The sequence below is a fragment of the Talpa europaea genome (assembly GCF_964194135.1).
Source record: "Talpa europaea genome assembly, chromosome: 11".
NCBI lineage: Eukaryota > Metazoa > Chordata > Mammalia > Eulipotyphla > Talpidae > Talpa > Talpa europaea.
In genome coordinates this window covers 18983494-19054840 of record NC_140078.1, presented here as the reverse complement: position 1 = coordinate 19054840, position 71347 = coordinate 18983494, and the positions used below count along the sequence as shown (strand labels likewise).

The window sequence follows — 71347 nt, the reverse complement described above, 5'->3', positions numbered from 1 at the left end:
GGCACAGACATTCTGGTATATAGAGGTGATCGACCTTAACACAGCACCAAACAAATCTACGAAGAGGGCAGCCTGATGGAGCAAAGGCAAATGTGATTCACACTAGAGTGAGCTCACAGCCACAGCTTGGTTCCCCATCTGGAAAGTAAGATGCCTCCTAACCCAAATCTTCCAAGGCTCCTTGGGTTGGGAAGAGATGGTGACAGAGGCTGCTTTTACCCACCAGTTGCTTCAAAACCCTTATCTCTTTTCAACTTCTAGAAGGTGTTTAGAAGGACTAGGAGAGAAAAGCAGCACACTTCCCAGGATTGACGAACTTCATTCAGCAGTAAGAGCCAAAATCAGAAATGTTCAGAGCAGGAATGTTCAGAGCAGCATTATTTACAATGTTCAAAAAGCAGCAACAACCAAAATGATCAGTACTGATGAATAAATAAAATGTGGGAGAGTCACACAATGCAATATTATTTAGCCATAAAATGGAATGAAGTGTAGGGCATCCCTGGTGGCGCAAGCACCGCACTATGAAGCAATCCACAGCCTCTACAGCACAAGTTCGATCCCCAGCTGGCCAAAGAGAAACCCACATGGCAAAGTAGACCTCTCCTGTCTCACCCGCTGCTCCCCTCAGCAGTGTATTTCAGTCAGTCTGCCTATTCTGTTCCCCACTCTGTCTCTGGTGAATCCTCTCACCCCCTGCATCTCTGGCCTGTACCCCAGCTCTTGTATGCATAAATAAATCTTTTAAAAACAAAAAAAAAAAAGTATGAAGTATAGTCATGTGCCTCAAACATTCAATCAACAAGGGACTGTATACACCATGAGTTCTTAGATACATGTATGTGCATATGTATGGCCTAGGATATACCATCAAGGTTTGTGTGATTCTACTCCATGATGTCCACACAACAGTGAAATCATCTAAAGACACAGTTCTCAGAATGTATTCCTGTCATTAAGTGATGCATGACTGTACTGACACATGCTATCAATGGATATATCTTGAAAGCATCATGCTAAATGAAAACCAGACACAAAGGACTACATATCCTATGATCCTATTTATTTGAAACCTCCAGAATAGACAAATCCATAGACACAAGTGGATTAGAGGTTGTCCAGGACTGGAGGGCAGGGAGGAGATGTAGGGAGAAGATGTAGGGCAAGATGAGAAGTGAATGCTACTGGGCACACACAAGGCTTCATCTGGGGAGTAATGAAAATATGCTAAATTGACCATGACGGTTGATAGCTCAACACATCTATGAACATACTAAAAACCAGTCAACTGTAAACATTAAAAGGATGAATTGTGTAAGTGGGTCATTTATCTCAATAAAGCTACAAAAATTTGGAAGTGCTAAATGTTCCCCTCTACCTACCAGGTGGACTAAATCTCTCTTAAAGCACTGATAGGACCTTAGCTAATATTCTTGCCAACTTCTCGTAAAGGAATTAGCATTTGTAAAACATTCACTCTGTCCCAAAGTTTACATATGTCCTATGAATACAGTACTACAAACATATGTTGGGAAACCTACTAGGTCAAGACCCTTTAGAGAAAGCTCTCTTAGGGCCTCCCTGGTGGCGCAGCGGGTTGAGCACAGCGCTGTGAAGCTGTCCACAGCCTCCACGGTGCCGGTTTGATTCCTGCCCACCAGGGAGATTCCCACATGGCATGACAGACCTCTCCTGTCTTGCCCGCTGCTCCCCTCAGCAGTGTACTTTGGTTCTTCTGCCTGTTCTACTCCCTGCTCTGTCTCTGGTGGATTCTCTCACCCTCCCGCCTCTGGCCTGTACCCTAGTGCTTGTATAAATAAATAAGTCTTCAAAAAAAAAAAAAGGTCTTAAAAACAGCCTCCCCCACATGCTGCTGGCATCATGGCAAGTCAAAGTCACTTAGCTGAAGTTCAAGGAAGATCAGGGAAGCTAGTCTATAGACAAATGACAGCATAGAAAACCGAGAATAGTCCCTAAGAGATCTGGAAAGCTCCTTTAACTCCTGGGAGTTCAGATCTGGTTGTAACTTTCTATCCTAGGCTTCTGTGAAATGTCCTTTTGTTCGCATTAAAGCCTTCTTTTAAATGGACCAGCCTGAAGAATTTCTATTCCATACAACTAAAGGGAACAGGGAAAACGACATACAGTTAACTCATTCAGGCTTCAGAAACCACCTTCTGGTACAAGTGCTAAAATTCTCACTTAAAAGAAAAGAAACTGGGGCAAAGGTGAAGTATGGAGCTACAGGGGCCTAAGAACAAGCACAGGTGAGTCTCACGTCACAGTCCATGCTCCCACCACATGAATGGGATTACACTCCTTAAACTCACTCCGTGAGCCTATGGCTATTCAAAAATCTCTGACTAAATGTTGAATGAATGAATAACCAGAATACTAGTATTTGGAAACGGTGTTTTTGGTTTTTACCTGCACTGCTAGTGCTGAGAGGTTTCTTCGGTTTGTTCAGAGCTGGAGCAACAAGGGAGGGAGCCACTGCAGTTTCTTGACCTTGTCTGGCAGCTACAGGATCATAGTCTTTTCCATCATAGTTTGCATCAAAAAACTTCTTGAACCACTGAACGAATTCAAAATTGTCCTGAAACTTTCCTTTCACTAATTTGTCCACAGGAATTATCTGCAGAGAAACATCAAGACTGTTTAGGCCTGAGCAACAGGATTTTGGCAAGTATCAAACTTGTCCCTGCACCAAGTCAGTATAAAGTTCAGCCAAAAAAAAAAGCAAAAAAACACAAAGAAAAAACAAAAAAGAAAGAAAGCTTGGCCAAAAAGGGGTGGGGTGGGGGAGGAATTAGAGGCAATAACTTAGTGCTAAACCTCTGGAAGTTTATAGAGCAGGTTTCATCCAGTTTACACCTCCAACACCCCTCCACACCCATCAAATTTATAAAAAGGAATCAGAAAAACAAAAAGGAACAAGTCACATGGACACATCCAAATACATCCGCAGGTATAACAAAGGTGCCGATGTAAAAAGTAAACCTCCATACAACTTGCATGGTGACAATACCTGTCACAAAGCACGAAATCTAGAGCACAAATTAACCACCACATCCACAGGACTTTGTTAAAGAAAATTCTGTCTTTCACAGTCATATAACTGCCTATCTTAGGCATCTGAAAGAACAAGTAAATCTACATGTGTTAGCATAAAAAAAAAAGTCTTAAAAATAGGTCAAGCTGCAGGATACCTTTCTATAAGATGGTAAAACTTAATGCCAATCTTATTAAAACATACTATAAGAACCATATAAGTTGTTCTTTGTTTTTGGTACAAAAATACTTCAAATCAATGGACTGCTCACCAGAGATTAACTGTTTTTTAACCCTTCCACGATTTCAGCTACAGGATTTCTACAAAAATGAATGTGTAACAAGCCAAACGCCCAAAAATAGATGACTGGATCATTAAGTTGTGGTATATATACACAATGGAATGTTGCAATCAAAAAAGATAAACTCATGTCATTCACAGCAACATGGATGGAACTGCAAAGGATTATGCTCAGTGAAATAAGCCAGAAAGAAAAATATTGGATGGTTTCACTTATAGCAGGAATATAGAGGAACCAAGTAAGAGATGGGGGGGGGAGAGTAATTATAACAAACTAAAATTCAAAATCAACAGGCAACTATAAATCAAGAGACATTCTGTAGGGGGAGGGAGAAGAATCAAAACAAGGGAGGGAAGAGCACAAGGGACTGTTGATGGTGCACGGGTGAGTTGGTGGTGGGAATTCCACGGGGATTACACCTGAGAGAAGAAAGCAAGTGTTGTACAAAAATGAACAATGCTGTAAAATTCAAAAAATAAATACATTTTTAAAAAATGAATGTGTGTGGGCCTCCCCGGTGGCGCAGCGGTTGAGTGCTGGGTTGCGAAGCTGCCCGCGCGGCCTCTGCAGCACCGGTTCGATCCCCGGCTGCTCCCTGCCACCGGAGGAGGGTCCCACAAGGCGCGCAGACCTCTCCTGCCGCCCGCTGGTCCCCTCAGCAGTGTACTTCGGTCCTTCTGCCTGCTCTGCTCCCCGCTCTGGCTCTGGTGAATTCTCTCACCCTCCCGCGCTCCTGACTGTACCCAGTGCATGTATAAACAAACAAACAAACAAATAAATAAAACATGCCTCTATAAAAAAATTAAAAGAAAAAAAAAAAAAAGAAACAACCGAAATGAAAAAATAAAACTTACTTTGTCAACACCCATCCTCTTAAAACCTGCTTGTAGTATTTTGAAGTTCTGGATATATTCGTGTTCTAGTTTTGCTTGGAATTTCACTTTCTTCAAAGCAATAGAGCCAGGGAACAGCATGTCCATAAACTGACAATAGGCAGCCCCTGAATGAACAACAGAATAAAAAAACACACTAGGTTATTAAATGCTTTTTATTTTTCAAGTTTGAAAATTCTCCTTATTCACAAGGCATGTCTTTTGCTCGCTCCTTAGTATTTTCAATGTTGATTTCCAAAGAGTGATTCCACATATTTTGGCTTATATTAAAAAGTTCTCTCATACAGGGGCCTCCCTGGTGGCATAGGGATTAAAGACAGTACTATCAAGCTATCACCAGTCACTGCAGCACAAGTTTGAGTCCCCAGCCAGCCAGGGAGGTGACCCACATGGCACAGCAGACCTCTCGTCTCGCCCGCTGTTCCCCTCAGCAGTGTATTTTAGTCAGTCTGTCTGTTCTGCTCCCCACTCTGTCTCTGGTGAATCCTCTCACCCTCCCGCACCTCTGGCCTACGCCCCAGCTCTTGTATGCATAATAAATCTTTTTAAAAAATGTGGGGTGAGGGAGCCTAGAGGGACTTTAGCACCCAGTTATGAGGCCACAGTGAAGGCAGTGAGCAAACTTAAAAGGAGCTAGATACACAAACCCCTCAGAAGATGTACCGAAACTTGTGCATGAGCCTCGAGAGATGAAAGAGTGGTAGAATCACGGCCAAAAATGAAGTGTCTGCAAAAGGGAGACAACTTGAGAAAACAAAGTGAGGGAGGATGGGTTAGATCACAATCTCAGAACAGCACAAGCAAGACTGACAAGCTATTTTATAAACTTTAGAGCTGGCAGGGCCCTACAATAAGCTGAGGAAAAATCAAACCTAGCATTTGCCTGGGTGCATCTGAACACCTCTTATTCTGTGCAGCATAAAGACTAGGAAGAGGCAGACTGGAGGGGAGAATGCGAGAACATTCAGTGAGGGACACACTACATGTTCAAAGCCCTTGGAAAAGTGCAGGAGGCCTGAATGTGGAATGGAACAAAAGGAATTGGCATCCCTTTTTTGCCACAAGCAATTCCTCACCAAAGTCATTCTCCGTGATCAGAGCCTTTTTTCTTGAAGACTAGCTTTTTTTAATATATAAAAATACATCTTTTTTTTTAGATTTATTTATTTATTTATACAAGCACTGGGTACACTCAGAAGCGCGGGAGGGTGAGAGAATTCACCAGAGCCAGAGCGGGAAGCAGAACAGGCAGACTGACAAGACACTGCTGAGGGGAGCAGCGGGCAGCAGGAGAGGTCGGTGCCATGTGGGACCCTCACCTGGGGTCGGGGATGGAACCGGCGCTGAAGATGCTGCGGGCAGCTTCGCAGCCCAGCGCTCAACCGCCTGCGCCACCGAGGAGGCCTTCTTAAAGACTATCTTTTCAAAATATTTGATGACAAGCTCTCCAAAACTGGGAGACTACAGGAAGTAATGAATCTTGAAACAAGCTACCAGCTGTCACTGCAAGTGATCGTCACCTTATCTCACTAGAAGAGCCAAGCAAAGGCTCCTTTCAGGGCTGGGGATGGGGAACTCACAAAGCCAACAAAACAGCCATTTCACAGGAGCCAGTACACTAACAGCATGGGAACTCAAAGCTTTGCCATCTCGAGGGAAACACCGATTCAGATCTGTTTAAGCTAGTGTTTGGTAGAGAATTCTGTGCGTGATCCTCTGCTTATCAGAGGTGAGCTCAGGAGACACAGGGCACTAGTGTTCAAAGTCACTGGGGTTCTCCTTGAGCCTCCATGAACAAAGGATCTGAAGGAGCCTCACTTTATCACTCCAAACCCCTACTGCAGGCCTTCTTCAGAGACAGTGTCTGAGGCTCATCCTGCTGGGTCTTTGCAGGAAGCTGAGACCTGGTTTTCTAAACATCACGTACAGCACAATGCAACCGTCTACATACTCTCACATCGTGCTCAGTAAGAAAATTAGTTATGAACGAATAAAGGTTTGTCTACAAATCACAGTTGAATGTCCTGTACTGTTCACTTTCTCCTAGGGAAAGCATTTTATCTAGGCTAAGGAAAGAAGCAGCGAGCATAGCTGAAATTCCTAAACTATAATATCAGTGTAATTAATTATCTGTAACTTACATTTAACACTCTCCCAAATGCTTCTTTATAAAAGATATAGGGCCTCTCTGGAGGCCTAGGGGTTAAGTCTCAGTGCTGTCACTGCTATGGCCTGAGTTCGATCCCTGGCCAGGGAGCTAATGCACATATGGGGCAGCAGCCCTCTCCTGTCTCACCTGCTGCTCCCCTCAGCAGTGTATTTCAGTAGATCCGCCTGTTCCACTCCCCACTCTGTCTCTGGTGAATCCTCTCACCCCCCACCCTGGCACGTCTGGCCTATACCCCAGCTCTTCTACACACACACACAAAGATATATAACATGTATATAGCAGAAAGACTATGGGCTGTGTGGTCAGAAAGACCTGGGTTCTAAAGTAGATACTGTAATGCATAAGCTATGTCCCAAAGGCAAGCTCCTCATCTGTAAGTCCAGGACACACCCTCCATCGAGATCTAGACTCATCTCCAGAGTCGGGTACAGAAATCCTATCTGAAAGCTCTTTTCACAAGTGATCCTCACTGCAATCCAACAGATGTCAGGTTTACTCCCCAGTTTACGGTAAGGAACCAGAACATCCAAAGTCACATGGCTCAGAGCAGGCTGAAGTCCCTTCATGCACAGTCCCGACTCACCACAACAATTTCCTCTCTGAAGATCAATCCATAGCCAGATCAGTACATAAACCACCTATCTACACACAAAAAGAGATTTCATTTTCCAATGAACTACATAAAATATACTTTGGAGTACATTTATAGGAAAAGGTAAGTTTTAGGAAGAAACTAACTGGTAAAAAAGCTAGCTCAAAGAAAACCAGGATGACCTCATCCCACATTAGTCATAAATCACAGGGCAAATACGTGCTTGAAAAGCCCCAAACAAATGAGGATGTGGTGATGAAACTGAAGAAATAGAAAATGGGGAAAAAGCAGCACAGAACTAAAGCTAACAAGCTGTGCCTGCAACTACGTAGTATTTCGTAAGTGTGACACTTAAGCACCACCCATTTCACTGTACAACTTCACATGGAGCGTATCTCTGGCCATCTGTAAAACTAAAATAAAGGGCCTCCCTGGTGGCACAAGGGGTTGGAACTCAGCACTATGAAGCTATCAGCAGCCACTGTAGCGTGAGTTCGATCGCTGGCCAGGGAGCTAACCCACATGGCACAGCAGACCTCTCCTGTCTCGCCTGCTGCTCCCCTCAGCAGTGTATTTCGGTCAATCCACCTTGCTCTGCTCCCCATTGTCTCTGGTGGATCCTCTCACCGCACCCCGCACCTCTGGCTTGTATCCCAGTTCTTGTATGCATCAATAAAATAAATCTTAAGGGCCTCCCCGGTGGCGCAGCGGTTGAGCGCTGGGTTGCGAAGCTGCCCGCGGCCTCTGCGGCGCCGGTTCGATCCCCGGCTGCTCCCCGGCCACTGGAGGAGGGTCCCACATGGCGCACAGACCTCTCCTGCCGCCCGCTGCTCCCCTCAGCAGTGTACTTCGGTCCTTCTGCCTGCTCTGCTCCCCGCTCTGGCTCTGGTGAATTCTCTCACCCTCCCGCACTTCTGACTGTACCCAGTGCATGTATAAACAAAAAAAAAAAAAAAAAAAAAACAAACAAATAAATAAATAAATAAAACATGCCTCTATTAAAAAAAAAAAAATGCTGGAAATCGAATGTGGATTTCCCAGCTGGGAAACAAAAAAAAATAATAATAATAATAAAATAAATCTTAAAAAAAAAACAAACTGAGGGCCTCCCCGGTTGCACAGCGGTTGAGCGCTGGGTTGTGAAGCTGCCCACAGCCTCTGCAGCACCGGTTCAATCCCAAGCCACCGGGTGAGGGTCCCACATGGCGCGCAGACCTCTCCTGCCCCCCGCTGCTCCCCTCAGCAGTGTACTTCATCAGTCTGCCTGCTCTGCTCTCCTCTCTGGCTCTGGTGAATTCTCTCACCCTCCCACACTTCTGACTGTACCCAGGGCTTGTATAGATAAATAAATAAATCTTGAAAAAAAACAAACAAAAAAAAGGAGATTAAACCTCAAAGGGGAAATAAAAAGATGAGAATAAATAAAACTAAGACCAAGTCTATAACCCAGCTACGAAATAAGGAAGCACAGAAGCTAAATTCCTTTAAACAAACAAACATACAAACAAAATGATAGCAGTAATTTTAAACAATCCAAATGACACCCAGTTGGTAAAGGGCAAAGTCTGAAGAGCAAGTAGGTTATGAGAGTTAAAGAGCATGGGGTCTTGCTCTGTTTCTGGCTGTACATGCATCCTGGATTTCTTAATTTCTCTAAGTCCATTTGCTCATCTATAAAATGGGGTTAACCATTTCAAACATCCCCATCTCATGAAGGTATGTTGAAAATTAACTAAGAGATATTTTTAAAGTAGTTACATGACCCCAGCACATGTGTCCAATTACATGACTGCTGATTTAACTAGGAAAGGTAAAGAATTCAGAATCTCTACACCATAAACAAGAATTTTTTTATAATTTTGGAGTTACATTTTTATTTCTCCATATGAGCACATGTTCCACTCACCCTTACCAAACCACCCCTGTCAATGTCCTCCACCATCCAATACTCCTCTGCAGTGTTCTCTCAGTAAATTTTTTCACTAAGTCCAAGGTTGTTTTTGTTTTTTGCTGTATTTCGCCTGTATAGGCTTCCTGGTTATTTATATTCCACAGATTAGTGAATTTAAGTAGTAGCAGGATACACAGCCAACCCTTCTTTTGGCATATTCCTGCCCTCATCCTTTCTATGGTAAATCCAGTTTTGATAACCCTGACACATTCCTTCTGGTTTCAGGAGAGTCCAGGGCAGTAAACAGAGTGCTCACAAGGTAAGACAGGAAGTCTTCAGAAAAAGTAAAAATTAGTAACATCTCTATGACAAATAATTACCAAAAATCTAAAGGTCAGACCCTTTGATCTATTGGACTTCTAGGAATCACTGAGCAAATAAACAGATAAAATTTATGTTAAAGTATACCCAGGGCTTCCCTGGTGGCCTAGGAGTTCAGTCTCAGCACTACCACCACAAAGGCTTACCACAACCACCTGAGTTCGATCCCGAGCCAGAGGGCTGATTCACATGACACAGCAGACCCCTCCTGTTTCGCCCACTGCTCTCCTTAAGCAGTGTATTTCACTAGCTCTGCCTTTTCTGCTATCCAGTCTGTCCTTGGTGAATACTCTCACCTCAGGCACCTCTGGCCTACACCTCAGTTCTATGCAAAAATAAATAAAATCTTGGGCCTCCCTGGTGGCGCAGCGGTTGAGCGCTGAGTTGCAAAGCTGCCCGCAGCCTCTGCAGCACCCTACCCCAGGTGAGGGTCCCACATGTCGCGCAGACCTCTCCTGCTGCCCGCTGCTCCCCTCAGCAGTGTACTTCGGTCCTTCTGCCTGTTCTGCTCCCCGCTCTGGTGAATTCTCTCACTCTCCCGCGTTTCTGACTATACCCAGTGCTTGTATAAATAAATAAATCTTGGGCCTCCCCCTCATGGCACAGCGGTTGAGCGTTGGGCTGCGGGCCTGCCCGCAGCCTCAGCAGCGCCGGTTCGTTCTCTGGCTGCCAGCGAGGGTCCCACAATAAATAAATAAATAAATGAATAAATGAATAAATGAATAAATAAATATCTTTAAAAAATAAAGTAGGGGGGCCTCCCCGGTGGCGCAGCGGTTGAGCGCTGGGTTGCGAGGCTGCCCGCAGCCTCTGCAGCGCCAGTTCTATCCCCGGCTGCTCCCCGGCCACGAAAGGAGGGTCCCACATGGCGCGCAGACCTCTCCTGCCGCCCGCTGCTCCCCTCAGCAGTGTACTTCGGTCCTTCTGCCTGCTCTGCTCCCCGCTCTGGCTCTGGTGAATTCTCTCGCCCTCCCACGCTTCTGACTGTACCCAGTGCTTGTATAAATAAAATAAAAAATAAAAATAAATCTTAAAAAAAAAAAAAAAGACTTTATTTAAAAAAAAAAAAAATAAAGTAGGGGCCTCACTGGTGACACAAGGGGTTAAGAAACAACCAATGAGGCTATCCGCAGCCATTGCAGCACGAGTTCGATCCCCGGCCCCAGAGCAGCCCACATGGCACAGTAGACCTCGCCTGACTCGCCCGCTGCTCCCCTCAGCAGTGTATTTCAGTCAATCTGCCTGTTCTGTTCCCCACTCTTTCTCTGGTGAATCCGCTCACCCCCCACACGTCTGGTCTGTACCCCAGTTCTCGTATGCATAAATAAATAAATCTTTTAAAAAAACTTACCAAAAAAATAAATAAAAAATAACATATACTCAACCTAGTCATTATTCATAATGGGAAAGTCAGAAACAACCTAAATGCTGTTTCTAATTGGGAAGAATCTGAACAACCCCAGCATATAACCATTAAAATAAATATTTCCAAGATACCAAATGACACCAGAGTTTAGCCACAAAATAATGCTAAGTGAAAAAACTAGAATATATACAAATATATATGCACAGGAACAGTAACAGAAAACATCCAAACAGTGGCACTCTCTGAATAGCACTTTATTTTTTTCTTTCCCATTTGCTGAATGTTATATGATCAATATATAGAGAAACAGAACACGTTTTTGTTCATTTTAAATCAACACTTCTCTACCACATTCTTTTATTTTTTAAAGATTTATTTATTTATTTATTTATTTAATTTATGCAGGCACTGGGTACAGTCAGAAGTGCGAGAGGGTGAGAGAATTCACCAGAGCCAGAGCGGGGAGCAGAGCAGGCAGAAGGACCGAAGTACACTGCTGAGGGGAGCAGCGGGCTGCAGGAGAGGTCTGCGCACCATGTGGGACCCTCCTCTGGTGGCCGGGGAGCAGCCCGGGATCGAACCGGCACTGCAGAGGCTGCAGGCAGCTTCGCAACCCAGCGCTCAACCGCTGCGCCACTGGGGAGGACCTACCACATTCTTATTAAGGAGTAGTTCAGGGCCTCCCTGGTGGCGTAGTGGTTAAAGTCTCAGTGCTATCAAGCTATCAGCAGCCACTGCAACATGAGTTTGATCTCAGCCAGAGAGCTAACCCACGTGGCACATCAGACCTCTCCTATCTCACCCACTGCTCCCCTCAGCAGTGGATTTCAGTAGATCCTCCTGTTCTGCTTCCCATTCTGTCTCTGGTAGATCCTCTCAATCCCCCCCACCTCCTGGCCTACACCCCAGTTCTTGTATGCATAAATAAATTAAATAAATCTTAAAAAAAAAAAACACAAGCAAACAAACCCTTCAGACTCTGACAACAGATTGGAGATAATCAGAATGGACAGAGGGATGGGACAAGTAAAGGGGACAGACTGACTGGTGGTGGATGGTGACAAGATAATGGTGGTGGGTGTGGTGTGACATATATAGCTGCCGCAGTGAGAAAGCCCACTGTTGTAAGCTAAAGTTACCACAATTAAAATAAATTATCAAATAAAAAAATAAATGAAAATGACAAACTAATACAGAATCAGAACAATTACTTAAATAAGTACTTCTGAATGTAAAAGAGTAAGGACAGAAGTTAGAGCTAAACTGCAGGCCTCACGATGCAGTCTTTCTAGGACATGGTGGACATGCTGGCCAAAGGCATGGCCTCTGAGCACATCCCCTTTTAGAAGTAGAAGCAGGGCAGGGTTGAACGGAAGAACTGGAGCAGGTGACACAAACATGAACTTTACAGCCTTACAGTTAGATAAGGGCCTTCCTGAAGGGCCTGCAGGCTTTCTTGAAAATGCAGGCCAGTGGGTTTCTCTTACCTGAGCACAACTGTTCAATCTTCGTCAGATTCAACTGAAGAGACTCATTGATCCAGGCCAGCATGTCATGCCGACTTAGGTTATCACTGGTGACTGACGTTGAGTACACGTTCACTGCCATCTTCTATAGCAAGTGAAGGAAAGAAAGGGGCGCATGTTATATTAGGCATGTCAGGGAGGACAAGTACTTCCTTGGAGGATCACCCAGCGCAGTACTGTGGTGTGTAACACTCAATTCTTAAGCCTTATTTTTGCTCCCCAAGCAGTCAAAGTAGAGACCTCAGTCATAAGCCCCAATTTCCAAGTATAAGCATGGCCTGAAATGAACTACTGAACACCAACCAGCCTAAAATGTAGGCCCCAACTTAACGTGATGGGTATAAAATCTGAAGCTACAAGAGACAAGTAAAGGGTTAACTAAATGCTTTATGATTTGATATACAAATAAGAAAATTCCCCATTGAGAAAAGATGAGTCCAAGCTTATTCATTAAGATATCAAAATGCAGGCCATCCCTACTGGCCTAGTGGTTCAGTCTCAGTGCTACCATCGCAAAGGCCCACCATGACAGCCTAGCCAAGGAGCTAAGCCACATGGCGCAGCAGACCTCTCCTGTCTCACCCACTGCTCCCCTCAGCAGTGCTTCAGTCAGTCTGCCTATTCTGCTCCCCGCTCTGTCTCTGGTGAATCCTCTCACCCCCTGCACCTCTGGCCTGCACCCAGTTCTTCGCAAAATAAATGAAATCTCTTTTAAAAAGATACCAAATACTTATAGTAGTTTTCTTCAGATGAGGGGCTTTTTATTAATTCCTCTGTAGTTTTCACCGTTTTCCAAATTTTCTGAAAGACTATTCACTTTTGGGCCTCCCTGGGGGCGCAAGGGTTTAAGATGCAACCTATGAGGCTATCTGCAGCCACTGCTGCACGAGTTCAATCCCCAGCCAGGGAGCAACCCACATGGCACAGCAGACCTCTCCTGACTCGCCCGCTGCTCCCCTCAGCAGTGTATTTCAGTCAATCTGCCTGTTCTGCTCCCCACTCTGTCTCTGGTGAATCCTCTTACCCCCACACCTCTGGCCTTTACCCCAGTTCTTGTATGTATAAATAAATAAATCTTTAAAAAAGACTATATTTACTTTTATAGTTGAAAATCTAATTAAGCTGTTAAGTACTACGAAGGCAGTAGAGAATCACCTTACTGTGAAGGGTGCTTGTTACTAATTCCACCAGGGGACAGGAGGACTTCCGAAGGCATACGCAGCACCAGGAGCTTTTGAGACACTTGCATCTAAAACCTGACAACTACAAGGTTCACTTCACTCTCATTTTACAGGTGAAGAAAGAGGCTCAACAAAGAAGCCCTAGGAACTGGCAGCCTAGTCTGCCCAGTTCTATCATCCACATTCTTGCTCCTCATCTTTATGCCAACCTTTCAAATTCAACAAATACAGTGAAACACTTTAAGTTAAAATGCTATTAGTGTGGATGCCATGATCACCCTCAGTCATTCAACAAATGTTTAGCGAGCACCTGTCTAGGGTGTGGGCAATAGATAAGCAGGAGAGACAAGCTGCCTGTCCACAGGAGTCCACATTCTAGTAGTGGGGTCCTGACAATGACCCAACACACAAACAAATGCCACTCCATACCAACCATTTAGGCCATGGTGAAGCAGGAATAAGGGCGAGAAAAGACTCTGAAGTTATACCTGCATTAAATAATCAGAGGAAGGCAGTCACATGGCGATCTGAAGACAGGTGGTGATAGCCCAGTGAGCAAAAAGGAGAGCAGGAACAGAAGTGGCAGAAGAAGTCAGAAAATGTTAGGACTCTGCAGGCTCTGGTAAGGAGTTTGGGTTTATTCCCTGTTAAGGAATCCAGGGTCTCCCTGGTGGCGCAAGGGTTTAAGTCTCAGCACAATCAAGCTGTCAGGAGCCATTGCAGCATGAGTTCGATCCCCAGCCAGGCTGCTGACCTACATAGCACAGCAGACCTCTCCTGTCTGCCTGTGTATTTCAGTAGATCTGCCTGTTCTGCTCCCCACTCTGTCTCTGGTAAATCCTCTCACCCTTTCATACCTCTGGCCTACACCCCAGTCTTGTATGCATAAATAAAAATAAATCTTTAAAAAAAAAAAAGGAATCCAACCTGGGATTTTCAGTGGGATAGAATCACACCCTCATTTAAGTTTGAAAAAGCACTCCCATACTGCTAGTAAAGAAAAGACAGTAAGGAGGGAATACTCAAGCAATATAAAATTAGGGCAGGCAAATCCAGAATTCATCTAAATGAAATCCCTGGGCAGTCACCAAGAGGACACACCACTATAAAAATAACACAATATTTCTCATTCCATGAAACATTAGTATTACCAATGGTAAGAGGGAGGGGTTTTGAGACAGAGCAACTTTGGGGCCACCATGGGACTCCATGCTCGCTTATTGTACTTCATACCTTCCTTCTAGTGACTAGTGCTCAAGGTGGTCTTCCCACTTTCACACTTGTCTCAAAATGAGGACTGGAAGAGACAGAGATTTACCCTCCCATGCCCTTTTCATAAGCATAGGTGACTGAGTTTCAGAGAGCAGAATGTATCAGGTCTGTCCCCTCACATTCCCAGACCCCAAAGCACTTGGCACAATGCTTTAAGCACAGTGAATGCTAAGTCCAAGTTACTTGTTTTCCAGTTGGCAGGACAGGTCAAAGACAAAAATGTATCTATATAAGTTTTTTTTTTTTCCCAAAAGCAAAGCAACATTCTTCAGAAACTCAGATGATAAGAAGCCAACACAATTTACTTCCTGACACCACTGAAAAATTAATCAGTTTCCAGAATACTTCATTCAAACCTCTACATAGGCAGTTTCATATTGGATTCTTTATCTGTTAGTTTCTGAATCATTCCAGGTCCTGATTTGGGCTAGGAAACAATTTGTTCTATGCAAAGAGCTGAGGATTTCAAACCAAGAGAACCAGAAACTGAAGGTGAAGCCGTCAATCGTTAGTTATATGACCTTGGGCAAGTTAGTTAACTTCAATACACCTCAGTTATTTTACTGAGTTAATGCCACCTATCTGAAAAGGAACATGGTGAGGTTTAAATTCGATAAGGTACACAGAATACTTGGCATGGCAGCTGACACATAAGAGGTATCAAACAAGATCCAGGGGAAAACAGGAGCTTTGTCTCACTCATCCGCCTATCTCTAGAGGTAAAACAGCACCTGAGACCTGCCACCATCATCTCTCATCCAGATCCACTACAACAGTCTTTAATTAGTCTCAGTGTCTCAATCTGTTACTACATAGAACCAGGAAAGAGTTTTCTGAATCAAAAGTCATATCAAGCGTCTCCTGTTTAAAAATCTCTGAATAAACAAATAAATGAAATGCTTACTGTGTATAAAATGCTATAATCAAGTACCAAGGAGTGTCACATCCAGACAACTTGACCCAAGGCTGAGCACTTGTAATCTATTTTGGCAACAGTCACACATACATCGGGTATTGTGTGTGTCATGCTACCATAAAATGAAAGCAGCTGGTAAGCCACGTGTGTCTCCTGACCACACCCCAGCTCAGAAAACGTTAATGGCCTTTCATCATCATATAATTTAAAACTCTTTCATTAACAGTACAAGAAACCTGGTCCCATATGCTCTGCAAACTCTGCAGTCACTAAATACATGGGGTTAGGCACCCTGTGGATGTGCAATAAACATGCACTGACTCAACCAATTAATTGTCTCTTCCAAGCAATCAAAACAGAACCTAGTTCTCAGAGCTACAGCAACAGCGAGCTCCAGCTTGCTCGTCCTCAACATGAATTCCATGGCTTGCTTTCAGTGGAAGACCCCCTGACCACAACGCAAACCTCCCCTTTAAAAGGCTCCTTGATCCAGGTTTTGATTGCTTTGAAAAAGGTCCTCTTACCTACCTATGTATCTCTCTTCCTTTAGGGCTTTCCTAAGAGGCTCCCAAAGCTGGCTTATAAGCACTCTTTATACCAAGGCACCCATACTGAGCCCTATGAACAGGGAGGGAAAGGGACCACTAGAAAAGTGTTATGATCCTGGATAAACACTTCTCCTTTCTAGACCACAAATGGCTCACCTACAAAGGGTGAACAACAGTTATCTTCTGCACGAGGTAGTGGTGAGGATTAAGTAAGAACTAAGCCCAAAAAAACCATGACAAGCACATGATGGCCTTAAGCTTCCCTATGCACCAATTTTACTGGGCACTTTGACACAGTATGAAAAAGAGTACATGTGTGTGAAACATGCTCTCTAGCTCTGGACCTCACAGATGTGGGTTCAGCCACTGCTGGGAAGCATAAAGTAATCATTTCACCTCTAGAGACTGAATCTCATAATTCATAAAATGAAAGTAATATCTCTTAGTGACTGTGATATGAGTGACAATGCCAGTACACAATTAGTAAATAGTTGCTATTATTGTTACTACTCTTAGAGGCACCCCATCAGAAAGATGTGTTCTGCCTGGTGTATCTTCCCTCAGCCTCAATATCCTCATCCCCTAGAATGGGACAGAAGCCAAGCTCTAGCCTGCAACAACTGCGGGACAAGCTGTGACTCAAGGGCTGGAATAGCCCTGCTTCATAGCACGCTGTTAGAGTGTCTTCCCAGTAATTACGTGAATTATCTAGTCCATGTATTCATTTCCTTATTTCGTATCTTTCTGCCCACCCCAATGTAGGCTCCTGGAGAGCAGGCCTTTCCCTCCTACTCCCAGATGTAGTCAGCATTTAAGCACAGTGCCTATCACCTAGCAGGCGTTCAACAAAGACCTGTTGAAGAAAAGGAATCCATTGAGCTGATTTACTTTTTTGCCACGCACAGCGCTGAAGATGTGCGACAGAATTACAGCTTCCGTTTTAGAGATGCGGAAACTGAAGCCCAAAGAGATTAAAGCACCTGCCCCAGGTCGCACAGCAGGGATAAACAGATCTGAAGCCCAGGTCTAAATTCTTAAAGAGGCGACACGGCCTCCAGGAGTAGGGGCCAGCGGAGCTCCCCGGAGGGCCCATTTCAACCCCACACACCCCGAGCCCGGGCACTCCCGAACCTTCCACACCCGTGGTCGGGGGCCCACACTGGGCCTCGGCCCAGAAGACCCCACACCACAGAGGAACAGCCCCCGCTTCCGGCCCGAGCCCCGCCCCAGCCCGCAGAGCGGAGCGCGCGCCCCCCGCCCCAGCCCGCGCGCGCTGGGTCGTGGCCCCGCCCTTCCCCCACCCGGCCCGGCCCGCACGGCCGTGGGGAGCAGCCCAGGCACCGCCCGCAGGGCCCCCAGGAGCATGCCGGGACCGAGCTCCACCCGGCCGACCCCCTCCGCCGCCGCCCGGTACCCGCTAACGGGCTCACCGGCTCTCGGCGGGACCGCGTCCACTGCCCGTGCCCGGCTCCGGTTCCGTCTTCGTCTCGTTCAAACCGCCAGACCCCGCCCGCCCGGCCGCGCGATGACCTCACACGCACCCCGTTACGCGCCGACGTAACGACTCGTCATCGCCCGCCGGCTCCTTTTATAGACGGACTCGGCGGCGCACCGGGGCGGAGCCTGGTCCTTGATTGACGGCTGTGAAGCCTAAGGGGTGGGAGCCGATTTAGGCCACGTGGTTGCCGCAGCCAATGAAATCCAACCTCGGGTTGTGCCTCCCGCTGGAAGGCGGGATCCAGTTACAAATTCTCTACCAAGTCAAGACAAAAATTGGTTTACAATGAATTTCTACAAAAAAGTTATCGGTAATAAGGATGTTTGATAACGTTTTGAGAAGTCTTAAAAGTCGCCTCGGCGACATCATCTGCCACCCTTTCATGACCTTGTAATGTCATCCTGTTTATTTTCTTCTCGGTACCTGCAGGCATTGTGTTTATTTGTTTACATCCACCTCTGCCTCTTCAGAACTGCCACGGAAGCAAAGACCTCATTCCTGTTCCTAGCCTGACGGAGGTTTCCAGTAGACACTTGCAGAAAGAATTAATTACACCATTTACAGAAGAGGAAACTAAGGCTCAGAGGTCAAATTGACTTGTCCCTCATAAGAGGTAGATCCAGGTTTCTAGCTGGTTCCCATACCCACATATTGTATATTCGTGTATTGAACAAATATTTTCTCTCATCAATCAAGCCCTAGAGATTTGATGGGAATCAAAAAATAAACCTAGCCTCTGAACTCTTGTTTTCACCTGGGGCCTCCCTAGTGGCACAGGGGTTAAAGTCTCAGCGCTATCAAGCCATCTCTAGCCACTGCCCATGAGCTCACATGGGCTCCATTCCCGATCCCCCGGCAGGGAGCTAATCCACATGGCACAGCGGACCTCCCCTGTCTCTCTAGCTGCTCCCCTCAGCAGTGTATCTCAGTGGATCTTCCTGTTCTGCTTCCCGTTATATCTCTGGTGAATCCTCTAATCCTCCCATTCCCCCCACCCCAGCCCCCCACACACACCTCTGATCTATACCCCAGTTCTTGTATGCATAAATAAATAAAAATAAATCTTTAAAAAAAACCCTCCATCTTGGCGAAGCAAGCAAGCAGAGGGCATAAGTAATGACACGAGTCACTGCTTAATTACAAACCACTTAATGCTAGGTGAGAGCAGTAGGTGGATGGGGGGATGGCATCTGTGTTGTGTTGAACAGGGTGCTGGAAGTCCCTTCTGGGCCAGGTCTCACCCAATTAGTTGTGGGAGTGCGGGGAGATGTCCAGAGAAAAATGGAGTTGACTTGCTTATTCAGCTGGTCTGGAAGCATTTCAAAATTTTTACCACCAGCACTGCTGGTTGTCTCTTTGGTGTGACCAACGGCTATCACAAGGAAACCTGATCTGGCCTGAGCAATGTGGGAAGGCTTCCCAGAGATGATACTTGTCCTAAAAGATGAAATGTTAGAGGAGAAAAAGTGTTAAGAAAGGAGAAGAGGGGCCCTCCCTGGTGGTGCAGGGGTTGGGACACAACCTGTGAAGCAATCCGCAGCCACTGCAGGGAGCAACCCACATGGTGCAGCAGACCTCTCCTGACTCGCCGGCTACTCCCCTCAGCAGTGTATTTCAGTTGATCTGCCTGTTCTGTTCCCCACTCTCTCTCTGGTCAATCCTCTCACACCCCCACACCTCTGGCCTGCTCTTGTATGCATAAATAAAAGCATAAATAAATAAATCTTTTTTTAAAGATTTATTTATTTATACAAGCACTGGGGTACAGTCCAGAGGCACAGGAGAGTGAGAGAATTCACCAGAGACAGAGCAGGGAACAGAACAGGCAGAAGGACTGAAACACACTGCTGAGGGGTCTGCCCCACGTGGGAATTGAACCTGTGCTGCAGAGACTGCGGACAGCTTCACAGCACTGCGCTCAACCCCTTGTGCTGCCGGGGAGGCCCAATAAATCTATTTTTTTTAAAGATTTATTTATGCAAGCACTGGGTACAGTCAGAAGCGCGGGAGGGTGAGAGAATTCACCAGAGCCAGAGCGGGGAGCAGAGCAGGCAGAAGGACCGAAGCACACTGCTGAGGGGAGCAGCGGGCGGCAGGAGAGGTCTGCGTGCCATGTGGAACCCTCCTCCGGTGGCCGGGGAGCAGCTGGGGATCGAACCAGCGCCGCAGAGACTGCGGGCTGCTTTGCAACCCAGCGCTCAACCGCTGTGCCACCAGGGAGGCCCTCCAATAAAAAAAAAAAGAAAAGAAAGGTTTCTACCACAATATAGAAAAAAAAAAAAAAAAAGAAAGGACAAGCAAGAGGAAAGAGCAAAGAGCCCTGGAACCAAATGAGTGTAGCAGTAGTAATAACTATTTGCATCATGAACTGATATGAAGCATGGATAATGAAGTAAAGATATTCCTAAGTGGTTTGGGGCAACATGTTACCTTTATTTTACACAGGAGGACATTAAGTTTCCAACGGCTAAGTAAACTTCATAACTAGCAAAAACAAGTAGGTCTGGTTCAAATGCTCACTCTGTAGTATTATAATTAAATGAGGTTTGTAAAGTGCTTAGACCACTCCTAGCACACAGTAGATGCTCAGTAAATGTGAGATTTCTGATTCCTTTTTTGATGAATGCCAATATTCAATTAAAGTAAATTAACTGTGGGGCCTCCCCGGTGGCACACAGGTCGAGCGTTGGGTTGTGAAGCTGCTTGCAGCTTCTGCAGCGCCAGTTCGATCCCCGGCTGCCAGCGAGGGTCCCACATAGGCGCACAGACCTCTCCTGTCACCCACTGCTCCCCTCAGCAGTATACTTCATCACTCTGCCTGTTCTACTCTCCGCTCTGGCTTGGTGAATTCTCTCACCCTCTTGCGCCTCTGACTGTACCCAGTGCTTATTAAATATAAATAAATAAATCTAAAAAAATAAAGTAAAAATAAAGTAAATTAACTGTTTTAAGTATTACATAAAAGGCCATTTTGGTTGGTGGGAGAGTATTAGTGCAGAGGATGAAATCAGTGGAGAAAGACAGGTCAAGAGTCTCAAGTAAAGAACTGTAGTTTGGACCTGGTTTTGGATACACAAGGGTTTTTGACCAAGAGAATCCTAAATAAAATTCACCGACCCCCTGCAGGAGACCACTCCCAAAGAGATAAGAGAGGATCAAGTGGTTAGCTCAGGGTCGATTCTCCCTGGAGAGAGACTAGCCAAGGTTATCTGGATCAGATTAAGCCTAGACTACAAAAGGTCAGAGGGTAAAAAAAGAATTTCCACCCAGAAGGAGAAATAACTTTGGAGATTGAAATCTGTCTTTAAACAACTGTTTTAATAATTGAAGTAATCTCATTATCAAATGGAAATTGAGTCTAAAAAAAAAAAGAAAAGAAAAGAAATGGTCTCCTCTTATAAGCAAAACGCTGATTTGAATGCCAGGGTGTGGCAAATGTATTCAGCTAGAAAATGGTGCTGGAAGGTCTCAGCTGCCTTGAGGATCTCAAAAATCCCTGGAGAAGACTGAAAAAATATGAAATTATAATACAGAGAGCATTGTGCTAAGATATACTTCTATCTATCCACAGGGAAGGATGACTCATATCAGGGAATGGCTCCTAAGCCTGCCTAGAGTGGGGCAAAGTCTTCCTGGAAGACTTAACCAAGTGCTGGGCCTCCCTGGTGGCACAGGAGTTAAGGTCTTGGTGCTATGAAGCTATTGGCACAGTTTGATCCCCAGACAGGTTGCTGACCCACATGGCACAGCAGACCTCTCCTGTATCGCCCGCTGCAACTCTCAGCAGTATATTTCAGTGGATCTGCCCATTCTTCCCTGGCCACAGGGCCAAGGGAAAAACTGTTCCATGCAGAGAACAACATAAACAAGTAGTCACCAACTCCAGTAATGCCAACCTGTTTTCCCTTACCCTGAAACCTTCAGGTGAACCAAAGCTCATTGAGGACAGGAAGATTATAAACGCCAGGCTTTAGGTGTTGCTCTGTATGTTTCACAATTAAGTATTTTTAAAATAAAAAATTAACCAAGTGCTGGGCCTCCCTGGTGGCACAGGAGTTAAGGTCTTGGTGCTATGAAGCTATTGGCACAGTTTGATCCCCAGACAGGTTGCTGACCCACATGGCACAGCAGACCTCTCCTGTCTCGTCCGCTGCAACTCTCAGCAGTATATTTCAGTGGATCTGCCCATTCTGCTCCCCACTCTGTCTCTGGTGTATCCTTTCACACATACTCCTGCCCCGGCACCTCTGGCCTGCACCCCAGCTCTTGTTTGCATAAATAAATCCTTTTTAAAAATTAAGAAAACACAAAGAAGAAAAAAGGCAGAGAGAGAGAGTGGGTATACCAGAAGAAAGAAAGAAGGGAAAGGAGAGAAGGTAGGCAAATTGTACCCCAGCTGAAAGTGCAGCAGGTAGTTTCAAGCTACACACACACACATACACACACAATATCAAACCAATGCAAGTGAGATCAAAGAGAAATGGTAGCAGACTTGTTTCATAGAATAGATTCCAACTCACAACTCCTTGCATAGCTTTGGGTGTGTTATACAACTTCTTGGTTCTCTTACCAATAATTGTAGTCAGGGCCTCACCTCAGCACCAGTAACAGAGCAGCTACCCTCCACTCAGCCCTCACTATCAGCAAGCACTCTTCTATGCACTTCACACTGAAACATTTGAGCCACACATCAGCCTTATGAAGCTGGTATTAAAAACCCTGATTTGCTGGTGTGTAAATTAAGGCACAGAGCAGCTATGAAGCACACCCCGGAACACAAGTTTGGAGAAGATGGAAACTGGATGGGTACCCAGTCTGGATCTAGAGAAAAATCAAGGACCAAGCACAGACCCCTGGATCTGTGGTTGATTCTGGGTTACAGTGTATTGATAAAGTTTTAAAAAACACAAAGTAATATTTCCCCAAGTGTTGCACAGCAGTTGGAGTGATTGGTACCGCCTTGAAGTGCTGTCCTCACACTCAGCCACATCACATTGGTCTTTACAGAGGGGTTGGGGTGGATTTGGCATCTAACTTTCAGAGCCCCTGTGGGAGCCCCTACATGCAAACCCCAACCTTTACCCCACATCAGCATGTTCATCCTTTTTCCCTTTTGCCTGAGTCTGAGAATACTCAGATAAGAACTGCCCTTTCCCCAGCCTGAGCCACAAACTAGCCAGGTACCCAAAGGCCACTCACCTTGAGGGCTTGTCCATCTCCTCTCTTGAGGTTTCGAGGCCGGGACTGCTTGTTTTGCTTCATTCTGTCCTGGCATCTGGTCTAGCACCGTACACAAGACTGCTTAATAGGGCAGCAGAATCCCCTGGCGTCTCAACACATCAGAGAAGCACCAACCCAGCCAGCTAATTGCCAAGTGTCTCACCATGGTGACTTGTACCCATTCTAGCCCAATGGCATCTAAAAACAGTTTCTCCTCCTTCATTCCAAGTCTAGGCTCTCCTCTTTTGGAACCTGATCTTAAGGCACACAACTAGTCACCGTGATAACATTACATGTGAAGAAACTGAGGCTCAACTGACACCAGATGAATCCCATTGGTACATCTTTCTTCCTCTGCATGCACTGAAGTTTTAACCCTCTAGTGAGTTAGAGAGGGTCATTGGCTCCTTTGTCCTGACCAAAGACTGGAAAGGTAGTGAAATGAAGATCATGGTGTGAGCTCTGAACTCCGGCCAAATGGCCTGGCAAACCAAGAAATGGAACTATTGGAGGGAGTTGGCATTGTTAGGCTTAGATTAAGTAAGGGCACAAGCCCCACAAAGTGCCATTACCTTAGGCAGCCCTGTTAGAATCCTGGAGGCACTCCCTGCACCCTCATTGGGCCCTAAATGCCCTTGAGAAATGTGACAACTTGGGAGCCCTAGAACCAGGTGTGGGTGAATCCCAGAGGCACAGGAACTGGGAGCAACAGCCCTGGGATTCTTGAGTGGTTAATGATCTTGATAGCTACCCAAGAGCTTTAGGAAAGTCTGAACGTGACTGTTCCAGACATCAGCCTTTAAATGAAAATAAACACGCAGGTCAAGGTTTGGGAAGCAAGGTTTGGTGCAAATTCTGGATGGAGGGCCCAGCAGATTCCTTAAAAAAAAACCTGGCAGGGGGCCTCCCTGGTGGCCCAGGCAGGTGAGCTCAAGGCACTTTGAAGCTGTTGAAGCTGTCCACAGCCTCTGCAGTGCCGGTTAGATCCCTGGCGGCCTCCAAGCAACCTGCATGGTGAGCAGACCTCTCCTGTCTCGCCTGCAGCTCCCCTCAGCAGTGCTTCTGGTCTGTCTGCCTGTTCTGCTCCCCCCTCTATCTCTGGTGAATCCTCTCACCCTCCCGAGCATCTGAACTATACCCTGGCTCTTGTATGTTTCTTTTTTTTTTTTTTAAAAAAAAAAAAAGCCTCCCAGGGTTGAGGCCTCCCTGGTGGCACAGGGGTTAAAATCTCAGCACTATCAAGCATGAGTTCTATCCCAGATCCCCAGCCAGGGAGCTAACCCATATGGTGCAGCAAACCTCTCCTGTCTTGGCCACTACTCCCCTCCTCAGCAGTGGATTTCAGTGGATTTGCCTGTTCTGCCCACTGTCTCTGATGACCACTCTCACCATCTTCACCTCTGGCCTACACCCCAGTTCTTGAATGCATAAATAAGTAAAACGAAATTTCTAAAGGGGCCTCCCTGGTGGGGCAAACAGCACTATGAACCTATTCACAGATCCCCAGCAGGTGAGGGAGGTACCCACATGGCACAGCAGACCTCTCCAGTCTCACCTGCTACTCCCTTTTTTCATCAGTAGATCTGCCTGTTCTGCTCCCCGCTGTCTCTGGTGAATCTTCTCAAACCCACCCCACCCCCCCCCCTGCACAGCTGGCCTGTACCCCAGCTCTTGTATGCATAAATAAAACTTTTTTAAAAAAAATAGCCTCCCAGGGGAAAGTCATCTACAGTTCAGGTGGCCTGGGGACAGACACATAAATAGTACACTTCCACCACCCACCTTCCCACCTTAGCCTGGTCCTCCCACACACCACCCATCTGACCTGCAAAAGAACAAAAGGGACAACAGACTGTTAGAGAAATACTGATTTTAATTCAACATAAGGTAAACTTTAGGCATCCGTCATCTCTCAGCCTAAAAATTAGCAAAACTGTTGAGACAAGGCACAATTTTTTCCCCATACTTGTTACGTGGCTCCAGTTACAAAAAACTTTTTATGAAAATGTTTAAACATAAAAATAGAAGTCTGAGTTAAAAAAAAATATGTAAAAAAAACTCCACGAAACTTGACTTTGTTCCTTATTGTACAAAATAGCACCAGTAAGAGTAAAAGGTGTTAAAACCATTACAGCAGCATTTCTGAAATGCAGCTTGCCCGACCTCCCATGCCCCTTAAAAAACGACATCGTGGAATATAAAAGGATTTTAAAATCTCTGGAGGGATGGTCGGCTTTTATTGCAGTTTTCCCCCTACAATCTCTTAGATGAGGGGAAAGTGCGAGGAATGTGCTTCTGGCCCTGGCTGTCACTGCTTCTCAGTTTAGAAAAAGGCTGAGGAATTAGGATGTCATAATTTGGGGACCTGTGCCTGGAGGTCTGGAGGGTGCCTTGTAGGGGGGTAGGGGGTGGGGAGGGGTCCTTATCTAAGCCTCCTTCACTCCAAGTCACTTGGGGAAGGAAGACAATGAGAAGCCACACCCATCTATTGTATAACACCTGGCATCTCCTACCACCCCACCCCACCCCTTCCTGAGCTCCCCAGAGGGGTCTATTGCAGTCACTGGGAGGGTTTCAGCTAAGAGTGGCCCTGACCTTCTATCTGGGGGAAGAAATAGCCCTGAATGTGATGATGACATCATCCCTGCTGAAATCATCATCACTGTGGAAATGCCTCTCAATGGGGCTGGACATTGCATCGCAGCCCTTTATACTGAGGCAAGGGGAACTACTTGAGGGAAATTCAAGGCAGACATAGACATCATTTCCTCTTCTGCTCGCCCCAGGAAAAAAAGCATCCTGGGTCTGAAGTTGTTCCTTTACCGGTTACTACTGCCTGCTCCAGGAAACAAGGGGTCGCAGACATTTAAAAAATGCAGACATTTTAAAAAACTTAAAGTCTTGCAATAACTGTCTTGGTTGACTTTTTCAGCGTGAACCTGAGTGCTGGAGAGCTGTCGGCACTGTGGTTTTGGTATCTTAGCCATCGTGACTGAGCAGTAAAACCCGGGAGGGAAAAAAAAGCCATCTTACTACCTACTTCAAGTTTTAAAGTTTTAGAAGACAAAATGAGCACCGTGTCTGGCTGCTCCGAGCAGCCAGGTCTGAGTTGTGCACAAGGAGGTGGCACCTTGGCCGCCCCGGCCAGGATGGACTCAGGGCGCTTGCTCCCATGTGACACCACACAGCTGAGCTGACGAAAGGCGTGGCCCAGGCGGCACCTCCTGGGTACTGGCTTGCCCTGGCACACCCAGGGCCCCAGGCACCCCTGCCTGCCTGGGCAACTATTCACAGGCAAAGTAGTCCTTCAGGGGGGCGAAGAGGTGTCGGATGACTGGCACACTCCAGGACCTCCCGAGCAGCTTCTGGCGGGCACCGCGACCCATGTTGGACACATCAGTGTAGTGTACGGGAAAGCCGAAGATCCTGGGGGGAGGGGCACCAGAGTAAAAAGATAGAAAGTCAGAAGTGCCCCCTCCAACAGGCTGAGGGCTCTCTGGGAGATGTTCACCACAGCCAGCAGAGTGCTGCTCGCTACCCAGCATTCTGTCCCGCCAAGCCTTTTGCATGAGCCCTCTCTGCAAGCCCAGCCAGGTCAAGTCCTCCGGTTCTTCAGAACACAGGTGACTGTCCCGAGGGCACCTGTTCTGGGCATCCCCGGGCACTAGCACCACATACCCTATTCAGTGGATATCTCTCCAATGAAAAAATGATAAGACACAGATAGCCAGTCACAGGACAGACATGTATCTGTCTTCAAACCGCAAGATGGAGAAGTTAGGGAATTTCCTTAATTAAAAATAAGGACTCTTTGCAAAAAGAGACCTTTTTAATCATCAAATGCTCAGGTAACTTACTGGGAGTACACTGAAGCAGCCCGCATTTTCTTTTCCTTTTCAAACCCAGTTGGGTGGCTTAAGAGGCACACTGGACTTCCTGGCAGATGGCAAGCAAATATGCCAAGAGCCTGCTCTGTGAGCTTCTCCCAGGCCTGGTGAAGAGGCTTTGGAGGTACTGGGCCTGCTACTTTTCCATGCTCACAGTTAATATTAAAAGTCACACCAATGGGCCAACAGCTGAGTGGGTGTTAAGAGACACACCAAAGATGCAAAGCCTGGGGCTGGTGTCCGACTTTGTCTACGTGACAGGCACCAGCCAAGCCTAGAATCCCAGGTCCAACCCTAAATTAGGCTTGGGCCTTCAAATACAGAATAAGCCACAGCATGAGTGGGGGCAAGGTTACACACCAGTTTCTTCCTACTAAACAGACCTTATTTTGATACCTAAAACTGTTTAAGGCTAAGAAATAAAATTGGTTACAGAACTGAAACATCTGGAATGAAAATACTCTGTCAAATCCTTCGAGGCATATCCATAAATGTGAATATTCATAGCCCTCAATAACATTTCTGGCAAGAAAAATAAGAACAAAATAAGAAAAACAAAAAGTGAGGGAAAAAATAGAAACCAGAGTAGGCGAACTGAATCTACGAGCTGGTTCTTTGAATCAAATATCTACAACGTACTTAGCCCAATAAATTGAGGTGGGGAAAGACAGATAGACTATGGCTAAGCAGGTATCTTTGGTAGAATGAGCAACTTGGCAAAAGGAATCTTCTGAGAAAGAGCAATGGCATGTCAGTGGGGTTTTCTTTAGCTGCTTCCTCTTAACATCCCAGGGTCCCCAGCACGTCAGGGCAGGCACGGGCCAGGACAGCGCAGCCAACAGTGTTGTAGGATGACTTCATGTGCCAGACTCCTCATCACCACCACCAACACCACCACCCTTCTACCATTTCTACCAGGAAATAAGACCAACTTTGAAAGGGTAGAACTCCCAGTTCTGCAAGCAGGCAAGGGAGACCGTGTATTAGGCAGGCAAGCACCTGCCCGGTCAAGCGGCTGTGTCTTCTCCACATGTTCTTCCCCTTTCTCTCTATCTGCATGGTTTCCCTCTCCATGGGCAGCCTTGCTCACCTTTCTAGCTCAGTGCACCACAAAACATCTTCTTTGCCATTCATGACAACAGGGAAAAGTTGGTTTTTCCCCTGTTTGATCGAGTTCGACTTGGTGGTTATTGTCTGTACTTTCTTTAACTGGAGAACAAAACGACATCATGGAGTGAGCACAGAATGAAGGGCAGAGTGGCGGGGCTCAGGAGTGCTGTGGGGAGACGGAGGCAGGCAGGGCGGTGGGGGAGAAGCAGTCGCAGACTGGACTGACAGAGGGATTGTGAGCAGACATGGAAGGAAAAGAACATTCTGCGCTTCCCATAAAAACCATGAAATTAAAGGACAGGAAGGATTAGCCTCAGTGAGAGCAAAAGATACAGTGGTGAGATCACAAGGGGCCAAGAAAACAGTTACTGATCAAGCAGGATCAAGCAAAAAAGTAAAAATCCACCCATATTCTAGCTGGTGAACTGGGGTTTGGATGAATGGAGCCTCACTTGTATAAACACAGAATTTTATGAAGGTCATTATTGTTACTTTGTGGGGGGCATAGGTATTAACTACTCATTCATTACTCATGTCTTACTGAGAGGACTGGCTGAAATGACTCTGGAGTGTGCTTTCACAACTGGAAAGTCCGGTTGCCTTTTCGTAGGGATTATTTGTTCTTCGAGACCCTCTCCTCCTCTATGCACTTAAAGATGGGGCAGAATGTTTATGTAGGGAAAGACCCAGCACCCGGGAGTTATGTGGGGAAAGGGGCAGAACAACTGGACACCAAGATCAAGTCCCAGCTTGGAAGTCACCAAGTGCATTTCCCAGAAGGTTGCAGTACAGACCGTTGGTGAGCACATCTTACCTTTGCTGTCCTATTGAACTCCAAGCAGTCCTGCAGCTCGAGTTTATCATTCTTTGATGCTATCACGGGCCTGGGAACAGCCAAAACCCATTACTTTCTACCATCTGTAAAGGGGCCTCAGCTAGGGCCTTGCAAAGTGGGAATAAGGACATAAAGCTGCAAAATGCACTCTGGCAGTGAACTTGTTACAAATACATGATGAAAATGACTCTGGCATAGCCTGTTATGTGGTGGCCAGGGATTGACCAGCCCCTTGAAGAGGGCAAGCCCAATATCCAGGAGGAGCAAATGCTCCCCCATCCCAAATTTAATATTAGCCTAGCACTACCATGGAGGAGAGTGGGGAAGACATGGGGGCAGAAGAGGGCTATGTATACACTGAAAGGGGTCAGGACAACCCTCAATCCCAGCCACACTGTGTCTCCTGGCTGTGCAATGACCTTCAACAAGGTATGGAGCTCCTGTCTCAGCTTTATGTCTCTCTACCTGATACAATGTGAGTATCCAGTTCATCACTTGGTGGCTCACTTCTGAGGGTATAGCCTCAGGTTTGAAGGACCAAGTGGGTCAACACGTAGGTAGGACAGGAGGTAGTGCACAAAAGGATTAACTGCCCTGTAACTTTCACCACTGAAATCTGCAAATGCAAAGAAGCAAACAGATGCCAGAAGAGGTGAAGGAATAGAACATTTGGGGACTAAGCAATTCCAAAACTAAGAGCAGAAAAGCAGCAAGAGGTCTGAATGCAGAGTAGATGAAACCCACAGCCATCCCTGACAATAAGAAATTTCCAGGCCAAAAACAAATGAGATGAAACCCTGACCCCAAAGTGGGCAGTGAAAGTCACACAAAATGTTTCCCTAGATTCTGTCCTTGACTTTCCCCTTTCAGGATTCAAATGTGTTACCCTGTGCCCATCAGCACCTCCTTCCATAAACCCCAGGGAGCTAAGGGACCCAGGGGACACAGAATAGGCCTACTGTGTGTTGACAAGGATTGACCTTTAAACACACCAAGGTTTTCAAATAAAGGCTGGATATGGGTCTACAGCCTGATGGATGCAGCAGCCACCCTCTGAGAGCCTCTCAGAACCCAGCTGTGGAGACTCATTTCTTAAATCAGACAGAAAAGCTGTCTTCCCTGATCCTTTTCATGTCGTACTCTGCCCACATCCAGTGCATCAGCAAATCCTTTTAAGTCCTAGAATCAGATTCCTTCTTTGCTAAATGCACAGAAATCTCCAAATCCAGGAGGCACCGCCTGCCCTGTTTTACAAGTGTGTGTCATGCTCCCTCCCAGGGCACAGTCAGCCAGCCTCCTTCCCTCAACAAATGCCTCACTGGTCTCCCTGTTTCTGGCCTCATCCTATCCAATCTTTCGCCTACCAGAAACTACGATGAACTGAAGACACAACTCGTCTGCTTAAACCTCCTGTGAATTCCCAGACACTGGCCCCATCACGTGGCGCACGCTTTCCAAGTTCTGTCTTCTTCCCCCATTGTTCCCACCCAGAACACTGTTTTCTGACTTGGTGTGCAAGTGCCAGGTCACCTGTCACCCTTCTCCCTTCAACCTAGGATGCTCTCCTTTTCTAAGAATGCAGGCCCTGTCTTTGGGGGCCTGCTGGAATAAAAACTCCCCAATCCCAAGTCATGACCTAGAGATCATTCACTGTATTTTTCTGAGCTCCTCCCCCATTACGTGTCAACCCCCTAAGCAGGCCTAGCACTGATGTGCTCATCACTGAACTGGCAACTGTGACAACAATTCCTGTCACAGGGAGGACTTAAGTGCTCAGTGAATGAATGCACCAGTTTCACCCCAGACATGGCTATAGAACTCTCCAACTCGCTGATGAACCAAGCAAAAATGCAAGCTACCCAAAGATACCATCCACGCTATTCTAGTATGTTCTCACCTCTGTCCTCACTTTGCTAAATGCCAGAAAATTATGTTTCCAACACGTCCTTCTGAAGGCTAATTTTTCTAAGATTAACTCATTTAGAAGTCTGGGATGTCACATCACCCCCACATTTTGTATCTTAATGAGGTTGCTCTCACCAAAACCATATAGGAAATAATTCTCAGCAAAGCCACTTCGTGGTGTTCACCATGAAAGGCTGACAAAAACCTGGGGAAGCTCTTGACTAAGAAAATGAGGACGAGAGCTTTTTGGCTATAAATCGTCTCCCCAACTCTTTCATGGTTTGGTCACCACAGGTGTGCCCCAGGGACAGAGAACAAAGGCACCTCAGACAATCCCACTACATAGGACAACTGACAAAGGGGGGTTGTGGAAGCATGAGCACCCCTGGCTTTAAAAGATCATCTGCTCCAGACATGGTACTTTAAGAAACAGGCCAGAAGCGAGTGGAAACAATTGAGTCCACCGAGGAATCCTGGCCTGAGGGTCCCACGCAGTTCCAGCACATCCTAAAAGACATCAACCCACAACACCAGGGGGTGCTCTGAAGCCCAGAAGGAGGCCATTTTTCAGCAGAGCCATTTCCTTCTAAAAAGCTTGAAAAAGACTGTCCATGATCAGGTCGACATTGGCTGTGTTTAACTTAGCTATTATTACCTGTCCCACTCTGAGCCCGTGTTACCTGTTCATCCCAGGTAGGTTGCCCCAGAAGTATCGGGCCCTGTGAGCAGCAGATACTTTGATGGCATCGATCATGACTGGATTGCACTGCCAAGAGAGAAGAGGCCCACTCAGAATTCAGGGCAGTAGACAGAATGGACTTCACCTGGGTCAGGACAGGACCACCCGCTGGCTGTGGAGGCGACATGGCTCCTGACAGAGGAGAACGACTGGCCCCAACAAGGATCTAGCTGAGGAAAAGCTCGAGCAGGGCAAGATGAGATCAGACATGCAGGTTCTGAGACACGACATCCCCTGGGGCAAGCCAGATGATGACAGAACGTGCAACGTGAAGGTGGCAAAAGAATCTCCTCTTTCAAATCTGGAAAGTCTGCTATGGAAATGCAATGCTGGCAAAATGTGGCTTGTGCCACCCATTTGGTAGCAAGAAGGAACTAAGATCTATAATCTGTTAGAGCAGAACTTGAGCTATAAAACTTAGGGGAAAATTAAGTGAGTGAAGGGCATTAAAACCATTTATGACAGTGCTTGAAGTGTAAAATTAAGCAGTGCCAGTGACTATAAGTATGCAGCTCTCAGAACAAAAATGAGAGGAAACTGTTAAGAAAGAGCCAGGGGGCCTCACTGGTGGGGCACAAGTTCAAGTCTCAGTGCTACAAAGCTATTGCCAGCCACTATGGCATGAGTTCAATCCCCGGCCAGGAAGCTGACCCACATGGCGCAGCAGATCTCGCCTATCTTATCCACACTGCTCCCCTCAGCAGTGTATTTCAGTGGATCTGCCTATTCTGCTCCCCGCTCTGTCTCTGGTGAATTCTCTCACCGTCCTGCACCTATGGCCTGCACCCCAGTTCTTGTATGCTTAAGTAAATAAAAATAAATCTTTAAAAAAGTATAAGAGCTAAATTTTATGCTACCTCCAAAAGTAGTTATGGTTTCATCATCTTGACTTCAACGTTGAGGGTGAAGTTAGAGATCAAATATTTTTCATTTACTAACCACCCACTAATTCCGCTGCACTTGGAATAAGTCATACTTTTGTCAAGAATTGGAAATTCCCAACATTGGCAACACCCACCTCTCCAACCCTCATACCCAGCAGGGCCTTTCCCCACCCAGGCTGTCTTGACAAGCAGGACCCCCAGGTCCCCTCACCTCCAGGAATCGTGAGATGTCCCTCTTGTCACCGACCTTCATGGCTACCACATTCTCAAACATCCAAAAGAAGGGTCGGTCATCACCCTCCTTGGGGCGTGTGTAATTCAGCAGGTGGTAAAATTCAAAGAAGAGCCGGCCAGTGCCCTCTGAGGTCACAAAAAGAAGATCCCAGAACATGTTCAAACCCTTCAGCCCACCCTCCCCTTCACATTGAGAACTGATGGTCCAGTTTACTCAGGGATAACTTAAGGATGTCAGCACCAGCGGTGTGACATTTACCAGGAGGATCTCATTGACAGAGGAATCGCAATGGGGCATGCACAGCGCTGACAGGGTAAGACTGGCCAGAGGCAAAGCAGCACCTTCTCAGGCTGCTGCACTTGGAACATGTCAGCTGACTTGGGGTCTTCTTGGGACCATCAGAAAGAAGGTATGCTCACCATACAGGCCCTTCCTGGCAGGATTCACATTTGAGAGATCATTGCATGGGCTCCCACCAATCACCAAGTCGAAGGGGCCCCATTCTTCAATCTGTAAGAAAAGAGCAGTCACACTTCAAGGAGGGCAGGGGGTGAGGATGGACATGCTGAGCTTATCACTTCTAGAATTCTGCTTGGCCACGCAAGTCCTCCATCTGTTTCTGATGCAAGACAGTACAGTGCTCAGGGTTCTAAGATGTAATCAAGCTGAATGGTTTGCACACGTGCGGGTCTTGGTACAAGAGCTTGATGTGACCACAGGTTCTCCCTCCAAGCCCCCGGGCATGAGAGGACGACATAGGCCTGAGGATATGGGGGAATTCTGGAGGCAGAAGAGGGAGGGGGGGTTCTGGAGAGCCCCAAATGCACACAGGCTGCCCTCACATTTTTCTTTGTGATGTTCCTGACATCATTCACGTATTTGATGTTGCCTTCATGTTTAACGGTTCCAACAGCAATGGACTCTTCACAGACTTCGGAGGCGATGTACTTCTCCACTTTAATGCCCAATTCTCTAAGGACCAAGTATCCTATGGGGAGTCAGGGAGACAGAATATGAATCTAGGGTCCTTCTATATAGGCCCCTCCCTCTAGTGATCTAAACCATCTTGAGGACTCAGACCCAGCAAAGACATGAGGATGTGAATCCCAGCAGAGGGCACAGAAATTGTCATCGTGGACACACTGAGCTCTCCAGTGTGCAGTTTTATAATGAAAATCATTCAACTGGTATAGACCCCACTGGGGAAATCCGTCGAAAGTGAAAGGTGCACAGCCAATGTCCAGCCTCCATCAGGACAGACATGGATCTTTAATGATTAGGCAAGAACCCTAAGGTCTGGAGGGAATGAGGACTCGGTTTTACTATTTATTACCTGATGACACAGAGGCCAGAGTGGGGAGAATAAGCAGTGGCCATGACAGTAATTAAAGTGGCAAATGCTTCAGGTAGGTGGACACTGGTGCACACACACAAACACAAATGATAAGTGTTTAGCAGTTCATTCCCACACTTCCTGCTCTGGTGAAACGGCTTCTCTAACGATCTGTCACAGTCCCCAGGACCAAACAAGGTAAACTCCACAAAGTCCCAAGGGGCAGAGACATGCATGGCTTCTGTGCTGCCTCTCTCCATGGAGAACCCTCAGGGAATGGGCACAAAGACTGGAGATGCTAGCGGAGTTGCTTCACTAACCTCCACTATCTCTATGCTTAAGGAATGAAGAATAATTTTCCTAGAAACCGACACAAATGAAATCAAACGGCTAAGACAAACATGCCTTTAAAGGGATCCAGAGGGTCAGGTGGGTGAAATGGGAGTTTTGAGAGATACAAGGAGTGTAAGGTTTTCTGAGAACAGGTGACAAACAGATAATCTCAGGGGTCTTTCTGATCATTGAGGATAAACACCTGGAGCAGGTGAGCATCCTAAGTGAACTCCAGACTCACCTGTCGCAATTCCATCAAACAGGGACAAGACTCGAATAGGTCGCCTTCGGGCTGCAGGAATCGCGGGGTATAACTTGGGGGCCTCCTGCCAGGTTAAAGAAGGAGGTCATGGAGATCCAGGTGCAGAGGGAAGACTCGGCCTCTGCAGGAGGAGAGGGCTAACCTTCCTGAGTGAGCCTAGCCCTGCACTCGGCCATTTCGGGACGGTCACCTTCATAGGAGCTCTGGAGAGTGAGCAGTCTGCCCTTTTTGACACGGAGCACAGGTGACACTGACACAGACGTGCACATGCACAGAGACATGTCCCCTTCCACAGCCGGGCTGCGGGCTCCCTCCAGGACTAGCAGGAATGGAGTCCGGGAAGTCACTCCATGAAGAAGTGAAGTGAGTTACTAACTTCCCTTTCTCCTTCTGTGTTAGTAACTCAGAAGAGACTTGATTTTAGAACTACTTTTTCACTAGGCCCTTAACAATCCCTGAGGCCAAGAGGAAGGGCTGAAAGACACTGGAAGAGTGGCGAACTGCATGGGAGGTTTCTAGTCTGAGTCTCTCAGATGCTAATTTGTGTAACAGCTCTTTATTCCTAACTCTTGCCAACACACTTGGTTGCACTCCAGATCCCTGAAGACCAGGAAGAGGAAGGTGCTGGGCCGAGGAGCCCACGGCTTACGTATTCGAGCCCCGGGTCACTGGTGAAGAAGGACTGCAGGCGCACGCTCCAGTCCTTGCGGCGACGCAGCACACCATGGCAGCGCTGCGGGAGGCACATGTAGCAGCTCCAGGGCTCCTGCTGCTTCGCGTCCTCTGCCGTACCGGTGCCCACCAGCACCTCCAGGCACTCCACGCAGAAGCACCTACAAGGACACAGGGAGAGGGAGGCTCCGTCACTGGTGCCTCCTGTGCACACCCTCCCCCCATAGATGTGTGTAAGCAACACTCGTGTCAGGTCCTGCGTTGCCCTTCCTCTTGGGCAGGAAGGTGTGCTCTGGGGGAATGCTGACCTCTTCTTTTCCTTCCCTACTGCGCATCCCCAGGACACACAGGACACAAGTTCTGCATAGGAAACTCTTCAGTCAACCTAGAATTGGCCCTTGTCCTGGGGCATGCCCATCACTCCCTGTCCTCTCAGATTTAGCTCCTTAAGCCACCTCTACGAGCCCATACTTAGGGGAGGATGCAAGGTCCCAACAGAATCTGGTGCCCAGATCGGCCTGGCTCCGGCCTATGGGTGTCGTGGCCAGGAACAGGGCAGATGCTCACCGGCAGCAGCTGGTATTGCTGCAGAGCAGCAGCTCGCGGCCCTCGCAGCACACAGTACAGTAGGACTGGTAGCCGTCATCGTCGTACATGTAGAACAGCTCAAGGAAGCGGTCCTGCAGGCAGAAACACGCCATGAAATCAGAGATCAGAGACCAGCAACCGCCAGGCCATGCTTGTTCGCTGGCTGAGGGCGAGGACACAGCCACGGACTGGTCATGGGCGACTTGGCACCCTTTTCAGGGACAAACAGCCGTGTTCTGTGCCTTGCTGTGGACAGCCCCCTCAGCTGCAGCGCCTGCTCCTCCACCCTCTGCATGACAGATGGTGGCAGGGGCCCGGGAAGGCCTCAGCAGAGCCAGTCTTGATGTCTATAGGCAGGTGTGTTGTTCAGTAGAAAGACAAAGGTATCAAGGAGGAGGCGAGGGACTGTTAAGTCCAGGGTGGGGATAGGTAAGGACTTACCCGGCAAGTCTGGCAGAGCCCACCCTCAAAGAGAGGGTGGAAGGACACAGGGTTTTTCCTACCACAGGACAAACAGCTATCTGTAAGAAAGACAGGGAATGCCTGTGGCAACTCTAGGCCCACACCAGAAGCTGAAGCCTTGTGTCTACAAGTCCTGACCCACACTCCACACAAGCCACATGCAGTCTACTGTCTTCACTCTATGTCCCTCTCAACAATACTCCAGGTGGGGTTTCAACAATGAAATGTGGAGCCCAGCCCAGAACACGGCCTCCTCCAGCAGAGGCTGTTCTTGGAGGGCCTTACTTGAAAATCTTTGCTATTCTTGAAAGCCCAGGACTTTGGGATTTTGCGGTCGGCACCAAATTTCTTGCTCATCATGAAACAACTTTTGACAACCCTCCACTGCCAGGGCAGCTCGTCCAGAACCTGCCTTCTCTCCCTATCAGGTCAGGACTTACTGCCAACACTGACCAGATCAGCAGGCCCTGTTGGTATGCAGCATCCCAGTCAGGCAAGAGGGGAAGGGAGAAATGAGTGCCCAGGTTTTCTAGATCACCAGGCACTGGTCCAAACCCAAGTTTTCCCCAGTGTTCTCTTCCCAAGTTAAAAGCTTCGTGGTTTGCCTGCCAGTCCTGAGCTACCACTCAGTAAGTGTCGGTAGACTAAAGGACAGCAAGATGAAGAAGCAGGGCCTCTCTGGTGGCACAGGGGTTAAAGACACAGTGCTATTAAGCTATTGCCAGCCACTGTAACAATATACTATCGCAGCCTCTTGCAGCACAAGTTTGATCCCACATGGCACAGCAGACCTCTCCAGTCTAGCCCACTGCTCCCCCAGCAGTGTATTTCAGTTGATCCGCCTGTTCTGTTGTTCTCTACTCTGTCTCTGATAATCAACTCATCCCTGAACCTCTGGCCTATAGCACTGCTCTTTTCTGCATAAATGAATAAATCCTTTAAGAAAAAAAAAAAAAAAGAAGAAAAAAGTTCTTCCTGGCACATTCTGAATTCCATACACCTGAAGAGTTTTAATCCAGCAGGATTCCCAGGCAGAGCAGACTGGGCTGAGCTTCAGAGAAAGTAATGCCTAGTTTGTCTGCCTTCTACCTCAAAGCCAGTTGCAGTTTGTGCTGGGGTAGACTCGAGGGTGCCTCTGATCATGGTTTCATGGCTTGGGTTTTTTCCCAGCTAAGGTGTCCAGTTCACATAATGACTCTACCCAACCTCCATTCTACTTAGATTAAGGGACAAAATCAGTCTCAGCCAAAATTGGGCAACTCATATTGACTATAATGCCCACACCTCGACCTGAGGACAAGGAAGAGCTCTGTGTTAAACCTGGCAGGGCAGCAGAGGCTGGACAAGGCAGATCTGAGCACCACCTAGGACAAGGAGGGAGGACTTACAGGGAGAAGTATTACCTTCTAGGTTGCTCTTGTTGTTGGTAACATCTGAAGCCATTTGCTCTGTTGAGAAAAGAAGCTGTGAGCTGGGGCTCAGGGATACTCCCTTCCCTTCCCTGCGTGGCCCTCAGCATCTACCAAGCCAGGTAGGAGGGCAAGGGGTCCTTAGTGCCCTCAGTCGCCATAATCACCTCGACTCTGGTCTTCCTCTCCTCGGTCCTTGCCATTGTTATAACAGTTTGTCTTGAGGCGCTTGGGTGGGGGGCAGTACTCAGAGGTGGTTGAGTCATCCCCTGTGCGTCTTCGGGTCTTGTTCTCTGTGAAAGGAAAGAAGAAGCCAGCAATGGGCGCTGGGGTGGCAGAGACCATGGGCCTAGGACGGTACCCAGCTGCAGCTGGGCAGGACGGGCCCATGCTGAGTGTCCTACAGTCCAACTACAGCCAAACCCCTGTCTCCTGCCCAGATATGTAGGCTTTTAAACAGCTTTTGAAGTGTAGAAGAGTAACTTCTTGAAGACTCAGCGCAAAGAACATTAGACAAGCTGAATCTACAGCTGAAATCCTGCCTGCAAGGCAGGACATGCAGAGCCGACGGCCATGAGCAGCAACTGAGCACTTGACATGTGACTTTTGTGATGGAAGGACTTAATCTTCATTTAATTTTACTGTGAATTTTAAATTGCCAACTGCTCTTAATTAGTTCGAGGAAACAAATTAGACAGTAACAATTTAGATCAAATACTTCCAATGAAAATATAGCATCCAAATTGAGGTGTGTTGTAAGAGGAATAAAACAGATGAGATTGTGAAACTTTTAAAAAGGAACTATAAAATCTTAACTGCGTCTCCTGACTATTGGAAATGCTAACATATTGGAAATACTGGATTGAAGTAAATGTAGGATTAATATTAACTCTGATTCTTTTACTCTTTAACGTGTTTGGAAAAATTTCAAATATGCAGCTGTTCATATTTTTATCAATTCCATTTGTATTTTTATTCAACGATACAGCATCATCTACAAGGGACATGGTTCAATTTGACTCTGGTCCTAGGAAAGAAAATGATGCAGCCATTAAATTAAAAGAAAAAAAATCACAAGAACACTTCAGTGAACAAATCTGAGATTATACTACTGAGAAACGAAGGGAAAGCAGGAATCCAACTCAGTGTCTATGAGAGCGGAAGAAGTGCACCCCAAGAAGGTCAAACTGAAGGCCACGTGAGGGCTGGGAGTGAAGGAGGGGTGAGTTCAGGCTGACTTTAACAGGTTGGATTTTGTTCAGTCACCAGGATATGCCCAGAAATTCAAAGTAAGTGCAGAGACAACAGAGCATAGTCAAAGGTGGAGGGGATACCGTGTTTCCTTGATTCTAAGCTCCCACTGCCTGCACGACGCAACTTCGACTTATTAAGCACTTTTTTGGGAGGAGAAACAAAATGAAACAGAAAACACTACGTTACAAATGTATGAACTTTCAGACAAATCTTGGGTTTCAGGCATTCCTGTTTCAGGAGGGACAATGTGCCCCACCGGTCTGTCTTCTAATGGAGGAAACATGGTATTGGTTCAAATATTAGGGTGGGTGACTGGGGTAGCTTTGTTTTGCAGTTTTATAAAGTACTTTCCACATTTTCCCCAATGAGAACTTTTTTCCTCTCAAAAAAAAAAAAAATGCTAGGTACTGACAAGTGAACGGGCTAGGCTGTTTGTTTCACTAGAACCCTGAGAATTCCTAGGGCGAGTGAGGGCGTGTCCAGTGCTGACTGATGGCTAGAAGGCTGGGATGAGCTAAGGGGCCACCAGCTGACTCTGGCTGTTCTAACAGGGACGCATGCCCACCTGTTTGGTTGTTGTTGGGTTTGAGGCCCTCAACCCCGGTGGGTTTGAAGCCCCCATGTGCCCAATCGAGCATCGGCTTCAGTAGATCCTCCAGTGAGTCTCCAGGGCTACTGGGGAATGTCTTGCCAGCCCGCACCCTTGCTTTCTGCGAGATAAAGATGAGTCTGATTAACAGGAGGTTTGGGTGCTGAGCAGTCCACACGCAGGGATTCCCCCAGCTGGGGTGACACCCTTTTCACACTGGGCCCTTTCATAGCAGGCAGCTGTCTTAGACCCTGGCATGTGAAGGAAGAGGGGCCAAGGCAGGAAGATGGGCAGGAGGCCATGGGGAAAGAGTTAAGGCTGCAGGCACCAAAGAACATCTCTTCCCTGAAAGGAAGTTGAATAGTCAGCTCCTCTCAAAGGCAGATCAAAATTAGTTGTCATTTTTTGATCTAAGAAAAGCTGCAACCAGCAGTTTAATCACCTCTCAGAATGCCCCTGATTTCTTATTCATTTCCCTAATTAACATGGATAGGTGTCATGTGATAAGTCCTATTATTACAAGGATCCTAAAGATTAACATATCCAAATAAGCAAAGGACTCGAATGCTGGACAAAGGCCACTGGTCAACTCACATTAAGATATATGGACGGGGCCTCCCTGGTGGCACAAGGGGTTAAGCACCTCACTGTGGAGCAGTCCGCAGCCTCTTTGGCAGGAGTTCGATCCCCGGTCAGTCGACCAGGGAGCAGCAGCCCATATGGCGCAGCAGACCTCTCCTGGCTCACCTGCTGTTCCCCTCAGCAGTTTAGTCAGTCTGCCTATTCTGTTCCCCACTCTCTCTCTAGTGGGTCCTCTCACCCCCGCATCTCTGGCCTGTGCCCATCTCTTGTGTGCATGAATAAATTTTTTTTTTAAAGATATATGGACGGACACAGCAAAATATATCTCAGAAGATATCAGGCCACCACCAAGGAGAATAAAAACAGCTGGCCTCGCTGGTTGACCAGTCTTGACCCCAAACCACATTCCTCAAAGGAAGGAGGCTTTGAAGGCACTGGGCAAGAAATATTCACTGCTGTGCACCTTGTTACCCACTTGTCAGTTCTGGTATTCCACCAGATGGTAGTTGGGGGGGCCCTGGGATATCAGGGGGAAGGAATCCCCAAGTTTCAATTGGGCCTATCAGTTGCCTCCAATCTGATGACCCTGACCCCACCTTCTCCCAAGCCATCCTTTGCCACACGGTGAACTGGTGAGCTAAGCTGGCTTCTCTTACTGTAACTTTTCTCCAGTCAGCCCCTCACCACACACTTTTGCGTTACCTCCAGTGCATGATACATGGCCTTTCGGTAGGAAACCAGCTTATTGAAGGTCGCGAGGTTAAAGTGCTGGCTGAACAATCCCAGGGCCACGAGCTTATCTGCGCTGACCTAGAAGACAAAGTCACTGTCAACATCTACCTACAGTCTGTGCCTGGGTGTTGAGGGTCTCTCACAGGGTGATTCCTGGGGTTCAAGTTCATAGATTCAAAAGGGGAAAAAAGCAGTAAATTGATAATGGTACCAAAACTGCTGGTATACCACATAACCAGCACCACGGTGACCCTGCAACATAGGAAAGTGTGACCCTTGAAATGGATATTATGTATTTATCTGTATTCTAGGAGTAAAAGACATGCAGTCACTGGTATAGCTTCTTTGTGACTTGAATTTCATGGATGATTCTTCAAAATTGGGGATTGTGCACATGTTGTTTCTCTTTCATGAACATGACAAATAGCAATCTTTGTGACCACCTATCTTTCATTAATTGAGCTAATTTAATGTATGTTTAAAGAACAGAGCTTTTTCACACTTAAGTAGCTATTTTGTTAAGTACATCTCTCAGTGTCTGAAGATCCATATTCTATAAATATTAGGCTCCTTGTCCCCAGGCCATGAATGAACTAATCGGACAGCCTTTGGGATGAGAGGAAAGTGGGTGTTCAGGGATGTTTATTGAACTGTCATGTGATGTTTTCTTCACTGCAATATGTGCTCACACTCATGCCAAGCTCCAAGTTGTACCTGGAAGCCTGACCTCCAATGACAGGGTGTATCCACCATTGAAGAAACCGGGGCTCAACGTTGTTGGGCACTGAAATACAGGTACTATCCCTGTGTCTCATGCATCAACTGAAGTAGTGCAAGAAGAAGTCACATCTTGTAAACACTACCCTAAAGCCCCCACCCTTTACCTTATTAGCATCAGACCCAGTCTTACAAAGTACATTTTATGTTTCACTGGGCCAAGGTAATTACAGGCAACCATGTTTTCATTTCACTGAAGCCTTTGCCCCATCTCTGCAATTAGCAGCACCAGGGTGAATGTGGGCCCGGGACTTATATCCTTCTGCTCCCTCTGCTGGCCAAAGAGGCCATTAGCATGCAGATTTAACCTAGCTACAGCTAGATTCTCTGTCATTCTCCTTGCCTCTTTGTGAACTTCAATGTATTTATGGCCAATGTCCCAATTCATAGGAAAAGAGCTTCAACTTGAGGCCAAATCCCACAACTGTACTAGATCAACTTCTATCCTCCCTGAATTTGCTGCACTTGTCAGCACCTAAGCTCCGGGCAGGTCGAGGGCTGGACCATCATTTCTAAAAGACCATGGCAGAAGTATTGTATGTATACCGGTCCAGTCAAAACCTCTGGACAGTTTAGAATATGCCTTCAGAGTACTCCTAGAATTCAGAGAATAATTAGAGCCCCCTCATATGCAAAACAGCTCTCACCCAGCCAACTCTCATCAAAATTTAAAATGCCAATACCGGGCCTCCCCGGTGGCGCAGTGGTTGAGCGCTGGGTTGTGAAGCTGCCCGCAGCCTCTGCAGCGCCGGTTCGATGCCCGGCTGCTCCGGGTGCCACATGGCGCTCAGACCTCTCCTGCCGCCCGCTGCTCCCCTCAGCAGTGTACTTCGGTCCTTCTGCCTGCTCTGCTCCCTGCTCTGGCTCTGGTGAATTCTCTCACCCTCCCGCAGTTCAGACTGTACCCAGTGCTTGTATAAATAAATAAATCTTTAAAAAAAAAAAAACCTACATGCCAAAGTGACACATCTTAATACATTAAAAAAAAAAAAAGCCAATATCAACAAGTGCTGAAATCACCAAATCAGCAAAGAACTTTTTTTTAAATGCTTCTAGACACATCTTGCACACCCAACCCAGATGCCCTTTCCCCCAACCTCAGTAGGACAAAATGATCCTCAGCAGCAGAGACCTCCAAAGGTCTTTTCACTAAACCTTCGAGGGGATGTCTAACCCCTCAGAACTCACCCTGGTCACACACACAGAAGTAAAATCAACAGATCACAAGAAGCCCCAGCCCCAAGACTTATCAGCTCTTTCTCCTGGAAGAGCAGACTGTGTTCTGGGTCCCACAAGACCCTCTATATCCAATTAAGCCATTTAACACAGGCAGTGTTTGTTCTCCTCTTAAACTCAAAAATGCCCTCATTGATTGAAAAAGCTGTCCCACGCTATTGTCTTCAAAGCCTACTACTGGGCCTACCTGGTGACACAGGGGTTAAAATGTAAGTGCTATTAAACTATTACTGCAGTATGAGTTCAATCCTGGGCTAGGGAGATGACCCACATGGTGCAGCAGACCTCTCCTGTCTCGCCCACTGCTCCCCTCACCAGTGTGTTTCAGTCAGTCTGCCTGTTCTGCTCCCCACTATCTCTGGTGAATCCTCTCACCCCTGGCACCTCTGGCTTATACCCCAGGTCTCGTATGCATAAATAAATAAAAGTAAATCTTGTGGGGAGAGGGAGCCCACTACAAAGGGAAGGAGAGCAGAACACTGTACCTTTGCATTGGCCTTGTCAACTCACCTCTGAGAACTTGCCGTCACCAAACCACTGGACCCACCGCATGCCAGACATGGCCTGACGCTTGGAGGTGACTTTCCAAGATACCACCATGGCAGGCCACCAGGAAAAGCCCTTGATCTTTCCCCACACAAGGTCCCCTATTCCAAACTCCTTCCCATCCTGGAAGAGAATCACATGAAGGAATCAGGTAGATCCAATGAGTCAGACCCCTGGGGCGAAAGGCAAACCCTTGCTCCTCTAACAGTTCAAGGCTTTGTATGGGCAGAGCTCCTTGGGAAAATAATTATTTATCACTTTCAACTTCTCATGGTTCAAAAACTGAGGGCCTCCCTGGTGGTGCAAGGGTTAAGTTTAAGTCTCACTACGAAGCTATCTGCAGCCACTGCAGCATGTGTTAGATCCCTGTGCAGAGAGCTGCCCACATGGTGCAGCAGACCTCACATGTCTCACCCACTGCTCCCCCCTCAGCAGTGTATTTCAGTAGATCTGCCTTTTCTGCTTCCCACTCTCCCTGGTGAATCCTCTCAATCCTGCACCTCTGTCTTATACCCCAGTTCTTGTATACATAAATAAATAAATCTTAAAAAAAAGATTTGTATCCATCAAGGCATGACTATGTTAAGACTCGTAATTCATTCAGCAGGTAACCCTGGGGCTTGAGTATTCCCTGGGAGGTAAGACAGGTCAAGGAATGCTGCAGCACTGGGAAATGGACATGGAGAAACAAGTCAAGTGTCACAACCTAAGAGCAGCAATGCCTGGAGTGGCAGTCACTGCAGGGTCCACTTTCATCCCCTCTATTTGACCTTCCCAGTGGTACCTGATACTCGGTGCTGTCTGCATCTCGACCCTCTACGTCCACCTGTGGGGACTCCAGGCTTTCTGGCTGGCTGTCCTGGGCCAAGCGGGTATATGGGGTGCTGCTGCTCTGGGGAACCACGTCGTCCTCTGTGAGATCGATAGTGAGGTAGGGGATAGAGGGGGACGGCCACGGTGTGCTTGCTGAGGACACTGTCCGTCGCCGCAGAGACTGTGGACGGAAGGATAGTGCTCGGACTCCAGCAACCCAACCTGGTGGGTGACCAGACACGGGTAGCAGCCCTCAGCTGATTCCCGGGCAAGCAGAAACATTGAAGGCATAAGGTAGGACAGAGACCACACCAAGAGTGATTTGCAGGAACAAGGAACTGATGGAAAAAACAGTCTGTGGCAAAGGCACTATAACGGAGAGCAAGGTGGAGAGGAGCCAAGCCCAGCGAGGATCACTGGTTTCCTCCAGGGGTGCTGTGTTGTGTGCCCAACCTTTTAACAGCAGAGGAGGGTTGCTATGACTCTGGGGTCACCTCCAGACTAACCATGGAGACAATATAGCTCTGAACGTCAAGTTGGAGCTCCTATCCAAGGAGGGTGAGAACCCAGTCAGAAGGGGATTCCCGCATCCCCACCACAGTTGGAGCCACGATGGGCCTGGCAAAAAGCACCAGGCTTCTGAGAAGTTCACCCAGGAGAGGACAGCAAGGCCCTAAGGAGGAGGAGCGTGGAGAAAGGACAGGTTATAGACTAGCCACTTGGGGTGGCAGAGTGAGGCAGACCTTCCCGACACCCTGAGAGTAGGAGCAGGGTCTGTGCATTCGGGGAACCAACCCTGGTGGTAGTTGATAACTCCACTGGGACTGGGGACTCATCCACGTGATGGCGGCCCTGCCGGCCTCGGGTGGAACGTGGGGAGGGCCTGTGCCTCTCCCAGCTGGAGGCACTGTTTCGGGTTCGGACCTGGAAGCAAGAGAGGATCAGCACGGGGTCTTCAGTGACTGGGGGTGCGGGGTCTTGGGCAGGGGGCCAAGAGGATGGCACTTGGTGGCACTTGAGAGGTAGCCAAGTAGGTGAGCCATCTGTACTAGTAAATTTCATGCCCAAACTCCCAAGTAATGGAATACTGGAGTTTGGGAGGGAGGCCAACAGGGCTGGCTGTGTATCTGGGCAAGGAGACTGTCTACAGTCTCCACATCAGACCCCACACTGTCTACTGAAGCTGAAGCTGGTACCTACAAATTGGATTGAAAAATGAAATCACGTTTACTGTGCACCAAACTTTTTATCCCAAAAAGAAGCATGAGGCCAATTGTGGACTTTTTCTGAAAGTAGTGGCATATTGAAGGAGATGCTCCTAACATTCTGTCTCAAAAATGGCATGAACTTTGGTGTTGCAGACCTGTGTTCGAACCTTACCTATGAAACCTCATGCTTAACCTGGGGTAGAAGTTATCAGAATCCTCTTCCGTCTATGCAGGGGGAGGATGCAAAGCCCAGGTGAGGAGACATTGTGAGCTACACCTGCACAGGCGCCTGCTTCCTGCAGGGCTGAGTCAGAACAGGAACTGCCTTCTCAATTTCAGACCTCAGACTCAAGGATGGGATCACTCTAGAAGTATCTCCTGTGCCTCATTAGCCACTGAGACATCCACCTATCACCATAACCCTTGGGTATTTCCAAGAGTGTTCCCCAAAAAGTTTAAATCAACTCGTGGGCACGAAAACCTCCACAATGATATTCTTAACCCTTGCTATCATTTTCCAATTTCAAAACATGTTTTTTTTTCAATTTGACCCCAGGAGACCCAAGGCCTATTTTTTACACAGGCCTCTGTGTGGCTGGAGTGCTAGGTTTTTTTTTTTGTTTTTTTGTTTTTTTTGGGAGGGGCAGGCAGGGGTGTGGTGACAACTTACAGCTGGGCTTTCAGATCGAGTCCTGGTTTCACGGAAAAGTTTTGGCATCACTGGAGTATCGGAGCCGTCTCCATCCTCCCCTTCATCTCCATCGCCCGTCAAATCCTTTACAAATGAAGCATTATAGGATGAAGTCCAGGCCATATAACTAATGCAAATGAAGCATGAAGTCAATGGTACTTTAAAAATTCGCGATATTGGTCCAAAGGACATAAAAATTTCAACTGCCTGATTTTTGTTCCAGTAAGATTCTGCAGTCACGCACACCACAGGGTCACAGAATCCAGACATGACTGAGAAACTAAATGGAATCAAGAAACGGCAGGAAAGCAAATGCCTACCTAGTGGGGGACCAGATCAATTGCCCCAATGAAGGGCCTGGGAGAAACCGTAGGCCAGCTGTCCCAAGGACACTTCTTGAGCCAACGACCAGGTAGAAATGGCAATGGTCGTGAGTCTAGTGGTTTAGATGCGGAGTGCAGGCCCTTTGCTGCACCAAACCCAGGGCCTCCCCGGTGGCGCAGGGGGTTGAGCACAGCACTTTGAAGCTGTCCGCAGCTGCTGCAGTGCTGGTTCAATTCCCGGTCGGCAAGGGAGATGCCCACATGGCACAGCAGACCTGTCCTGTGGCACCCGCCACTCCCCTCAGCAGTGCTTTCAGTCAGCCTGCCTGTTCTGCACCCCCGTCCTGTCTCTGTTGAATCCTCTCATTCTCCTGTGCCTCTGGCCTGTACCCCAGCTCTTGTATAAAAATAAATAAATCTTTAAAAAAAAAAAAACTGCAACAGCACCAGCCTGAGGTCTCACTGGCATGTTACAACATTGAATTGGCACTTGTTAGTCATGGCCTTGACTGTGTGCATTCCTTTCTCTTTAAAATTGTAATGATACGGGCCTCCCTGTTGGCACAGGGGTCTGCAGCACAAGTTTGATCCCCAGCTGGCCAGGGAGGTGACCCACATGGTGCAGCAGACCTCTCCTTTCTCGCCTGCTGCTCCCCTCAGCAGTGTATTTCAGTAGATTAGCCTGTTCTGCTCCCCACTCTTGTCTCTGGTGAATCTTCTTGACCTGCACCTGTGGGTGGCCTACACCCCAGATATTGGATTATGCATAAATAAAAAATATTTTCAAAAAAGAAAAATGTTTAAAAATAAGCTTAGAGAATCTAGTAAAAAAAACTTCATAACTTACTAATAACTTTTTATGATATAAAAAAAATTCTTCACATATATTAACAACAAATGCTCCCTAATGAGTTTGCTCAGGCCTATGTGCCTGGCAGTGTTTAGATTCATCACTCAACGAGTACTTATTTATGGGTACTGTTTAGGTAAACCTCAAGGTCCCCATTAATGAACGTGGAAAATCCCCCTCAGCTCTGAAAAAGGCAGCATAGAGCCAGTACCTGAGTATAGCTTAGCAGGCTGGACACCTCCCTCTTAGACAGCCTTGAACTGGATCTTCGGCCTGTGGAAGAACTGAGTCTGTATTTCGAGGAAAGGACAGGGCAAGTGGCCAGGCTGGGCCGCAGCCACATCTTCCCTCACTGATAGACTGGCTTCTCCCCAAATCCACCAGCATCCCAGGGATTTTAACACCTAGTCCCTCGTGCTGCAGCCCCCCATGCCTTCACAAGGCAGCAGGGTTCAGGGTCAGGCATGTATTAGGACCCAGAACAACACTCAAGTACAATGACAGCAGGCATCTGACTCTCCAGAACCTGCTGCCCATTCAGAATCCAGCAACCCTGTACTACACTTAAAAGAACAGCCGAATCTGCCGCATCCAGACACATTTCAAGTGCTCACGTGTGGCTAATGGCTATTATGGTGAACAATACAGACAAACACTTTCAAGCTTAGAGAAAGGTTCTAGTGGATGACACAGCTCTAGAAGAGTTCTCAGCAACAGGCTTGGTCAATACAGGGATTTCTGAACCGGATGGGGACAAAACCTCTGTAGGGAGAACCTGGGTGACCTGATGCAGTTAGTTAGGGGTGTCCAGGAATGGGGACAGGCAAGGAAGCAGTGTCAGTCCCAGGCTCCAGTGGAGAGAGGGGACCCACTGCAGAAGGGCATCAGACCCCCTGTCAACACCCCATCATTGCGTCTACAAATGTACAGGGGATCAGCAGCTCGGGATCACCTCCCCAGTGTCCAAACTGCGGGAAAGCACAGTAGGGAGGCAGGAGCCAGGGATGACAAATGGGTTTGGCTCTGTCTATACCCTCTTCCCTTACCCAAGGAGGGAAGGTCAGAGCCAGGCCCTTTCCCTCAAACCTGCCTGAACTCTGCTAGGAGGTGCATGGTCTGCACAGGGACTGCCCACCCCTCCTCCCTACCGGGGCTGCCCACCCCTCCTCCACCTCTGATCTCCGGGGTGCTGATAGCCTCCAGGATGGGGGGCGAGGGAGCGTCCTTGGAGTCAGAGGACTGGTCGCTGCAGGCCCCGTTGGTGACGATGGAGTCTTCCCTCCCGCTGGCGTCCTCCTCTCCATTGAGTTGTCTGGTGTCTCCCTTCATTGTCTCCTGTGGGAGGGCCAGAGTGAGCAGGGCAGCAGGAACAAGGACAGGAGCGGACAGCACAGCCCCAAGCCCCCCATCCCGTGCTCTGTGTTCTCAAGCTGAGAGAAAACCCGTGACACATCCTCAGGGTGATCTGCCGAAGCACCCCATGCACACTGTCCCCCACAGCCTGTCCCCCTGTCCCCCTCACCAAACTCGGAGGCTCGGGACTTGGTTCCATGTGGCCAGGCAGCCCGAAGGCTCAGGCGCTAGCACCCAGGACAGAGGAGGGGGCTGGGCCAGGGTCTGGGACTCCGGCTGCTCTCTGCAATTAGCCGGCCACTTCAAACAATGCCATTTAGAGCCTGCCTGCCCGGGGCCTGCCTGCGCCCCGCTTGGTCCCCTCTACCCCTGGCCCCTCTCCCTGCCCAGACTCTGCAGGGCCTCAGGAAGCCAGTGCATTATTTTCCCTCCTGACCCCTTTGTTTGCTCTCCCTTCCCCTCAATCTCCAGGTCCTCTTCCCACCGCCCCCTCCTCCCCCACAGAACAGCTTCTCTCCTCTCCATGGCAGCACAAGCCCCGCCCCACAACAACCTCCAGGGCCCATTGGTCTGCTGGCCTGTCACTCACTCCCCTCCTCCCTCACCAGCTGGGGCTCAGAGTCCCAAGTTCCCAAGGATGGATGAGTACAGGCCAAGGACTGGGGCAGTTAACAAGCAAGGGGCACGCAGCAGCCTCACCCCCACCTCTGAACATTTGCCTCCCCACTGCTGCCCCTATCATCACTAGGCAAATCAGCCAAGACCAGCTTAGGCCACATCTTCACTGGGTGTTTCAAGTGGGACCCTTGACCTGGCCCAGTCCACAATATTTGTTGGCTGTAAGAACCTGCACCTTTCTCTCATTTATTCCTCTTAATGTGATTGTGATTTCCTTTTTAGAAAAGGAAAATTGGGGCCTCCCTGGTGGCACCATGGGTTAAGACGCAACCTTTGAAGCTATCCGCAGCCACAGCAGCATGAGTTCGATACCCAGCCAGGGAGCTACCCACATGGTGCGGCAGACCTCTCCTGACTCACCCGCTGCTCCCCTCAGCAGAGTATTTCAGTTGATCCGCCTGTTCTGTTCCCCTCTCTGGTGAATCCTCTCCCCCTCCCATACCTCTGACCTGTATCCCAGTTCTTGTGTGCATAAATAAATCTTTGAGGAAAAAAAAAAGGAAAGGAAAATTGACTCACATCATTAGCCTCCAAGGCTAAATGTTCCATCTATGAGGGAGGAACCACGATGGGGTAGACCCCCAGTCAAACACCCAAGTACACATCAAGTTAAATAGCCCGGGGTGGGAGGGGGCAGCAAACTCCAGAGGAAACCAGAATCCAGAATCCTAAGAGTAGCTAGTGTTCCTTTTGCTGCACTTCAGCTTGCCAAAACAGAACCTCAGTGGTATTGGGCAAGATCCCCGATTCCCACCCCTTAATTCTCCCTTCCCCTACCAGTTTTAAAGGTCATGGGTCTCTTACCTTCCTATCCTGGAACCCTGCTTGAAAAAGCTTCCCCAGTAGACCTACCTTCCCATGGTCCCCCATCTATGGGACTCGCCCCGGGGTGTGGATGGCGTCCTTCTAGAAGCAGCACCTGGGGCTACAGGGATGGTGGGCTGCAGTGGGTGCTGGCGCCACGCACAGCAGAGGGCGCTGTGGAGCTCAATCCAAAGTGACCAGCAGCGCCCCCAGGTGGAAGTCGTCTGTCACTTGGGGTCCTAGCTCCATCCTTTGCACGGTTTGTCCCTCAGGTTTGGGCACAGGGCAACTAGACAGAACGCTTTTCATTCCCAGTAGGGACCAGGACCATTGTCCTTGGATAAACTCAAATGCTAGTTAAAAGTGCTGAATCTCAAGCATCATTCTATGAGACCTACTGAATCAGGAGTGACAGTTTGAACAAAATCCCCAGGTAATTAATAAGCAAGTCTAAGTGTTCTGGTTATAAACATATCTGGATACAGAACACAAACATGGCTATGTGACGACCTCATATGGTCCAGGGTGTGCAAGCTCAAAGTTCCTAGTGTCTGTTTTCTCCTAGCATAGGTTAAGGAATCTTATCATCCTCAGGGGAAAGGGGGGAATGCCTGGCCCAGCCAGATTAGCTACTTCTCAGCCCCTTTAATGCACCAGTCCTGACCCGGAAGAACAGGCCAGCTGACCCACAGCCAGTTCCTGTGAGATCAAGTGGTCAGAATCCCAGGAAAACTGCTGGAGTGTGGTTCAGAGTAATTATTAATTCGCAGTGTGTTGCCTCAGGCCAAACTACTGAACTCAGTAACCTGGGTGCCTGGCTCAGGGAGGGGGGTACCAGGAGTGGACACCAGGAGGGTCTGTGGGGAGCTCTATGGAGGAGAGACAGATCTGTCAGAATCAGGTGGCAGGTCAGAGGCTGAAACTGAGGGGCATGCCTTCCCTTTCATCAGGGGCCGGGGTTCCTCAGACAGACCATAACTGGGTCAACAAAAAGCCAGGCCAGAGTTTCCCTCTAGACAGCCCCAGGTGGAGCCTGCAGAACTGACATGAGACAATAATTAACTACCTAGGGCCTTCCCTGGGGCCTGAGCAGTGCCAACCTGCCCACCATCCCTCAGACCAGACTCTTGGGCAGAGCACCTCCCCACAGCTAGATCTCAGCCCTAAGGAATAATCTCCTGCCTCTAAGAGCCAGAGGCATGGGCCCTGGAGGAAGAGTCAGGGCAAGAAACCACCAGTACCAAGTGTCACTGGCTACCTGAGTGCCCTGGTAATATACTCCTTACAGTGACAATTTAGTATGCCATCTTGTGAAAACTGCTCTGCAGTTCTCACCACCCTGGGTCAGCAATATTAACTGACCTACCACCTTCCTGACAAAACACAAGCAGCTTCCATTTAAGGATGACCAGCTCAGTTCCTTTTCCCTCACATTCTTCACAAATCAAACCAAGCCAGCTTCTGCGTATCTACCTGCTTGGTCTCCTCAGGCATCTCCCTACCACATGCTCCTCATTCCTCAGGCTTTAAAAACCATCTCTCAAAAGCCAGCGAGGCTTCTCTCATAGGCTCTCTGTGCCAAAAAGTACTAGCCTGGCCCTCCCCATAGAGATATGGATCATAAATCCTCTAACATGATATGCCAGGTACTCTTCTGTGAGTCAACTTATATTAAAACATTTAATCCTTAAATGTAATAGAATTATTCGTACCTTACAGGAAGGTTAACCTGAAGCACAGACAGGTTAAGCAATGTCCTATTTGATCAACGTGACTCGTTAAATAAAGTGATTAATCAAGTCCAGGGAAGTTAAAGCACCAATTTAACTACATGATTTTGCTAACAGGAAGATATTAGCGGGCCTCCCTGGTGGCGCAGGGGTTAAGATGAAACCTATGGGGCCTCCCCGGTGGCGCAGCGGTTGAGCGCTGGGTTGTGAAGCTGCCTGCGGCCTCTGCGGTGACGGTTCGATCCCCGGCTGGAACCCCGGCTGCTCCCCGGCCACCAGAGGAGGGTCCCACATGGCGCGCAGACCTCTCCTGCCGCCCGCTGCTCCCCTCAGCAGTGTCCTTCGGTCCTTCTGCCTGCTCTGCTCCCCACTCTGGCTCTGGTGAGTTCTCTCACCCTCCCGTGCTTCTGACTGTACCCAGTGCATGTGTAAACAAAACAAATAAACAAATAAATAAATAAAACATGCCTCTATTTAAAAAAAAAAAAAAAGATGAAACCTATGAAGAAATCCGCAGCCACTGCAGCACAAGTTCGATTCCCGGCCGGCCAGGGAGAAACCCACATGGTGGGACAGATCTCTCCTGTCTCTCCCGCTGCTCCCCTCAGCAGTGTACTTCAGTCCATCTGCCTGTTCTATTCCCCACACTGTCTCTGGTGACTCCTCTCACCCACCCTGTGCATCTCTGACCTGTACCCCAATTCTTGTATAAAAATAAATGTTTAAAAAAAATTAGCACCAGCGTTTGATTTGATAGAAATCTTTCCCACCTCTTATGTCTTTGGCCTCCAGTGACTCAAGGGTGGTCCCCAACACAAGCTGACTGTGTTTTCTTCTGTTATCCCACCATCTGTGATCCCACCAGTGCTGGAGAATATGGTTGGGCTACTTCCCTCAACAGGTAGCACACCTTGCTAAGGGATTTTCCCAGAGTGGCCAGCATAGTGGCTTTAGACCAGTACCTTGCCATGCAAATGCTGTCTAACTTCCCAGGTTGCTACTGTAAGCTCAACATCTCAACCACCACCCCATCCCAAGGCAGGTCCTATTATCAACCTGCTCTCAACAGGCCTTGATGAATTAAGTCACCCAACAAAGTGGCAGTGCCAAGACACATGCCCAGGCAGTTGGGGCACGTGCCTGTAGCTGCTGTGCTTGAGAGAAAGCAGAGAATTATAAAGGTTAGAACCATGCATCATCCTTCCTGGGGGGCAACCAGAGCTTTTAGGCTGAGGAACTTGCTCCACCAGCTAAGTGTTTACCTTCACAGGAGGTGGCAGTGTAACCTTGTGAGGGGTGAACTGTGACCCATTCCCAGAGGCTAGGGTCCAGCACGTGATTCTGAGGTGGCCAGTCCTGCAGGATGGGCCCATCCCTGTAAGGCCCTGCCTCATTAGTGCAGGGCGTTCATGTCCACACTGAACCAGGTCAGATGTGCTCAGATGCAATGTGGCATAAGGGTGGGTGGTACACCCCCAATGAGGCTCAGGGAGAAGGTTCAGGGACTCCCTCCAACATGCAACAATAAAACTGAGAAGTGAGGTCATTCATTTCCTCAGGGCTGGCAGCAGCCACAGAACCATTTTCACAGACCTTGTAAATGTTAATTGCATTAATTAAACTCACAATGCAGTAGGGGAGGTTGTGGGATCTGGGAGGGAAGGGGGTGGTGGGGCACCTTGGCATCCCTGCAGACAAGCCCCAGGGCTTAGAGACTTGATGCTGTAAAAAAAAAAAAAAAAGGGAGAGTTTGAAAGCTATTCCCACCTCCCCATTTTAAAAAAAATTCCTTCCCCACAGCCTGGGGGAGGGAAATCTGGACGCCTGAACCCTCCCCTTAAACTGTGTACAGTTCTTACCACTGTGCAAGATTCCAAAATAGCCAAGATGGAGCGTTTACTATGTACCTCACCCAAAAAAAAAAAAAAAAAAAAAAAAGCTACTGCCATGATCCACATTCTACAGATGAGTAAACTCAAGTTCAGAAAGATGTAGATGAATGAGCGAACCCCTCCCCCCAGATTCATATACTACTGAGAATGAGATTTAGGTCCAAGGCAGGAGACAGGGCCAAAGACATCTCAACAATCCAGTAAGTACAGTTACAACAATCAAGACAAGTGAGCAGACAAGTATATACAGATGTTGACAAATGTCTGTACACCTGGAACGTATGTTATAAACCAGTGTTACTTCAGTTTCAAAAATTGGTATTTAGCCAGTCTGTAGGTCTTTGGTAAGTGCACAAGAATACAGGTTAAGCATAGACAGATCTAAAACTTTTGGGATTTAAGCCCTGAATAGAAGTGGCTCTGGATTTACTAGAAAAAACAATTTAAATTCCTTTAATTTTATTTTTTAAGTCAAGCCCGGGAGGGTCACCTCACCCAGGGGAGTGAAGGAGGGGAGGTGCCCAGCACAGAGACAAGGAGGCCAGAAATGGGCCACACCTGGCTAGTGGCAGCGCACAACTGAGTGCCTGCGCCTGATAAGGAATCTCCACTAAATTCCAGAAAAGATCAGATTCACAAGAAAAAGCCCTGTTTTTCTCAAACTTCTGTTACATCATCTTTGAAATTAAGTGGCCCAATCTAATTTACTGGAAGCCAAGAATCTCAAAATAGATGACAAAACCCTGAGAACTTGAGATTCCACATTCTCATGTGCCATCTTGCCACCCTTCTGGTTCTGCCTGCACCCTGGAAGCCCCAGAAGGCATTGCTCAGCCTCAAGGCATGTCCACAGGCACCACTGTGGCCGGATGGCAAAAGCTAAGCGCAGGCATGTTTACCAGAATTATCATGAGAATGAATCCAAGTAGGGGTCAAATTGGACAACTGGAAAAGTTGGATCTATGAGGATATTCCTTGCAGTATTATCCTAGCAATTGATACATAATAGCAAAAAATAGGTGGTTTTCAGTGGATATGAATAAAACTGTACTGCTACCGTTTGGATGACTCACGGAGGGTAGGGGGCCCTACAGGCCATAGAGAAGAACCTAAAAATGTTTGAACTCAGAGTTCAAACTTTTTAATAACTATTGTAAATAAAATGCCCCTCCCCCTACAACCTATTTGGGAAACCCTTAATTGTGTGCAAATGTGGAGAAAGAAGACAATGGTCGCTCAGAGTGAGGGAAGGGACAGTGTAAGCAGAGGAAACTGACATGCCTACTTGCTTTTTTTTTCTTTTTTTCAAAATATTTATTTATTTATTTATACAAGCACTGGGTACAGTCAGAAGCGCGGAAGGGTGAGAGAATTCACCAGAGCCAGAGCGGGGAGCAGAGCAGGCAGAAGGACCGAAGTACACTGCTGAGGGGAGCAGTGGGCGGCAGGAGAGGTCTGCACGCCATGTGGGACCCGCCCCGGTGGCCGGGAGCAGCCGGGGATCGAACCGGTGCTGCAGAGGCTGCAGGCAACTTCACAACCCAGCACTCAACTGCTGCACCACCGGGGAGGCCCTGACATGCCTACTTGTGCCACCATTTGCCCCTTGTTAAGACCAGAGCTAGTCTTTGCCCTTCCCCAAAGGCTCAGGGGAAAAAAAAAAAAAAAAACGGCTGCCCAGTCTGTGTCCCCCAAAATAAACTGTACCTTTGCTACAGCCAAAGCCTTAAATCTCACACTAATTACTGGTGAGTAATTACTGAGTCAAGATGGTATACACTTAAAGTATATGATTTAATACATTAAGTGCATACCCTATTTCACAGGATTCTATTGCTAGGAATCGATCCAGCCCAGAGCTCTCACCAAGACCCACGTGCAAGGCTGGTTATCAGGCTATCCTGTTTGTCTGAGCAAAAACTGCAAGCAAGGGCCTCCCTGGCACAAGGGCTTAAGCATCAGCACGATGAAGCTGTTCACAGCCACTGCTGCACGAGTTCGATCCCCGGCGAGGGAGGTGACCCATCTGGAGCAGCAGACCTCTCCTGCCTCTCCCCTCAGCAGTGTATTTCAGTACATTTGCCTGTTCTGCTCCCCACTGTCTCTGGTGAATCCTTTCACCCCCACATTTCTGGCCTGCACCTCAGCTCTTGTATGCATAAATAAATTTTAAAAAAGAAAAGACACCTGTGAGTATGTCCTATACTGCATATTTTGTGATGTTCCTCTCATTTGTGGAATGTTTGACTTCACTTTTCTTTGTGGTATTTGTCTCTTTCCAACACCTGCAATCACCTCAGCTTTATAGTGGGTACTCATATGCCTGCTAGGGCAAGGCTGCCAGCCTCATTGTAAAACTTGCTCAATTTCTGCTTTAAAGGTGTTGAACAGGGCCTCCCTGGTGGTGCAAGAGGTTGCAACCAATGAAGCTATTCGCAGCCACTGCAGCACAAGTTCCATCCCCAGCTAGGGAGATACCCACATGGCGCAGCAGACCTTTCAGTCAATCTGCCTGTTCTGTTCCCCACTACGTCTCTGGTGAATCCTCTCACCTCCCACCACACCTCCGGCCTGTACCCCAGTTCTTGTATGCATAAATAAATCTTAAAAAAAAAAATAAAGGTGTTGAACAGCCCTTAGTTCCTGTCCCCAAGTCTACGTTCCCTCTCGTGGCCCCTAGATTGAGAAAACTTAGCCTCTGCACAGACCAATTTGCATAGCCTTTCAGATTGTTTCTTTCAATATGGGAGGCCTTTCAGTCTATCTGCACCATAATCAGAAAATAAATCCCTGTAAATTACTTATATTAAAGAAAGACAAAATTGTCACATACACAAAGAAAAACTAGGTGGTGAAAACTTGCTGTTATAAATACATTCTGGTGATGTAATGCAAAGCATAGGGACTATAGTTAACAAAACTGTATTGTATTATATATTTGGAAGTTGCTAAAAGAGTGCACCTTAAAAATCATCATGAGGGCAAAAAGTGTAACTATGGGGCCTCCCCTGGTGGCACAGGGGTTGAGTGCTGGGCTGCGAAGCTGCCCGCAGCCTCGGCAACACCGGTTCGATCCCCGGCCACTGGCAAGGGTCCCACATGGTGGGCAAACCTCTCCTGCCACCCGCTGCTCCCCTCCCTCAGCAGTGTATTTCGCCGGTCTGCCTGTTCTGTTCCCCGCTCTGTCTCTGGTGAATCCTCTCGCCCTCCTGTGCTTTTGACTGTACCCAGTGCTTGTATAAATAAATAAATAAATCTTTAAAAAAAAAGTTTAACTATGAAGTGATGCTAACTAACCTTATAGGGGTAATCATTTTACAATCTATACACATATCAAATTATTATGTAAGAAATATGGGCCATCTGCTAGGCCTGTGTTCTATCCCCAGCCAGGGAGTGAACCCACACATGGCACAGCAGACCTCTCCAGACTCACCCACTGCTCCCCTTACCGTAACTCAATAGCTCCGCCTGCCCCACTCCCCAGTCTGTCTCTGGTGAATCCCTTCACACACACACCCCACACCTCTGGCCTACACCCCACTTCTATGCAAAACATATATATGTTATACACCTTGGACTAATACAATGTTATATCAACTATAGTTCAAAATGGGCAAAGAAAAAACCACCTTTGTTATAATCACAGCAAAAGGTTGGTTATAGGCATACAGATAAGGTAATTACATACCGTAATTGGCTTTTAAAGCAGTCCTTATCTCCCAAGAACCATTTTTTTAAAAAACTAGCCACTATTACCTGATACGATTTGGAGGTCAAAGCATCAGCACAGACAGGTACTCCATGGCAGCACATCTGTGCATCCTGCCAGTTCTGCAGCTCAGCCAGGTGGAGGCAAAGGTGTCAAACAAATTTAACAAGGTTTCAATTTAGATTCCACATCTTGCTAGCCTTAGGTTATGGTGACAATCATTTCAGATTGAGTATTTACTCCACTCACAGTTCAACATCTAACATTCTAGAATAGACCAGACACCAGGAAAGGGCACTCATCCATTCATCAGCTGTTCCAGAAACCATGCTCACAACGTGAGGATAATCATCAGTAGGCAAAGGCTCATGGGGCTGCCAGTTGGTTGGTGCAGGGTGGTAGAGAAAGCTAGGAAACTAAGTCCCCTTGCACCTCTGATCAGTGGATAGAACAATACAGATTCACCCCATGAACCTAGGCTACAGATACACTCCAGATACAACCCCCTCCTTGCCAAAAATTTTAGAGGTAAGATATGTTTCATCCATACCTCTATGCACATTTGCTCAGAATCCTCCAAATCCTGTCATCCAGTTTGCACATCGCTCCCCATGTAACCAGCCCTCACAAAGCTCATCAACAGTGCCGCTAGTTCAGACGTACAGTCTAGCTCACCCTCCAGAGCTCAGCATTTCTCACTGCTTCCCTGATAAGCAGGATTCCTGTGCTGCCTGGGGAACACGAACACCAAACCTGAAAGCACCATCCCTTCTCCCGGAGCTGGAATCCAGAAGCCTGGGTTCTAGCCCCAGCTGTGGCCAGCATGCCCACTTGCAAGAGGAAGTAAATGCAACTGGAAACACATGCTGCTTAGGAAGAGGCCCAAGTAAACTCAGAAGGTGCAGCTGTAGGGATGGATAGAAGAAGAGCAATAAGAGGGCCTTCCTGGTGGCGCAAGAAGTTAAGTAGTATCAGTACTATGATGCTATCCACAGCCACTGCAACACAGGAGTTCGATCCCCCAGCCAGGGAACTAGCCTACATATGGCGCAGCAGACCTCTCTCCTCAGCAGTGTATTTCAGTCAGTCTGCCTGTTCTGTTCCCCACTGGTGAATCCTCTCATACCCTGCCACTACACCTCTGGCCTACACCCCAGTTCTTATATGCATAAATAAATCTTAAAAAAAATTACAACATTAACAGGAATAAAAAAAAACAAAGGAGATGACCCAAGAATTTATTCCTCAAACTTAGGATAGGAGCCCCCAACCATGTCAAGGCCACCTCCTCCAGCTGCACTTCCTCAACACACCTGGTATCATCATCCATCCCAAAAAGAAAAGTGCCAAAATGAAGAGGTTTCCTGACTAGCTTTCTCCTACTAACAACCATTTCTCTCTCCCACTCGGTCATTCTTTGGAAATACTTCTCTAATTTCCTGTTCATAATCTTCAATAGCTACCGCTCACCCATACATTTCAAAGGTTGTATTAGATCTGGGAAAATGAAGTTTGATTGATACCTTAGCCACAAAACTGGTTAAGCAAAGAGAATGGGGAGAAAGGAGTAGGGAGAAATCATAGCTCTTATCTTATGAATGAAAATCTCTGGGTGAAGGGACTTGGGTAACTTGATCAGGCAGGCTGATGAAAGAACAAAAGAAACCAACAGTTACAGACCCCAAGGAAGCGCTTTCCAAAATAGTGGTCAGTTTGGGAAGGCAACACTAACAGGCAAGCCCTCCTAGCAGGAACTGAGACACCACTTCTCACCAACTTGTAAGAACTGGGTTCAGTGCCTTGGCTTAGAAGAAACTGACACCCCAAAATGAAAGCAAAACATCGATTACCTTGGGTTTGAGGTTACAGGTGATGACTAATTTCTTCTCAGCATCTGAAAATGGTAATTTGATTTTCATTCATAGCAAACACATTGTTTGTCATTGGGGAGTAGAGAATATTCCAATTCCCCACACAGGTCCTCCTTATTCTTTTGCTTATTCCCTGGAAAAAACTCAGGAATACTAACCAGGATTACATTTCTCTAGTAAAGCAAGTAACTGTAGCCATTGTCGCGTTCTTACTATCTAACACTTCACACTTATTGAATCCTCAGAGTTTGACATATAGCAAATGAATTGATTAAAACTTCAACTCCCCCTGGAAATGGTCCTATTTTACAGATGGAACAACGGGAGCTCAAGCTACTGAAGAGAACAGAATAGTAAATCCAGGTTTTAATCCAAAGCCCAGGCCGTTTTAGTAAATGCACAGAAGTATAACTTGACGTAAGGGATTAAGGCTTCCACCTAATATATTTTGTGAATAAACAGCTAAGGCTTGCTCAAGCTCAAAGGCCCCTGGATTCCATTAGCACCCCAAGCAAAGATACTGAGCAGGTAGGTGTGCTTCACACCTGGGAAGGTAATCCTCCACAGCAGCCTCGCCCATGCTGCCCCACTGGTCACCAGGCCATTTCCTCCTGTCAGAGCCAGGCACACCTAACACCAGCACTGGGATTTTTCCCATGTGAAAGGCATGATTCTTCCCTGGGATGCTGGCAGATGCAAGACAGTGTTCTGGAAAGCGCCAACCATGATATGAATGTAAACTGTTCCATAAGGAACAAAAGGAGGCAGTGAGAAGCCCTGCTTCTGCCCCCACCCCAAACGGATAAACCAGACCACAGACTACAAAGTAATCTGCTCCAGTCTTGGTCCCCCCAAGAAACAAAAACTCACCCTGAATTCATTATCTTTAAAGTTTTCTCTACACAAGAATATGCCGCAGCTGAGGTCCTATACCCAAAGGCTGGGCGTGGGGGCAGGTGCCAAGGTGTTGACCTGGGAACCCTCTCAGATGATACTGGAAAAGGTGGCATAGCATGGGGGCAGGTCTGAAACAAAGGAACCCCAAGTTTTCCTGGAAGAACTCAGCCAAACCCCCTTGGGAAGCAGGTCCTGGGGTTGCCATAAGGGGTGACTGGTACCTCTAGGTCACAGGCCCTACAGGGCTGGAGGAAGGGAAGGGGAGCAGGCTCCCCTGCCCCACCTCTACTGCTCCTCCCCTAAGCCCTCCCCCACTGGCAGCTCCCAGATCTCTCCTCCCCTCCCCTTCTTCCTACTTTGCAGGGGGTCAGGTTATGCCTATGGCTTTAAGAACAGGATGCTGCCAGCCCCAGTCCTGGCCCCTTTGTCTCAGCTCTCTCCACCCCAACAGGGCTAGGTAAAGGATCTCAGTTATGCAATTACACCTTCAAGGTAGGCCCCAACATGGGGGAGGGAGTGGTAGTGGAAATATATATCTATATATGGCCCCAACCCTTAAAAAGCAATGATTCCTTTCAAAAGGGAACAAAGGCGTTCCTTCCTGCCAACTCCCTAACACAGGACAATGATTTGGAAAAGATTTCATAAGAGGACAACAGTGCTTGATAAGGGAAGGCAGGAAAAGGAGGGACAGGAGGAGCTTCCCCTCATCCCCAGTCCTCACTAATGGTCACTCTGAAAAGAAGCTATTGGTTAATATAGAAATCAACAGTCATCACCTGCTGACCGCGTGTGTTTGTGTGACATTCCAGGGTGTCCTTACCTGAGCCCACTGAGGTAGGCATCACTATGTCCATGAGACATCTGAGGAACATGCAGAGAAGTGGTTTCATTCTAACACAACCTGGGGATTCTTAGGATGGTCCCTACACTTCACGGATGTAGTAACAGGCGGAAACAATCCAGTTGCTAGGACCAACTAAAAAACGTGCCAAAGCCCCTTAAGCAGGGCAGCCTGCTTAGCACACATGTTAGGTCTTTTTATGGAGGGGGAGTTACTGTATACCAGCCTACAAAATAGGGGCCAAGGTGTTATCTCTGGGGAGGCGGGGTGAGTCAATTTGCACCTGGGATTCCACTAGCTGGGAAGAAGCTGCAGCAGGCCTGGTGGAGGAGGGCAAAGCCAAGTCGCCATCCACCCCACCCCTTGCCCCCCACCCCAGTGAGGACCTAGCAGGAATCTGCCTCCCCAAAATAATTCCACCAGTCCGCCAAAAACCCACAGCATCCAGAAATCAGGAGCCGGTTCAAAGTTCATACTGCCCTTAATTCCCTTTAATTCGCACACCTCTCAGCTTGGGGGATGGGGAAGCACAGCGCTCAGCTTCCCAGCACAGCAGGTTATAAGGGAAGCAGGGAAGCTGGAAGCACAGCCCCGGCCCGGCCCAGAGGTCTGGCAGCCCTTTCCTGCCACACGTGAACGACTCCGGTAGGGAAACCTGGGCCGAGAGCAGGTCGGTGTTAAATCCACACTCTTTTTCCCGCCGTGCACGTTCTCCTGTGAAGTGAGACTCAACACCCACCGTCCCTCCGCAGAGTGCACGAAACCGGTCTTGTAAGGGGGGTATCGCGGCTTTCGAGGGCTCAGTTTGCTAGTCTGGGAAGTGGGACTAGCCTCAGCCCAGAAGGGCAAAATGGAAAGTGAGTCCCCAGGGCAAACAGCGTGGCCGGGGCTGGAGGCCCCACCCGGGGCCGGCTCCTCCCCGGCCAGGTGTGCACAGCCAGGGGCGGCCCCTCCCGACTGCGTCCCGGCAGCCCGCTGCGCCCGACCCCCGGCGTCTCTCCCACGGGGACCCCGTGAGTCCCCCTGCAGCGCACGCCCCCACCCCGACATGTGCGCACACCCAGGCCCACCTGCACGCGCGCACCCGCACCCACACACCGGGAAAAAGAAAAAACGGTCCCGCGGGTGAATCCCCCATATCCAAATCCTCAGGGACGGACGCACTTTCCTCTTCGCCCCCTCACCGTTAAGTGGGGGGGTCCCCTCTCAAGTCGAGCGAGGTAAGGCTATCCCTATCCCTCCCTCCCCGCGAGCAAGGTGCCTCCGCGCCCCACGTCGCCCGGGAGGGCACCCCTCTCGCCGCTAGCCCCCGGGAAGGCCGCCGGCCGCTCCGCGGGAACTTGCCGCTCCCCTAGGAGCCCGGGAGCCCGGCCGGGGCGTCCCACTCGTCTCCCTGGGAGACGCGCGCCCACCCCCATTCATGTACTTCTCGCCGCTCCCCAAGTGGCCAGGGGACCTCTCCTCCCCGAGCACGTCTGGTCTCCAGCCCGACGGGAGCCGCCTCCCCGGGAGGTCCGCGGAGAGTCCCTCCCCGCAGCCCCGGGACGCCCCCTCCGGCCCTGCCCTCCGGGCCCCGAGCCCAGGCGCGCCAGCCTCCCCGCAGCCCCGGGCGCTCACCTGCCGAGAGCCTGGCTCGGGCGCGGCCCCGCGGTCGAGCCGCGGGTCGGGACAGGCTGGCGGGCGGCGGGCGGGCGGCCGCGCAGGGCGCTGGGCTCGCGAATCTCCGGCGCCGATCGCCGCGCTACGTTTACTTGGTCCACTTAACCCCCGCGCTGCCGGCGGGGCGCGGCCGCCCGCTCGTCGGCCTGCCAGCGGGCCGGTGGCGTCCGTCGGGGGGCGCTCGGGGCGTCCACGCGGGCTGCGGCCGCGGGACGGGGCAGCGCTGCAGCGAGGAGGAGGCGCGAGCCGGACGGGGCAGCAGCAGAGGGTGGGCAGGGGGCGGTGCCGAGTCCCCTTGTAACCCCGGCCCCGCACTCGCCCCGCCCCCGTCCGGGGGCGCCCCCGCCGCAGCCACTCAGAGCCGGCCCCGGGCGCGGGAGGGGGCGCGGGGGGAGGGGACGAGGGAAATTTGAAATCAGCCCGGAGCCTCCCCTCCGCCCCTCCTCCACAGGCGCCGCCCACAGCCCCCCCCCCGCGCCTGTTAAATCACCCACCCGCGTAACCGACCCCACTGGGGATCCCGCGAACATCCCCCCACGCCCGAAACCCCCTGCGGCCCCCTTCTCCTGCCCCCTACTCCGAGTAAATAAACAAATGCGCAGGTCTGGAGGCGGGGATCCAGAGAGGGACGCGCCCAAGCTGGAGTCACACAGCAACTGAATGTCCCCTGATCCCCACAGCTCGTCGCGAGGCCGCCCCCAGTCATCGGGCTCTGCACCTCTGGACCCCAGGACTAGCCCTTCCTCCCACCATGCTCGGCTTTGTCAGCCATCTTGAGGCCAGGGGAGCCACGGGAGAGCAGACTCGAGGCGCTCAGGGCTGCCTGGGTTATTGGATGGGTCAGGGAGGCCTGGACCAGCGGAAGGTGAAGCCCCCCTGTTAGCAGGACTCGCTGCCTCTGCCCTTAAAGGGACATTGAGCTATTGGAAAGCAGCACGTCCTAGTCGTTGTGGTGCTGTGCCTGGTATTTCTACTTGTACTTTGCTTATCTGTTTATTGTTGTTGTTAGTCTACACACATTACAATGTGAGGGTTTCAGTGTGTCCTAGCGCACAGTAGATGCGCAGTGTGTGCTGAATGAATGAAAGCATAAAAGAACGAGGACATGATGGCCTACAACACGCTTCCCTCCTCTTTGCTGTTCCTCAATCAATCAAGCTTATTTCTGGACATTTTTTGCATGATGGACAACTCACAATTCTCCCCCCAATAGTCACCTACTGGAGAGTTTTTCTGACCAGGTCACCTAAAATCTCTGCTCTCCTTCACTCCTCTTTCTCTGTAGCATTTAGAGCTATTTGAATTTGTTTTGCATATCTCCTTGTTTTGCATCTTTCTATTTCTGGTTCTTGTTACACACACACACACACACACACACACACACAAGACTCCACTCCATGAGGGCAGAAGTATCATCTGTCCATCTGATTCTAAGTTGTATTTCCAGGGCCCAGGCGAGGAGTTCAGTATAAAGTTGTTGAATGAATGAATGAGCACAGATTTCCTGCCTCCTGGGCTCCAGCTCTCTGAGTAAAACCAAACCACAGCTTTCTTCATTGATTTCATACCAGGTATTTGCAAATAAGTAAGCAGCAAATTCTCTGGAAGCTCCAAATGTTTTCAAACTTCCATGATCTTGTTCTCGCTAGAATGCCAGGAGAGACTAAATGAAATGGACTGCACTGGCAATCAGGGGGGCCTCATGAGAAAGAGTCACAGGAACTTCTGGGCCTCTGGTGCAAATATTCAAAATCGGGCTCCAGACAGTTGGGACAGGAAGAAGAGGATCTCATAAGAGGACCTGTGGCTTATCACCACCATCTGGAGTATTTCTTTACAGGAAAGAAAACATATGAACTGGTGGTCCTGACAAAGGCTGCAGCCGTGTTTTCTGATCCATAAGCAGACCCTGCTCTCTGGCAAAGGATGACTGAGCCACCAGCTACAATGTCTGGGAGGCCTACTTAAGATGCCAAAGGGGGCCTCCCTCCCCGGCCACCAGCAAGGGTCCCACCAAAAAAAAAAAAAAAAAAAATGCCAAAGGGCTGCGTTTTATTGGATGGCAGATATTGGGGCTGGGGAGAGGGCAGCAAATCACCTAAATCCAGGAAGAAGAAATGAAAGTCTGAACAGGGGAGGGTTCTCAGTCCTGTCACTTGGAAAGGAGGCTGAACACCAGAAGGAGTGAAAGGAAAAGAGTGTGGTGTCTCTCCAGGGCACGTAATTTCCTATTTGGCAAAGATCACTGGTCATATTCCTGCCTCATTTGAACCTGACAATCACCTAAAGAGTCAGGGTGTAAAGAAGAGGGGACCAGATAGGGGGACTGAGGCTCAGAGATGAAAGAGACTTCTCTCTCTGCAAAGAACGCCAGCCATGCAGCCTGACCTTGACTGAACACCTGCACCAGAGCAGACTGGCTTCTGACTAGGAATTCAGACAGAAAGGCCCAGAGACAACAAGTAAGAAAATATCAGGTGTGGATAACTGCCTAGAAGAAGCTAAAATGGAGGCTGGAATACTAGGAAGAGAGAAAGACCCAGAGCATGGGGTAGGAGGGGCAGAGGAGGTAGAAAGAAGAGAGTGGGCTTGGGATAGATGTGGGAGTTAAGTGGTCCTGATGGCTCTTCCTGAAGGGAAGAGGGCATCACCGTGATCCTGAGGATTCTAGCCTGAGCACCTGGGGGATGGGCCTGCCTTCTTCTAGATGAGGAGGGTTTGTAGAATGTGGATTTGGAGGGGAGCTTTGTAGGCCTGTCTTGGCCACATGAATGTGGAGGGGGATGGGCCAGAGGCGGGGTTTTCACCAGACACTGTGGTTTGAATCTCATCTCCAAGATGGCACAAACCTACTATATCACCTACCTGGTCTCTCTGAGCTTGTGTCCTCAGCCACAGAAAGAGAATGTTTCATGGAATTGTGAATAAATTTAAAGGAAAACCTTGATGCTGGAAGGCCTAATTGAGCAGATCAGGCTCTGCGCCAAAGGACATTTTTTTCTGAAAGATTTTGCTTTTCGGGGCCTCCCCGGTGGCGCAGCGGTTGAGCGCTGGGTTGCGAAGCTGCCCGCAGCCTCTGCAGCGCCGGTTCGATCCCCGGCTTCTCCCCGGCCACCAGAGGAGGGTCCCATGTGGCGCATAGACCTCTCCTGCCGCCCGCTGCTCCCCTCAGCAGTGTACCCCAGTCCTTCTGCCTGCTCTGCTCCCCGCTCTGGCTCTGGTGAATTCTCTCACCCTCCCGCGCTTCTGACTGTTCCCAGTGCTTGTATAAATAAATAAAAATAAATCTTAAAAAAAAAAAGATTTTGCTTTTCGATGGTTAAAAATGGGGATAGGTAGAGAGATGGAGAGAGGCAGTGGAGAACTGGAAAGTTAGCAAGGGATCTCTTGTTTCCAAGGTGATTTCAAACCCTCCTCTGGTTGCATACAAATGCAAAAGAGTTTACTTAAAAAGTTATATAACAGATCACAACCATTATAATCATGGTGGTAATCAATGTTTACCAAGGAAACAACAAAATAACAAGAAGTATGATTAGAGGTCATTTGCTTCTACAAAAAAAAAAAAAAAAAAAGGCATAGGTAACAGAATATTCTTGCTCTGAGGAAATAAACCCTGAAGTATTTAAGGGTAAAGGAGCACAATGTTATCAATTTGCCCTTAAATGCTTCAGGGAAAAAAAAAAAAAAAAGCATGTGTAAAGTAAATGAAGCCAAATGTAAACAAATAGGGGCTCTGGTTGAAGAGACATTTAGGAGGTCCCCGTACTCAGTTCGCAACTCTTCTATAAATTAGGAATTATATCAAATAAATTTGCCCCCCCAAAAAATTATCATTAAAAAGAAAACCACTCGCGCATGTCAATATCCCCTGGATGCCCTCACGCTAGTAAATGAACACATTGGTGGACTTACACAGAGGTGTGTTTCAATTTTATCTTTGTGTTGAATTGCACCATCATCTTTTCAGCAGTTAGAGTAGTCACAGGTGTTTCATAACATGTGCAAAGTGCTTAGCACAGTGTCTAATGCAGAACAGACAATACTCAGTAGGTATTTTTATGAGCAAGAGCCTCAATTTCTTCATGAACCAAAGAGGGGTAGTAATAGTACCTACTTCATTGGGGTTTTGTGATGATTAGATGAGTTAAAAGCTGTACACCATTTCCAACAGTGCCTCACACTGGGAAAACGCCCTTAAAATGCTTAAGGACCTCCCTGGTGGCCTAGGGGTTAAGTCTCAATGGTCTTGTTATAGGACAGGGAGAGGGGCAGCCGAAAACCCCGCAAACCTGTCTGTTTTAAATGGGTTCTGCCATCCGCCGCACCCCCTTTCTTGGGGACCACCCTGTTACAGTCTCACTGCTATGGCCTGAGTTTGATCCCCTGCCAGGGAGCTGACCCACAGCTGCTGGGCCGGTCTCACCCCGTTGCTCCCCTCAGCAGTGAATTTCAGTAGCTCTCTGCCTGTTCTGGTCCCCGCTCTTTCTCTGGTGAATCCTCTGGTTACAGGGCAGGGAGAGGGGTCCCTGCCTTGTAACACTCTTACCCCCTGCACCTCTGGCCTACTACCCCAGCTCTTCTACGCAGAAAATAAAAATAAATAAATAAAATGCTTGTTAAGTAGGAAAGGTATATTATTATTGATCATGAATATAGGATGCACTGGCTCCTGAGCTCACCACTCTCCTCAGTGTCCCACAACCCTGTGCCTGCATGTGTCCAGGCTGCTTAGACAAGCCCAGTTCACCTCTTGGTCTAGAAGCAATGTCTGGCAGGCTGAGCTCCATTTTACAATCTAAACTGGAACTGCAAGAAGCAGCTTCAGAAGAGCCACAGTTTGGTGAACCCCCCACTCCCAGTGGCCTATGCTAAGGAGTTTGAGCCTCCTTCAACTCCCCCCTCTAATTGGAATAATAATAATAATAGCAATGCCTACTTCCCGGACTGACAGTGGGGGATGGCCTGTGTATGTGAAAGAACCCCATTGTAAAGTATTCAGTCTTAATTACAGTGTCATTACAGCCACCTTCATTTGCAAAGTGGGTTCCTCACCTTTCGTTTTCAACAGGACCACCCGGACTTCTTTCTGCCCCAGTTGACCCATGGAAGGAATTGTTATCTGCTTTTTTAAACCCCAAAATGAGCCATTGAAATCTTTGCTTTGCCAGACAAGTACATAGAGTCTGGCTAGGTATTGTTCATTAGTTACGATTAAATAAGCGTGTTAGTCATATTACCAGCCCTTGGGACTAAGGTCCTGACCGGTTCTTTCCCTGCTCAGAACCCTCTCTGCACACAGATTAAACGCGAGTTCTGCACAGTAAGCAGAAACTTCATTACTTGAACAAGGAATGGAAAGGGGTGAGCTCATATTCAAAAGACACCCTCCCCCCAAGCAAGAGGGTGTCTGGGCCTTCCTGGGGGAGGTGATCAGTCAAAGGCCTACGGCAAGGTTCCAGGGTTCCAAATTGATGACTTCATTTTGTACTCAGCACCTTCGCACACATCGTTTTGCACACGCCACCCTACCGCCATCTTAGGGATGACTGGTTTGGTCCGGTTCTGAGGTTACAAGCATCTGCCTTGGTTCCTGTAAGCAAACACAACTCAGAGAGGCTGGTTGCTGGAGTAGGTGGGCCTTTTCCTTGCCCAGTGACAGTAGCTACAGAGAGAATGCCATGAACCAGCCACTGGGCTGAGCATTTTACATCTATTATGTCATGGTGCTTACAGCAGCCTTAGGAAGTAGGAACAAGTATTATCTCCATTTTACACATGGGTAAACTGAGACCCACAGAGACAGTAATTGTCCAAAGTCATACTGCCAGGAAGTGTGCCACAGTGGGATTAAGTACCAAGCGGAGGTCTTAACCACGTTGCTACCCCAATAAAAGGCTTAGCACAGTACCTGGTTAGAGAGCATTACATGTGAGCTGTTGTTAGTATTCCTGTCACTGACTTGAGGCCCTGATAGGGAAAATGAGGCACAAGGTCACACAGCAGCAAATCACTGGCAGGCAGAAGGATAGATCCTGAGTCCCCCAAAGTCCTGCAACTTCTTGTTTCTTTGCCCGCCTCCAAAAAAGAGAAGTACCCTGGGGGTGCAGATGAGAGCTGGGATGGGAAGTGAAGAACCTTCCTCCTTGTCCTAGAACCCCACTCTCTCTACCACCTGCAGAACCAGCACAAGTGGTCTTTCCTTGTTGCTGTCTCTGAAAAGGACGCCTCAGTGGGGGAGCAGTGTGGACATTTACAGACGGGCTGAACCACATGCCAGACCTAGTGGTCAGGGCTGGAGGTCAAGCAGAGAACAAAAACACACTGAGTCCCAGTTCTGCCCTCCTGGTGCTTACAACTGAGGAGTGGAAACACGCATCAGTTATATTTATTTCATGAGCAATAGCGAGACTACAGTTGTGTTCACTGCGTCATAGGACCTGAGAAAACAGTGATCAAGTCAAGCAGAGGTAGTTGGTAGTGGGTAGTGGGAACAACACTTGCTAAGGTCCTGGGGCACAAGGAGCACAGAAAGCCCCAAGGGGAGGCCCATATGAGAGGAAGAGCAACCTGGTGAAGAAGGCAGGGCGAAACAGAGCCATGTGGGGGGTTTCACCATGCCCACTAGTAATGGGATCAGATCTGAGTAAAGCGTCTGTACCCTGGGGCCTAGAAGAAGGCATGAAGCCTCCCAGCATTCTGCACAGTCCGCGTAAGTACACAAAACATTTTATCCCCATTTCTTCAGACATCAAATGAAGGAATGCTTAAATTATTAAGGTTTTTTTTTACAGATTTATTTATTTATGCATACAAGAGCTGGGGTACAGGGCAGAGGTGCATGGGGCAGGAGGATTCACCAGAGACAGAGTGGGGAACAGAACAGGCAGGATGACTGAAATACACCTCTGAGGGGAGCAACGGGCGAAGACAGGAGAGGTCTGCTGTGTTATGTGGATAGCTCCCTGGCCAGCCAGGGATGGAACTTGTGCTTCAGAGGCTGAGGATAGTTTCATAGTGTTGTGCTTAACCTGCTGTGCCACCAGGGAGGCCCTTAAATTATTATTATTATCATTAATAGTAGTAATGATAATATTATTCTTACTTTACTTCTCCTAAATTGCCCAAGAGGATGATTTCTAAAAGGTATAAGACATGTGTAGAGAAACAGTCCTACTGCCTACTGCCCTAAATGCCCCCCACCCCAGAGCTGCCCTGGGAAGAAGGGGCTCCACTGTAGAGTACAGTCTATCATTGACCATTGTGGCTTTCAATTTGGGACCCGGGCCTGAACTGCTGATTGGTTTCTCCAATGAGACTTAAAACAAATAGCATGTCTTCTCTCTCTCTCTTTTTTTTTTTTTTTAAGGTTTATTTATTATGCATGGAAGAGCTGGGGTACAGGTCAGAGGTGTGGGGAGGGAGGGTGAGAGGATTCACCAGAGACAGAGCAGGGAACAGAACAGGCAGATTGACCGAAGTACACTGCCAGGGAGCAGCAGGTGAGTCAGGAGAGCTCTGCTGCACCATGTGGGTTGCTCCCTGGCTGGCCAGGGTTCGAACTCTGCTACAGAGCCGCAGATAGCTTCACAGGCTGCGTCTTAACCCTTGCACCACCAAGGAGGCCCCAGCATGCCTTACTCTTTAAAGAATGACCCACAGCTCCTCCAGATTTGGTGATGATCATGAATGAGGTCATTCTTTACATTTGCTTTAATTCATCCACTCTTGAGAAGTTTCTCCTTTTAGGAATCTCTGAAAAGTCTTGCTCTGCCACTGGTTACCCGGGCTGCATGTCACCTTCTGAGTTTCACATTCTCCACCTGTAAAATGGAGTCTGGAAAGAGTTGAAAGGGATGAAGCACGTTCTCGCATATGTGCTGCCTCAGTTCTGCACAGAATTGAGCCCTGGTGGGGATGGTGACAAGAAATGCAGGAGCCCATGATCACCTTGCAAGTTCCAGACTCCAAGGCCTGTTCCAATTCCCTTCTCAAAGCCTCTGGGAGACCTCCATCGCTCCTCCAGTCCACCTTCCACTTTGGAGGGTTCCCACCGGAAGTTCTTTCTGTTTCTGCCAGGCAGAAGGCTAAAATGTCCCTTGAGCTAGAAATGTCCTTCGTCACTCCCACTCCATTACCCTCAAGCTTTGCTTAGAACTCATCCACAGGTTGCTTTCAGGGCAGGGTCAAGGCTGGTTCCGGTGTCAATGTATAATAACATCTTGTCCGCTGCTTGGTCAGCTTTTATGGACCATTCCTTTGTGACTGCTTCACAGAAATCCACAGCCTGAATGAGCTGCAATTTATTTGACAATTTATCCAATTCATACACAATGGGTTTATTTGCAACTTTCCCCAATACACTCCTGGATTGCAAAGAACATTCCTCTACATACTCCTTTGTAAGTAAATATATTGCTAGGTTTAAGAGTTCTGTTAAATTGTCCAAGATGGCAATATAACAGTTTTTTACCTTTATACCTTATAGTTTTACCTTTATAGTTGTCCAGCATTTCACTATGAAAAGCATTGAGCAACGTTGGAAGGTTTATAAGGAATACATTCATTCCCACCACATAAATTCTGCTGTGAACATTTCGGTTATCTTTCCATTTATAAAGATAAACATACATATATTACATAAAAATGTGCAAGCATCATACTTGTATCTATCTCAGTTTTGAAGCATTTCAAGGTAACAGACATGAGCACACATCCCTCTAAACATTTCAACATACACATCACTAGAGTTTAATATTTGTTTAGTTTTTTTGTCTTCAGGGTAAAATTTACATACAAATATATGCATACATCTTAAGTGTGCATTTGCTGAACCTGCAAACAC

The 71347-nt window shown here is 48.1% G+C and overlaps 2 protein-coding genes across 15 annotated transcripts in view; both read right to left on the bottom strand.

The window, feature by feature from the left end:
• MAPRE1 (microtubule associated protein RP/EB family member 1) overlaps positions 1-12254 on the bottom strand; it is a gene marked incomplete at both ends in the record, with an annotated part of 19676 nt that extends 7422 nt beyond the window's left edge. Inside the window, 3 exons of the mRNA XM_084247186.1 lie at positions 2428-2635; positions 4208-4353; positions 12134-12254. Coding sequence (XP_084103312.1) covers positions 2428-2635; positions 4208-4353; positions 12134-12254 — 475 coding nt within the window. The remainder of the gene's footprint in view (positions 1-2427; positions 2636-4207; positions 4354-12133) is intronic.
• Positions 12255-26091: 13837 nt separating this feature from the next.
• On the bottom strand, positions 26092-48614 carry DNMT3B (DNA methyltransferase 3 beta; the record flags this gene model as incomplete). 14 transcript variants are annotated; one of them, XM_084247178.1, is made up of 22 exons in its annotated part: positions 26092-26233; positions 27785-27903; positions 28619-28688; positions 31225-31310; positions 32379-32527; positions 32822-32912; positions 33245-33390; positions 34310-34394; positions 34980-35163; positions 35570-35682; positions 36032-36111; positions 37456-37500; positions 37629-37754; positions 39281-39425; positions 40589-40696; positions 43142-43300; positions 43962-44171; positions 44786-44914; positions 45869-45973; positions 47274-47335; positions 48235-48397; positions 48585-48614. In XM_084247178.1, the coding sequence occupies 22 exons, from the start codon at positions 48612-48614 to the stop codon at positions 26092-26094; spliced, it is 2547 nt and encodes an 848-aa protein (XP_084103304.1). The 14 variants fall into 14 exon arrangements, with proteins under 14 accessions (XP_084103304.1, XP_084103298.1, XP_084103305.1 ...); XM_084247172.1 differs by lacking the exon at positions 48585-48614 and adding an exon at positions 38796-38855 and having other exon boundaries at positions 48235-48391; XM_084247179.1 differs by lacking the exon at positions 48585-48614 and having other exon boundaries at positions 48211-48391.
• Positions 48615-71347: the final 22733 nt, after the last annotated feature.